Source organism: Typopeltis vanoorti, chromosome 17, assembly GCF_054136105.1.
Source record: "Typopeltis vanoorti isolate ZY-2024b chromosome 17, IOZ_Tvanoo_1.0, whole genome shotgun sequence".
In the NCBI taxonomy this organism is placed as follows: domain Eukaryota; kingdom Metazoa; phylum Arthropoda; class Arachnida; order Uropygi; family Thelyphonidae; genus Typopeltis; species Typopeltis vanoorti.
Window position 1 is genome coordinate 13,122 of NC_143565.1, and position 72,089 is coordinate 85,210.

At 36.1% G+C, this 72,089-nt stretch overlaps 1 protein-coding gene across 1 annotated transcript; it reads left to right on the forward strand.

Moving 5' to 3' along the window:
• The first annotated feature begins 9,996 nt into the window (after positions 1 to 9,996).
• LOC150097085 (uncharacterized) lies at positions 9,997 to 53,960 on the forward strand. Its single transcript, XM_090407228.1, has 2 exons — positions 9,997 to 10,636; positions 48,936 to 53,960. Exons 1-2 carry the CDS (start codon positions 10,015 to 10,017, stop codon positions 49,235 to 49,237), a joined length of 924 nt encoding a protein of 307 aa, XP_090263354.1. The 5' UTR covers positions 9,997 to 10,014; the 3' UTR covers positions 49,238 to 53,960.
• Positions 53,961 to 72,089: the final 18,129 nt, after the last annotated feature.

The following is a 72,089-nucleotide window of genomic DNA, read 5'->3' on the forward strand; positions in this document are numbered from 1 at the left end:
AGTATTGATTACATATTTTAGCTTTAGCTGTTAGTGATAGTTGTCTGTGTCTCATATGTGTAATTTTCTTGGTTATTTTTGTATGTGCAAGCTCCCACTGTGCGTTGTGTTGGATTTGTTCCCCTATGACGATCCCCAGACTGAGCTATAGAGGCTTGCGATATCAGCAATCCAAACCTGTCGGTGTTCGATAATTGCGATGTCAGGTCTATTGTGTTCCATATGCCGATCAGTTTGTATCCGATAGTCCCAGAGAATTTTTACCGTTTCGTTTTCCAACACCGTTTCTATTTTATGCTGCCACCAGTTATCAGAAGTAGGAAAGTCATATTTTTTGCATACATGCCAATGAACTATTTTGGCCACTTGCTCATGGCGGTATTTATAGTCAGTTTGAGCTGTTTTGCTGCAGGCACTGATTAGATGTTCTACAGTCTCATCTTCCTAATTGCATAATCTGCATTTGCTGTTATTATTGGTGTTCAAAATTGTTGCTTTGATTGCATCATTTTGTAATGCCTGTTCTTGAGCTGTTAGAATAAATCCTTCTGTTTCTTTTTTAATGTATCCGTGTTGATATCATTGCCATGTCTCGATCACGTCAATTTTTTTCTCAGCATCTCGAAGAAATTGACCATGCTAGGGTTTATTTTCCCAGCGCATATATCGGTAATTTTGTTGGAACAACAAAATTACCGATATATGCGCTGTAATCGAATTTTGTAATCGGATTTGTTTCCTGTTGCTTTCAGAAGGCCCTCTTGTGTAATTGCTTGATGCATTGTCTCAGAGCTATTGTCGATATAATTTCTTAAACCAATTTGTTCCTCTTATACAGTCTGTCTCACTTGCAGCAGTCGCCGTCCACATATTCTCCTCGTTAGGTACAACCGTTCAACATCACTTCGTGGATGTAATGCATGGTCATTAGTTTTCTAGTTTTGCGGTCCAGTTTGTCCAGGTCTTCTTTTGTCAAATCTATTAAGCCAGCTCTGTATCGGATCACTGGTATAGCCCAAGAATTTATTGCTCTAATTGTGTTTAATCTCCATTTAATATTGTTTTTAGAAAATTTCCAACTCTTCTGATATATTCTGATGGTGCATGTTGCTAAACTTTCGTGTGTAGAATATCATTGGCTTCTAATATACCTAGGTATTTGTAGTGTTCTTCCGCTGAAATTCTTTTTATATATTTTTCTTCATCAAAATTAAAACTGCTAGTGTAATTAATTTTTCTTCGTTTAATAGATAAAATTGCGCAATTATCTAAACCAAATTCTATTTTGAGGTCCAGACTGAAAATACGAAATGTGTTCAGTAAAGAGTTTATTTCCTGGGCCGATTTTCTATATAACTTAAAGTCATCCATATACAACAGATGGAAAATTTTAATATTACATTTAGGAATTTCATATTCAAGTTTCGTTTTCTTCAGAATCATAGAAGGTATCAAAGAAATGTTGAAGAGCAATGGTTACAAGGAATCAACTTGGAAAATTCCACGTTTAATGCTAATATCTCCAAATCGTTCATTATTCAGTATTAATGTTGTTTTCCATGATTTCATAGCAGCATCCAGAAACGAACATATGTTTTTTCTAATTCCGAACGTTTATGGTGATTTTAGGATCCAGGTGTATGTGAGGGAGTCGAATGCTTTCTTGTAGTCTATCCATGCCATGTTTAAGTTAGATTTTCGTTTTTTTTGAGTGTGTGTGTGTGTGAGAGAGAGAGAGAGAGAGAGAGAGAGAGAGAGAAAGAGAGAGAGAGAGGAAGAGTGTGCGCGCGCGAATTTCTCAATCATAGCTTTCGTAGCTTCCCAACACAGCAAAAAAAATCCAATAAATAATACCAACTGGTGTCATCCTCAGATAAGCTTACATATAAGCTTCGAGGATGAAAGCAGAGAAATTAGTTCTCATCCAAGATGTATCACCAAATGCATGTAATGTACGTATCACATGTAATCAAATGTATGTAATGTATGTAATAACTGTAACAAAAGTATGCGATATAGGGTGATTATATTCATTGATATTGTATATATATAGTGTAAAATTGCAAAGAAACATCTGCAATAATCATCATTATGAATATTATAATAATATATGTTCTAAACAGTTATTGTTATTATTATTATTTTAAAAAAAGCTTTATGTACGAGAAAGTATTTGTTATGCATAATTGTCTTATGTAATTTATCTGAGAGATAAAATTATTATTATTATTATTATTATTATTATTATTATTATTATTATTATTATTATTATACAAGCCAAAATCCTTCGAAAACACAATAATTAATCTCAGTTATACACAGAAAGGAGAAATCAGCTAACGTTCCCGTATACGGGAAGTAGGAGAGGCCATTTAGCCCTATCTAACTTTTGGAGACTGAGTGGGCAGTTCAATCTCCACTGGTACCAATCAGAGATAGATAGCCCAAGGCTATCACTTATTAAGCGGTACAGAGTGAAGAGAGACGGCTCAAATGTGCCGCCATCTCGTGGTCCCTGACCCTAACACAATATATTTAATGTCTGAAATTATTTGGGTTCTACAGTCGATTTTCTTGAGTTTGCTAGACGAAAAACCCCAGTTTCCGGGAGGAAAAACCCGCCTACCCGTGCCAGAGATCGACTAACTCGGGAACCGGTCGAAAAAAGGCTTAGAAAAATTTCCTCTAGTCGCCGACTAGACTCGAAACCAAGTCTTCCTTCGTGCGGCCAAGCGCCGTGGTGTGCAAACGCCACATCCACTGAACTACACAGGCTATTGTATGAAAACAATTAAAGCGACATCCAAATAACGCAGATTTAAAAACCGAATACGAGTTAACAAGCAATCGTCTTATAACGCAAATCACCAGCATCGTATGCCAACATCCCATACAAAAACAGTAGCAATAACATAAATAGTGAAGGCTAAATCCCACTCCCTTCATAAAAGCTAACCCAAGCTTCGATGTAGGTGGGATTAACTCGACTCACTGAACCACACGTAATCCTTATAACCAAAGAAGCAGATTATGTAATAAAACAGTTAGTAAAGCATACAAAAATAAAGAAGATACTGAAGATACTGATTATTATGTGATAATATCATTAATATAATACTCTTATGTAACATGAAAAAATAATGTAATAAATTATTCTTATAATTAAAATGTTATATAAACAAAAAAAATTTATACTCAACAAATTCTGAATAATCTTCGTTGTTAACATTAGAAGAACATGTGTTGTAAATACATAATATGGAGGCAAAAAAGTATTATTAAAATTTTTAATTGAAATCCAATGTAGGAATTGCAGCACTTAGTGCTGAATTCTGTAAAATTGTAAGTTGCAATGCCACTCAAGATGTTTATTAATCTATCCAAACTACCAACTACCAACGCAAAATCTATCCAACTACCAAATGACTTTAACCAAAGTATTGGTTAAAGTCATTTGGTAGTTGGATAGATTTTGCGCCTTTCATGAAGTTGTGTAAATATTTTAGCAATTCAATAAATTACTATTGTTATTAAAAAAATTATTGTTACGAGAAAAAAAAAACAGAATTAAACCTATTGTAAATATATAATCTTGTGTGTTGTAAATATGTAATCACAATATGTAATCATAATTTTCATAATAAAAAAAAATTGAATTTTTTTCAAAAGCAAGATATGTCATCAAGTATGTATCATATAAACAAATGTATGTAATGTATGTATCATATCCAATAATAAAAAATATTAAAAATAAACAAAAATAAAAAATAAGAAACGCAAAAAGAAACTACTACACAGAGGCAAATCAACTTCTGCACAAAACAACATGAAACTAACCTAGCATCTGATCAACGAGATGCTAGATCGTGCTCCAAACACCACCACCTCTGAAACCATAAAACACAACTTCATGAAAGGCGCAAAATCTATCCAACTACCAAATGACTTTAACCAATACTTTGCAGACTTCATGCAAGAATAAAAAAAGAGAAATATTCCCCTATTCACAAAACCTGATTCACCACTTGAACCCAATCAAAACAGACATTATAGTTCCCAACCATCAAAGAAGCGGACACACACAACATTCATCTGCAATCCATTCCAGTCATACACTATCTGATACCATAATCTGCAAGATCTAACTAATCTACAAGAGAAATGTCTAGGCCTTATTCCATTCTTAACGGCATTTATTCTCAACTTCCAAGAGTTCAGTCACGCTCTTTCCCCATTTTTCATAAAAAATAGAAATTCGGCCAACTAAAATTCTGTATTATGCTTTCAGAAGTTTTTAAGTCTCAATCATATCATCCACCCTTCTCTTGTTTTCTAGTGTCTGCAGGCTACAAATTCTCAATCGGTCTTCATAATCAGTATTCTGCAATCCTGATATCATTTCAACACTCTCCCTTGCACTGTCTGCACTCTATGAGAATCACAACCAGGAGACCAGACTTGCGCACAATAGTCCAAGTGAGGTCTTATCGAGTACTTCTAAAGAGGCAAGTTGACATCCTTATCTTTACATGTCAAGGTTCGTTTCAAGTTTGTAATTATCCTGTGAGCTGTAATTGCAATCTTTGCCACATGGCCACTAAACTTCAACTTCTTATCTATTAACATTCCAGGATCCCTAGCCTCATCAGATTCTTCTAGCCTAATCCCACCAATATAATACGACATTGGATATCTAATCATGCTGAAGTGAATGACTTTACATTTACTGACATTGAACTGACACCCGCTTTCCCATGCCCACAGTTCCAGCCTATTCAAATCATTCTTCAAGTACTGCATATCAGCAGCATTCCTGATTACCCTACCTACCATTGCATCATCAGCAAATAACTGTATGTTATCTGGGAAGGGTCTTAACTGACTTTCCTTATAGTCAACATAGACCGGTATTAATTGTCATTGGCATTTCCATTCCAGTTGTAAGATCAAAGCCTATTCCACGCTGAAATTTTAAAAAGGCTGACTGGAATAAATACGCAAATGAATTTGACAAATGTATTCGCTGGATATCTCCAAAAAGTAGTAATTTTCATCTATTTATAGGTGTAGTCCTGCTTGCCGCCAAGAAAAGTATTCCTAGAGGTATTAGACATAACTATATACATGGTTGGAGCGAAGAATGTGAATTACTTTATAATGAATATCAGATAAACAATGACCCAAAAACAGCAGACGAACTCCGAGAAAACTTGGATATATCCCAAAGGAAAAAAATCGGTAAATACAGTTGAAGGTATAGACTTTACTCATTCCAGCCGTAAAGCTTGGAGCCTTCTTAGGAAACTAGGTGGTAGTGCTCCTTTGATTAACACTTTCATTGCTAAGCTGAAAATTGGAATTTCGTGTGGTGGGCAACTTTTTTTTATATTTTTATTTAGTTAACGACGTCCACGCGATAACGCGTGTTCGGCCGTTTGGTGAGAACTCGCATCGCACGATATCGCGTGATTGGCAATCACGTTCATTGCCAATCACGCGATATCGTGCGATGCGAGTTCTCACCAAACGGCCGAACACGCGTTATCGCGTGGACGTCGTTAACTAAATAAAAAAATAAAAAAAAGTTGCCCACCACACGAAATTCCAATTTTCAGCTTGGTAATGAAAGTGTTAAAGAACAACCTAAAGAACAAAATCACCCTAGATCAACTAGCCATACATATTGTTAATGTATCACGTATCCCAATCAATAAAAAGCATACAACATATATATAAATAGAAATTTAAAATTATTTATCAAGTCTTCACCTATAACTTCAAATTTTGCACACCCTTTTACGCAGCAAGAAGTTGAAGAAGCCTTAAAGGAATTAAAGCCTGGTAAGGCTCCTGGTTTTGATAACATTCATCCAGAATTTTTGATTAATCTGGGAAGAAATGCAAGATTATGGTTAACAAAGTTCTATACTGACATTCTTACAACTGGTAAACTTCCTACTATTTTTAAAAACGCAAAAGTACTATCAATTTTAAAGCCTGGTAAGCCTAATCATAAACCGGAAAGTTACCGACCTATTTCTCTCCTCAGTTGTTGTTATAAACTCTTTGAAAGACTTATTTATAATAGAATAAGCTCTACAATTTTTAAAAATCTCCCAATAGAACAAGCTGGCTTCAGACCAAATCGTGGGTGTTCTGACCAGGTTCTCTCTTTGGTAACTCACATAGAAGCTGGTTTTCAAAAAGGTTTAAAAACATCAGCAGCATTTATTGATTTGTCAATAGCCTTCGACACCGTTTGGAGACAAGGCCTTCTATATAAATTATATAAAATTATCCCATGTAAAACAATAGTCCATATTATTAACAATATGCTAAGAGATAGAAGATTTATAGTGACTATAGGTAATAAAACTAACAGCGAAAGGAAGTTAAATAATGGACTGCTTCAGGGATCTGTTTTATCTCCGTTATTATTCAATCTGTATATATCTCATCTTCCCGTCACTACATCAAGGAAACTTTGTTATGCCGACGATATAGCAATAACTGTACAGCATAAATGAATAAGTCGTACAGAAGAAATTCTAAAAGCTGACTTAACTATTCTAGATGAAAATTTTAAAAGATGGAGACTGTTTAAATAGGAGCAAAACGGTGATATCTTGTTTTCATCTAAATAATAACTTGGCAAATGTGAAACTAAAAATTGAATTGAACAAACACTATACTTCCATATAATAAATTCCCTAAGTACTTGGGAGTCACACCTGACCATTCTCTCACTTTCCGGCAACATCTTTCAAATTTGGCATATAAACTAAGGACACGTAATAATATCCTACAGAGATCTGTGGCACTACCTGGGGTTCAAGAGCCTCTACTCTTCGGACAACAGCTCTTGCTTTGGTATTCTGAAGTGCTGAATATTGTGCTCCTGTGTGGCTAAATAGCCCTCACACAAGGATTATCAATTCTCAATTGAACAATACCTTAAGATTAATTACAGGCTCTATTAGATCGATCCCAACATATTGGTTACCTCTTTTAGCAGGCATTATTCCTACAGAACTACGTAGATTGAATTATTTAGTCCGTGAATTCCAAAAAATTGCTGGTAATCCGAACCTGCCTATTCATCAGGATCTCCCAACTCTTAACGTCAATAGATTGAAATCTCGCCATCCATCACTACGAGCAGCAGAAGAACTTGTGCTAAATAATTTTAATCCTTTATCAAAGTGGGGAGAAACATGGAAGGAAAATACTAAAGAACATTTGCAAAACATATTTAAAGGTGATCATCATAGGATCAGATCTACCTCGCAAAACATGGACGGTACTAAATAGAATTCGGACAAATCATGGCCTATGTGGAGATACTCTCTGTAAATGGAACAGACAAACATCTCCAGAATGTAACTGTGGTGCTCTGCGACAGACTATGCAACATATTGTAACAGAATGAAGCTTCTATGCTTCATTCTGTTACAATATCAGAATGACTGGAATGACTTTTTACAAGCGGCTCCTGAAGTTGTGACCTGGATTACGAACTTATATCTAAATCAATAATGATATATATGTTTCTTTTCCTTATTATAACATATTGAGACTTTTACTTTTAACTCTTATTTTAATTTTCCAACTTCTTGGATTAGATCTGTGTTTTCCTTCAAAGTTTTAACTTAAAATATTTTAAATTCTTCAATTCTGTTAATATATAATGACATCATGATTTTCTTTTTTAACATCATGTTTTTTCCATGAGCTATCTATGTATGTATGTAACTGTATGTTGCTTGTCAAATCCTTTCCAATATCATTAATGTACAGATTGAATAACAGTTGACCAAGCAATGATCCTTCTGGTACATTACTTGTTACCTTAAACCTTACAAACTCAATTTCCCCGTATACCACTTTTTGATTTGAGTCAGTCAGCCATCCGCTTATCCATGCCAATAGTTTATAATGCAATTTTCATCAATTTATACATCAGTCTTCCATGCTGTATTTTGTAAAGAGCCTTAGCAAAATCCAAAAAGAATCATGATATATCCATTCCCCTTGTCTAGCGGAATGGTAACATTATCATTGAATGTGAGCAAGTTGCTGAAAGAAAAATTTTTCATAAGTAAACCCATGCTGTAAACCCATTGCGAAATAGAGATTCCCTATCAACTCATTTCTGAACGACAGCCCTAACCACCTTTTGCAAATTCTTCACCACCATCACCACCACTCCTGAGATACGAATTTGTCACTAGTTGGATACAATGGTCTTTGCGCCACCCCTTGTGCAATGGAATTACCATACATTCTTTCCATTTGTGCATAATCGTCTCTGTTCTCAGACTCAAATTATATAGCCTGGTCAAAAGATAACCCAGTTCATCTGAACATGCTTTTAGCATCCATGCTTATATCTCGTCAGTCCCTTGTTCGTCAGTCATCTTGTTATCTATTACTAAAATAGTAATAGATAACAAGATTTTAGAACAGGTGAATTCATTTAACTACCTAGGATGTATGGTGACATATGAACATGAAAAGATGTAAACCTAAAATTTGCAAAATATTTAAAAGTAACAGGTGTAATTAACTCTATATTTAAACGAAACCTAGTACAAGAGCAAACCAGACTAAAAGTATACAATACATTAGTCCTACCAGTCCTATTGTATGGAAGTGATATCTGGACAATAAAACAAAAAGACAAACAAATGAAATGAACTTTATGAGAAAACTGCAGAGTATACTCTATTTGATCACAAGAAAAATGAAGAAATTATGAAAGTGGCGTTTATACCCTATATAGCTTTTAGAGACTGAGTTTGCAGTTCAATCTCCACCGGTAGCCAATCAGAGATAGCTGGCCCATGTTTATCACTAATTATAGGCAGTCACCTAACCCTAACAGGATATGTTGCTGTCTGAAATAATGTGGGTACTACAGTCGATTTTCTTGGGTTTACGACATGAAATACCCGATTTTCCGGAAGGAAAAACCCGCTTGCCCATGCCAGAGATCGACTAACTTGGGAATCGGCTGAAAATAGGCGACTAGACTTAAACCTAAGTCTCATTTCATGCGACCAAGCGCAGAGGACGCAAGCGCCACTTCCACTGAGCTACATATTAACATGAAAGAATGAAAACAAATATACCAAAAGATTACTAAAGCAAGCCTTAAATTACACACCATTAGGAAAATGAAAACCAGGATGTACTCTTAAGAGATTCAACAATGACTTCTAAGACCCGAACAGGCCACTGTAAGCATACATCCTTGATAGGCATGATTTTGATGATGATGACTGGAGAGTCGGGTGAGGTAAAGTGACTTCGACCTCATTACATGTCCACAGGAAGAATGGTCCAAAATTCTCATTGATCGCTATCGTCTGCTTCTGGAAAGGTTTCCCCGTGGATTCCTGCAATCATCGCAGCGAAAGGAAGTCCTATGTCCTACACCTTATTAATGTGCTCTCCTATTATGCGCAATTAAAAGGTCGTGCCCTCCCTAAATATCAGAGACAGAGACAGAACTGCACCATAGTTACACCATCAGATGCGTAACTGCTATAGTGTGAGATACAATGGTCTGGTAAATCGGGTGATTAACGTCTCTCTTCTGCAGTCCAACACATTTTCTAGTCTCAGGGATCTCTAGAAAGCATAACCAATAGATCGAGATATGAGGGGTTACTGCATCTGTAAAATAAGGGGGCGCTTTTTATTTAGTGGACATGAACGTTAATAGAACAACAAAAATATATCTTTATATGTAGATATCGTGATGTATTGATAAATGCTTCGTGAAGTTTTAGCTAGCCTATTGAAAGTTGTAATGTTGGTTTTAAAGGACTGTTGATCCTCAGAGTTAAAAACTACTTGTATATCTGTCACGTCAACACATGCAATTTACAGACAAAAAATACTGTTGGTGGTGATGGGACGGTAGATGGCGTTCATCGTTGTTGTGTGTTGTAGAAAAAGTAAGTAGTAGGTGAGATTGCTGTGTGTAGCGGAGTGGAGTGCCCTCCTGCGATGAGTCCTGGGACTCGCAATGTTATAATAATAATGTCTGCAAGTACTCATTCTGATCGTGGCTTTACGTGGTCAGATGAAGAAACTCTACTTCTCTTGAAAGTTTGGGGTAGTAAGGAGACGCAGTCCGAATTGGATGGTTCGAAACGAAATTTTAATGTGTACGAAAAAATATCAGAACATTTAATGACGTTGGGATTTAGCCGCACTGCATCTCAGTGCCGTGAGAAAATCAAGAGACTTAAAAGAGAGTATACTCTAACGAAGCAGCATAATCAGCGTCAAGGTGTTCGTAAGAAAACAATGAGATTTTATGACAGAATTGAAAGTATTCTAACATACAGACGAAATCTTGCTCGCGAGAAGCTTCTTAACCAGTGTATGCAATCGGATATCGAACAGAGCGGTTCTTATAGTGAAGAGTCACATAATGTTTTAATAGCCAGTGAGTGTTCAGCACCAGAAAGATATCTTAGAATTAATAGTGATGAACAGGAAACCTCTAGTGATTCTGGGGCCGTAAATTACGACATGCATTTCAGTAAATGTTTTTCAAAATTGGACTCAGCTGATAATACCAGTAGTAAATTTGACAGTAACAAGACAGCTGATAATATCCAAGGTAAGTACTTTTTTTTCTTTCCCATTTGATACAGCAACATGTTACAGAAACAGTAAGTGAATCAAGATCCAGGCCATCCAAAATAAGAGGTAATCATTTTTTTTTCAGCATGTAAATGAATGTAACACGGAAATTAGAAATATATGTAAAGACTCTTAAGTTATCAGGATGTTATTTGTAGATTTAAATATATAGATTCCAGATAACATTTTATTCAAGTGAAACCTAGAGCTGTCAGGATCAGATTTTTTTTTTTTTTTTTTTAACTGCATACAAGATAGTATATATGTCTTCAAACCAGTTTTAACTTGTAGTTCTAATCGCTGGCTGGAAAATATTTGAAAAAAAAAAAAAAAAAAAGATTGGGGACCACAGATATGTAAGCTCAGAGAAAAAATTAGGGAAGTCAACAGATATCAACTGTAGAATCATATTAATAATGAGGATATTAGAAAGGAACTTGACATTGTTAGTTCAGACACCATATTATTGGAGACCTGAAAAATAAGATTAATTTGAAGAATATTGAAAAGAAGGAAGTCAACAATAATGCAATCTTAATTATGCGGCATCATCATAACTGGCTATTCTGTATGGCTGATATCATGAATTTGATTATATGTACTGGAAAAATGAAAGGATTTGAAAACAAGAATTAAACTGTAGAGATGGAATGGAAAAATCTGAAGAATGCTTTGTCATTCCATGTGATTAAGTTGTCTGCAGGAAATGGTAAAAATAAAATCAGAATTACATGACAGAATGAAGACATTAAAGAGACATTCCTACAAATAAAGGAAATCATATTGAAAATACCTAGGATGTGGGAAAGTATGTCCCAAGTAATACAGAAAAAAAGAAAAATGTAAGAGAAAGCTCATTATGTGTAAAACTAGCTATACAGTTATTAAAAGAACTGGAGGAGAGAAAAATATATATGTTAGCATACAAAGCGACTGGCTAAATAAGACAATCCTCAAAATCTCCTTTTAAAGTGTTATTTAATGCTCTAGTCACCATATAAAATTGGCACAAATTTTACAGCTTGTTGACAGCTGCTTACACATTACTTTAATATAATGTAGGCTGGCAATCACCTCGAGCATATTCTTTGCTGTAATGTAATTTATGAGAGATGTCATCCTGTAATGTGACTGGTAATGGTGTTTTTATACCAGTCTTTGGTTTTGTATATTGTAATTTGCATAAGTACCAATAATGTTTCATTAGGATTTACATGAAAAACTACATGCTTGCCTTACTGAATGTGGCCTGCTTACCAAATTACCATTATATGGTCTGTCTGCCATTCACCCATTGCAACTGGATTGCCAAATTTTTTTATGGTTGTTCACTGCATATCATTTGGATGGCTTCCTTTCTTTAGATTTCTCTACCAATGCTGGAGTACTTCACTTGTGTACTCTTTCCCAAATTCTTTTTCCTATTTAGCATAACAAATTTTTTTATCACGAACCTCATATATCCTATCCATAGGTTTGCTTATGCCAGTACACTCCATTAGTCTTTTTTCATTGACAAACTGTACAGTGTCTATTTATTCCATATTACAAGATATTCTATAATCAGCCCCTTAAACACTGATCTCCTTGCTATATTTCAGGGAATGAGAATAGCATGGTCAGTTTTGGTGCCACTAAAAGAATGCGCTTCAAAGACAGAAAATAGAGATGATCAGATATTTCCTTTTGGACTGTGACTGACTTGCACCTCCAACCTCTTCTTGAAGTGGTTCGGAATGAATAATACTGGAATAATATATGAAGCGAACACTCTCGGGGAAAAGACCATGGAAAAAGTGAAAGACCACATAAGAGAAAATTTAGAAAAAAGAAACTTGAACTGGAACACTGTGCATGAAGAAAGAATATGGGAGGATGGAAAGAAGCGGAGAGCATTGATCTGCCTGACCTGACATTTCCTGTTGGAGAAGTAGTTGATGAAGAACATATTTATTAAGTCCCTGTACTATACTATACTTGTGTGGTTGCTTCTAAATTGCAAGCAGTTTTCCTGAGTTCTCAGTAGCTGGATCACTTTTTTTGCATGAAAATTTTTTTGAAATAAATATTATGCCAAGGATGCATACTCTCCCCATTCTATACAATCTTTATGGAGAATACATTATGAGAAAGGCACTTAACAGATAAAATAGCAGTTTCTCAGTTGGCGGTAAAAAGATAAATAACATTAGGTACACTGATGACACCATTCTTATTGCAAGTAGCAAAGGAGAACTAGAGTTCCTCGTTAAGAGTTGAATGGGAAAGCCTGAAATATGAATTAAGAATTAACTGTGATAAAATACATGGCCATAGAAGAAAATGACAATTTTGCCCACAACACTAACTTCAAGAATGTGGATGAATTCATTTACCTTGGAGCTCTAATAAGCACCACGAGTAGATGTCAACCAGAAATTAAAAGAAGAATTAGCATAACGAGGTCTGCAGTGGTGCCATTGCAGAAAATATTATATGACACCTCCAGGGAGTCCAAGGACTCATCAAGGGAGGGCACCTGCTCTACAACTCCGTCTCCACCATTCAATCACCAACTGACTGCAACTACAACAACGCCATCTACCGCCGACCACCACTGGTATTTCCACAGACAATCGCAAACATCCATGCCCACGGCATGATTTGAACCCAGAGCATTTAGGCTAGAGAGCAGATGTGCTATCCACTCAGCCGATCAGGCTGGCAATATTAAAGATTTCATATTGTTTGCTTTATATATAGCTCCTTTGTGTTACTTCCTGTGGTGATTTACTACTTTGCTGTTTTATTTTTAATTCGAAATTCACTATAACGAACTATGTCTCTACTCCATGGGGGTTCACTACTATAGCAATTATCTATTGTATCCAGATCATGGCATAGTGTAAAGAGGTGTTTGCTCATCATTATTCAATAAAAAAAAAAAAACATGTTCATGCCTACATTACTCTGAGATTGGCTGCCACTATTACTTCTGGGTAATAGTGATTCCTGCACTCTGATGAACTCTGAAAACTGCACATCAGGATTCAGAGTTCATCCTGATATGCAGCCCAAACTGGGCTCCATTTGTATTATCTCTTATCTCTTACCCAAATGAAGAAAATATGACTGTAACAAGATGTTCTGTTTTATCGCGATGGACTCATGAACTATCTAAAAGATCAGATGGTGCTCTATCTTTGTATACAAATTGTGTTTTAAAAGTGGAAACATGTTTTACCAGGCTGAAGAAAATATCAGGTATGCAAAACTGTAGTTAGTATGATTTTGATGGAAGATTTTATTTTAAAAAATGAAGTATTTAATTTTTTTCATCCACACAATTAAGATTCAGTGCAGTCTTCTTTTGCCCAAACAGGCTCTTCTGTTTTGAATTTCCAGTTTTTTCCTTGTATGAGAGCATGTAGGTACATGACCAAATCCTGCGGTAATGGATCTCTATACTGGCGATGGCCATCTATGCAGTGTGGATCTTTGGTTAATTTTTGTGGATCAAATTTCTACTGATTTACTTTTTGTGGATCAAATTTCTACTGATTTACTTTTGATAATCTTCAAAGTCTGTATACCTCTGAATAAATAATGCTGGTTGAGTATCTTTGGGGATTCTGCACAGATCTTCTAGATTACTACCATCATTGATTCCACACTGTTCAGATTTTCCGGTTACACCTGATTCATCTTGTTTTATTCCCAGCCAGTTTTCTGTTGTTGTGTTTTTATAAGTTCTTCTAAAAGCTCATCCTTTGTTTTTCCAATATCCCCATGCTTTTCTTTCTTTGGTCCAAATGCTTCATGGTTATAAAGAGGATCATCGATAATGGGATAACCTAAATACTGAAGGTGGACTCTGATTTGATGCATTCTTCCTGTTAATTGATGACAGCGAAGCAAACTTGATTTTCCACTATAGCTTATCTTTATGAATTTGGTGGTGCATTCTTTTCCATTAGCACTAACAATGCAGACTCCTTCTCTATCTGTCTATCTGTCTTTCCCTTAATTGCCTATCCATCTCTTGGGCTAGCTTTTTATCTCTTCCAAACAATAATAAACCTGATGTTAGGCAATCTAAGCGATGAATAGTGTGCAAATCTTTAATGACGTGGTCCCTTGCTAGAAAAAATACAACACTATTGTGCCTATAACGTCCACACGGATGAACTGGAATAGAAGGTGGTTTATCAATAACAGTCAAATCATCAGAAAGATGTGTGATATGATCCTCAGAGGAGCACTTAATACAGGGACTTCATGCCAATTTACTTTATTTGTAACAAAATCACAATCGCACAACTTAAAGTCAGTATTTATTGGTTAATCATTCAAATTCAAAGTTCCAGCTTTGATGCATCGCTCATATTCTTCTTTTAGATGAGCCCGAAATTCCTGGCTAAACATTCCTATAAGTGGCTTGCCAGTCCATCTTTCCTTACCGAATGTAGAATAGACATGATAATATGGATACACTTTACGCAAATCGTTATCAAAGTAATAAGTGCTTTCATTTAAACACTCGTCTCCAAATCCTGAAGGATGTATTCTCTCCTGTATCCTCTTAGAAGTGCCATCAGTTTCATCTCGAAAGACAGAAATATTTCTATCATCACTAAATCAAGACTGGTCAATAGCTTGGTGTTTTCGATTTTCATTTATGGTGAATTAATCTTGGACATATTAATATATTAATGGATATATTAATCTTGGACACTCAACAAACAAGATAAATAGCTTCAAGATGCAGTGCTGGAGAAGGATGTTGAGTCTGCTGGGTGGACAAAATATCTAATGAAAGTATAATAAGTCAACTAAAAATCAAGAGGTGGCTATGTCACATTGTAAATGAAAGAATTCTCAAATACTTCGGTCACATTTCAAGACGTGAAAATGACAACCTAGAAAAACATATCATTCAGGGCAAAGTGAAAAGACAAAGAAAATGAGGATGCCCAAGACAAGATGTTTGGACCAGATTAAAAAGATCACCAGACTTACTTTGGAGTTGGCCACTGCTTCAACAAAAGACAGAAAGAAATGGAGATACGTTGTGGCTAGGGTCACGAGTGCTCAGACATGAGGAGACCGAGCAGAAGGAGAACACCAAGTTTGTATTTGTTTGTAGGTGTAACACAACATTGCATGCTATCTCCTCTGTTATCCATTATCTTAATTAGTGTTTCTCAACAGTGGCAATAATTAGTTTTTGGTGTGAAAAAATATTAGGAATCACATCAGTCAGCAATAATGTAACACTGCCATATGAAAGATAATGGACATATATAATAAATGAGGAAATGCATGCATAATTTTAAAAATAGTGAATAAATAATAGAATATCCCTATGAGGCATGTTGTATAGGGCACAATTCATAAGCAATATATTATTATTATGTGACACCTCCAAGGAGTCCAAAGACTCATCGATGGGTGCACTTACTCTACAACTCTCAGACTCCACCACGTCAGCCACCAACTACAGCAAACTGCATCATCTACATCAGCACTTCCCAAATTATGGGACACAGCCCCCTTGGGGGCCATTAGTTTTGTTGAGGGGGCTGTGAAATAATGAAAACAAATTTAAAATGTTTTAAGACTAAGTGTGCCATGTCAAATGTGTCTCCATGGAGTCAAAAGACTCATCGTGGGAGGTCCTTCCTAAGAAACACAAAGTCTATCAAGACTCATCGACTAATATATGTCTGTATTACAATTTTTTTTTTGATGGGGGGGGCTGTGAAATATTTTAATTTTTCCAAGGCGCTTTATATCCATAAGTTTGGGAAGCACTGATCTATATCAGTGCCATCTACTGACCACCATCACTAGTATTTTCACAATCACAAACATCCATGCCCACAGTGGGATTCGAACCCACAGCCTTTCGACTGGAGAGGGGATATGCTAACCAGGCTGGCAACATTCATTGCTTAAAGATATACTCTTTCAATTAAAAAAAAAAAATATTGTCTTAAAAAGTCTTTTAGGGAGCAATTACTAAAGAAAGGTTGAGAAACACTGATTTATATGGATCACAATATATAAAAAAAGTGGTGTTAAGTCTGTGATATCAAAATTGGATATTAATCTCAGCTGTTTCCTTTATGTAGATTGTTGTATTCCTAAAGAAATCCAGTACTGGTCTTTGGGTCTCTTTAAGTAAATTGAATAACTGCTGTAACAAATTTGCCATGAAAATTAGCAGGAAAAAAAAAAAAAAAAGCCACTGACAACTGTAAGTAGGAACATGGAAAATATTAACTGCATCCTCAGTGGATAAACCTATAAAACAAGGAAAATTTCAGGTGTTAGATTGAGTTTGTAATGAAGAAACGAATTAAATATGAAATAGAATAAGCAAAGCTGTTGAGAGAGAATCTGAAAATTTTATATGGAATAAGGTGGAGGAGGGCTCTGATAGCAAATTCATTGTGCAGGCTATGCAGAAAAAATTAGAACAAGTTTTTGGATATGTGGAGTGAGTTTGATAGTAGAAAACACTTGTACAAGAGGAATTGGCTGCATATGAATGGATTCGGCATCAAGAGTCTGAGATTATTTATTGAGGTAAGACCAAAAGTAGATCATGGGAAGAACAGTGAGAATATCTGTGTATGTTCAGCTGTGATGTGTAAATGTGACAATGATATGAATGTCATTGAGCATGGTTATGAATGTTGTGAAGGAACGGAAATGTACACTAATGGTTCAGATTTTTTAAGTGTGTTTGGGGTCAGAAAACAAGAAAGTTGCTCAACTGGACCAAGCATACTATAGATTCGTGTATATGAAAAACTCAGATGGTAATTTTACTATTACAATGTGACACCTCCAAGGACTCATCGCAGGAAGGTACTCTACTCTGTTATGCATCTCGCCATTCTCCAACTACCAAGCCCCTCCATGTGGGGCTTGGTAGTCCCCTCCACCACGAACATTCATTCTGTTCGTGGTGGAGGGGACCTCCCAGTGATGGTGCTGGCCCTTTTCCTTCTTCCTCTTTTTCTTTGCTTTTCTTCCTGTATTCTTTGCTCTTCTTCTCCTGAGTCTTTTTCACTATCCTTTTTCCAGACCACCATCACTGGGATCCAACACATTCCGCCGTGTTTGCGGTGCGACTCGTGGACATCCGCAAAGGGGGATCCTGGTAGTCTTGCACTACTTTGGCCCCTGTTTCGGCAAGACGGGTGGTCCTGGATGGCCCAGCCAGGGTCAGTTGGCTAGTGGACTTGCCTGCAAGGGTCAGTGGTGTTGCAGAGCAGATCCTAGACCTGCTGCAGTGCCGTTATAGCACCCAGGGTAGCCCTAGCATTCCACTCCTGAGCGCAGTCTTTGCTTGCTGGGTAGTGGGCATTTATGTGTGGCTCCGTGGTGGGTGGGGAGCTCTGTCACTGAATTAAAAATTCCTTAAATATGAATTCTTCATCCTCAAATGCTTCAGGGATCCTAACAAAGTCCCAACCAAGTACTGATAATATAGACACAGCATGTGGAAACAGAAGTAAGAAACAAAAGATATCGGATACTAACATAAATGTACCAACCTTTTTAATCATTCATGCAACAGGTGAAAAACCAATTGGGAAAATGTCACCCTTCTTTATCCAAAGAGGTTTAGAAGGACTGGCAGGACCTCCCAAAACTCTCAAGAAATTGCGTTCTGGTGATATCCTCGTGGAAACAATGTGCAAACAACATTCTGAGAAACTACTGAGAGCAACGACAATGGGTGGAATACAAATTGTAGTAACACTTCACAGAACACTCAATTCCAGTAGAGGAGTGAAATCAGAATGGGATCTCCTTGAGGTTCCTAATGAGAAGATATGTTCAGAGCTTAAAGATCAAGCAGTGATGGGTGTGAGGTGCATCCTGATATGCAGGGATGGTCGCTTGGTCTCAACCAAGAACATCATCCTTACTTTTGATACACCTAGGCCTCTGACATCTGTAAAAGCAGGGTATCTCAGCTGTCCTGTTAGAATGTACATCCCTAACCCGCTGAGATGCTTTAAATGTCAAAGATATGGACATGCCCAAACTGCCTGTCATGATTCTACTACCTGTGCCCGATGTGGTAGTAAAGAACATGAAAATAAATCTTGGTGTTAGAAAAAAGCTAAATGTGTCAACTGTCAGGGAGATCATCCAGATACTCTTGTGCATGTCAGAAATGGAAAGATGAAAAAGAGAGACAAAAAATTAAAACAGAACAAAACATAATATATCAGGATGCAAAAAGAAAGCTAGCCACCATTACACCTGTTCTACGATCCTCTTATGCTGAAAAAGTACAATTAAAAACATGCAAACAGCATCTCAAACATGTATGTCTATTCCACCATTTGATAATTTCACCATATCTGAACTTTATGATCGCAAGTGCTTCTCTGTTGAGCGCATTAATCACAAGACCTATGGCCTTACTCCAGAGACAACTTCAAAAATGGTCCCATTCAATGAAAACTCGTTAAAAAAATTATGGTGGAGACTTCACTCAAAGATAAACCACCAGACACTCGCACAGAAGAAATGGATACCTCGATACCCACTGAAAGCTAACTAAGCATACCAACTGACCCTAACACATTTGATGTTTTGAACACTCTACCAGAGGAAGAGATGGATACTGGCCGTCCATGTTTCCCTAAAACAGTGGATAAATATAAATCTGACCAAGGTAAGCCCTCAACCTCTCGAAAACCAGACAAGTCAATAAAATCAAAACAATAGGAAAATTTTTACAATAGAACTGTCGTGGGACCAGAATATTGACGATATCAAGATGTTGTTGCAGAAACACAAACCTTTCTGTTTCTGTCTACAGGAAACTTACTTAAGACCCAATGAGGTACCTTTAGGAATTTCACTATTGTACGTAAGGATAGAACTGGAGATGGTCCTGTCATGGAGGAGTAGCTATCCTAGTGGGCAGTCATACTTCTTTCCATCAGGTCCAATTAATACATCTCTGGAAGCGGTAGTGATTCGCTTCTCTGGGATTCCTTATTACAGTATGTTCAATTTATTTACCACCAAATGCTGAGTTAAATGAAATTGATCTTGATAACCTTATCTCGCAACTGCCTGAACCCATACTTTTGATGGGTGACTTTAACGGTCACAATACTCTATGGGGGTAGTGCCAACACTAATAGACGAGGTCAAATCATTGAAAAAATTCTTGATAATAATAACCTTTCCCTTCTAAATAATAAACTCGATACTTTCTTCCATATGCCTACCTGCTCGTATTCTGCAATTGATCTTACAATCTGTTCCCCTTCCATTCTTCCACTGCTTATGTTGGACGTTGAAGAGAATATATATGGAAGTGATCACTTTCCTGTTCTTTGTACAATGTCTTCACAGGAACCATGTTCACCCACACGGATACCTATATGGAAAATGGACCAGGCTGACTGGAACACTTTCTCAAATCTTGCAAAATTTAATGCTGATGCCATCAGTCAAACACCTATCAATGAAGCTGTAAAATATATAACGGAATGCATTGTCCAAGCAGCAACAACCCCCATCCCAAAAACATCATCTCGATTTCCAGTCTATCCAAAGCCTTGGTGGAACCCAGAATGTCAGGCAGCCAAAAAAGATCAACACAGAGCATGGAGCATATTTCGTAGATACCCCCACCACATCAAATTTAATAACTTTCAAGCGTGCTCGAGCCAAAGCACATTTTGTAAGACGTCAGACTCAAAAACAATCATGGATCCAATTTACTACATCAATTAATCAAATGACCAGTCCAAAAATTGTATGGGATAAAATCCGGAAAATAAAAGGCAGATATAGTACACATTGTTTGCCCACCTTAGACTATAATAGAAGTGTTCTTGCTGATCCCAAAGCTATTGTAGATACTTTAGGAGAAACTTTTGCTAAAATCTCAGCAACAGCTTCATATTCTCTGGAATTTTTAATACTGAAAGAGCAGCAAGAGAAACAAAGCCTTAATTTTTCTACCAACATTCTTCAGCCATTTGTCAGGGAAGAGCTCTCCTACAACGTAACATGAGAGTAATTGAAAGACAACTTCAACAAGCAATGTATCTCTGTGGGCTCTTAATAATGGGTTTAGGTTTTCAACAGATAAAAGTGTCTGTATACACTTCTGTTGAAAACGCACTCATCGCCCAGATCCTGAACTCAGAATGGGACCTACTGTTATTCCAGCAACTATAGAAACCAAGTTCTTGGGACTCATTTTTGACAGAAAACTCACATTTCTAGCACACATTCGTCAGCTAAGAGAAAAGTGCATAAGAACTTTGAACCTCCTTTGCACTCTATCCTCTACTGGGTGCTGATCAAGCTTCATTGCTCCATCTTTATCGTACACTTATACGTTCAAAGCTGGATTATGGGTCCCAAGTCTATGGTTCGGCAAGACAAAGTAACCTACGATGGTTGGATTCCATCCATCCTGGTGCCTTTCACACCTCACCCACTCCAAGTCTCTATGTAAAAGCAAATGAACCAGCTCTATCACTTCGACGGAAACAGTTGTCTCTTAATTACTCCCTAAAAATAAAATCTCTCCCAGATCACCCTACATGGAATAGCATCTTCTCTCTGCATTAGGAAGCTCACTATCATACACATCAAACTGCTATACATCCTTTTGGTATGCGTATTAAAGAAACTGTGCAAGCTGTTAACACCCTTAAAAACAGAGCCACAACTATTTGCTCTAACCAGCAAGCCCTGAAACAAGAACTAAAAATCATTAGTGACACATTCATAAATAATGGCTATAACAAAAATAGTGTTAATAAAATACTTTATAAAACTACAACAAAAACGAATCTAGATTACAGTTAAACCATAGCCATCCCATACATTAAAGGGTTATCAGAAAAAATGAACAGAATCCTACAACATTATAACCTCAATGCCACCTTTAAACCACCCACTAAACTTAAAACCATATTCAACTCCTCTAAGGATCCTCTCCTCCTTTGACAACATTAGCCATACTAAACATAACAGCATTCCTTCATGGCAAGTTTGCACACCATCCTGCAACCTCTCACTTTGTCAGCTACAGAAATCTTATACTCCATCATACATTTACCTGCAATTATTTAATACACACAGAGCAGCACATGCTGATTTCTTACCCATCTATACTGATGGTTCAAGAAAAACTAACACACCTCTGTTTGCTGTGCTGCTGTGTTCCCTGACATTATTATCTTAAATCAGATCCCACCACACTGCAGTAATTATACAGCAGAGTTACATGCCATTCAGCTTGCACTTGTGCATATAAAAGAAAACTGTTACCAAAAGTGTATAATTTATACAGACTCATTGAGCTCTTTATAGGCTATCTCCTCTCCTATGTATAATCCTCATCCAGTACTTTATGAAGTGCTACACCTGCTTCACAAAATGAAAATCCTTAATTTCGATGTTCAATTTTGCTGGATTCCCAGCCACATCGGAATCAAAGGAAATTAGGCTGCAGATGCAGCTGCTAAATCAGCCCATACCTTCTCCACATACTATTTGACAGTTCCATATACAGACTACAGACAACTTATAAGATCAAAGCTAATTGCTCAGTGGGAGTTAACCTGGCAAGAAACATCAACAAACAAATTATATAACATTAAACCTGAAATTAAACACTGGCATTCTAGTCAACGTACAAAAAGAAGGGAGGAAGTTGTCCTTGCTAGGCTCTGCATAGGTCACAGTCACCTTACGCATTCTCATTTACTGAGAGCTGATGACCCTCCCATATGTGCAAAATGCAACACACATCTCACTATTCATCATATTCTAGTAGATTGTCAAAAATTTACACGAGAGAGGAGTGAAATTTTCACCTATCTAACCAAGCCATGTACACTCAGGGAAATGCTAGCAGACTCAGGCAAATTGCATGATGTTTTTAATTTTTTAGAAAGAATTAATTTGTACAAACACATTTGACCATAAATTTGTTTATATGTAAATACTTTTCTTTTTTGCTTAACTTAACTTTTATACATATATATTATTCATTAGGTTAAATCTGATCAATTATGTATTACCATGGGCCTAGATCTTGTATATTTGTATCACCCTGCTGTAATTTTGTTAATATGTAAATACCATAATGCTAAACTTAAATTTTATGCATCAATGCTGTATAATAATTCCTTTCTGACTCTTTAAGTATTAGTATAATAATGTTTGTTGTAATCTTACTAGATGTAGACTCTGCTTTCCTTGACTTGTTTTGTATATACATATGTTAACCTATAGTTATCTATTTATATACTCTGCAGTAATTTTGTTTATATGTAGATACTGCATCACTTAACATACATTTTGTGTATGCATCTTATTCACTACTTTATTTTTCGAATAATCATGTAGTGCTGTAGGACATCTTACCTATTTGTGTACTTTCTAGTAATTCTGTTTATATGTATTCTAAATTCTGCTTCTACTGCATTGCTAAATTTAATTTTCAACCATGCATATTGTATAATAATCTCTTTTTGTCTATTTTTGTGCTGCTATAACGGCATCTATTATAATTTTACATATATGTAGATACTGCTTTCCTTGGCTTAGTGTTTCATATATTATGTATTAACTTATATTGTTAACTGTTTTTGGACTACTGTAATAACCTCTGACCTTGTGTGTTGCTCTGCCCTCTGCAGCAGTTCTGTTTACCTAGAGATGCTGCATTGTGAAACTAGATTCTTGTACAGACATATTGTTTACAGTTTTTTGTAAATGCTAATGTTGTAACCTTTAGTATGGCACAGTATGACCTTGGTAGATTTTGTGCCAAATAAACTATAAACCAACCAACCAACCCAAATTTCCAGGAGAAAAAACCCCTAATACCTCTGTATGAAATCGGCTAATTCCACCTTCAGCTGAAAAACCCTTATAAAGATTCTTCTCATCACGATGAAAATCAAACTCGGGCATTTTTCATTTGATGGGCACCATTTGTTGTCTATACACAAATTTCAGGAACAAAGGAATTGAATATGCTGTGGCCTAACGTCGCCATTATTGAAACTTGGCTAACTGTTAGGTGTTGCAACTGGGATGAGTTGTAAAGGGTATAGTTTTTATAGAAATGACAGGAGAGGAGGAGGTGTGTGTGTGGCGGGGGGGGGGGGGATACTCCTAATATGACTTGAATTCAGTTAGAGTAGAAATCTGTGAAAGCAATAACAGTAATAATGTCTATATAGTAGTGAGTTTGAGGCTATCTTATATGAAGTGGAGGATGACAGAATGAAATGTATGGAGGGATGTTGCTGGGGACAGTGAAATGCATCACTAGATTACTCTGGAGGGTGCTAAATGAATAATCATTATGATTGACCAACACAAGCCTTAAAGTACAAGCCATTAGGAAAAAGAAAACCAGATCTTCCTCTTAAATGATTCAACGATGACTTCCAAGGCCGAAACAGGCCATGCTAGGCCTAAATCTTTGATACTCATGATGATGATATTTAATTTGCTAACTTCACTGAAAACACTGCCTAAATAGCTGTTATTTTTACTTGTTTAATAGGTTCTCAATTGAGAATGCAGGTGAAGTGTTCTTTGTTCTGCCTGTTTTTGTAATTTTGATCTTTTTGTTGCTGATTTACATGCCAAATTTGTTATACCTGTTATTCAATTTTGTCAGAAAATCCTGAAAAGATGGACTGGATTTGTTTGGAACAACTTCTGCATAAGTGCTAAGTTTGATATCTGTGATTGTAATATCAGGTTGAGTGCATTTTTTTTTTTTTTTTCATAATGCGATCCATATAGATGATGAATAACAGCAAAGATAGTGTGTACTCTCGTCTTGCACCTAATTTTATATCACACCACCATCTTTCTTTATTTCCAGTAATTCTAACTGCTAATTTACAGCTTAAATATAGACTGTGTTGTTGTGTATAATGTTCCATTTACCACATATATAATTCTAGCATATTAGAAATCTTTTCTCTGACACTGTATGCCTTTTCTAAATATACAAATCTTAAGCACAGATCATTGTTATATTCCCATGATTTCTCATCTATTTATCTGCAAGTGAAAATCTGATCTTGACACTTTCTTCTGAACACAGCTTGTTCTTTTCCAAGTTTCTCTTCTCAGGTATGCTTGCATAAATCTTACTAGGAACAAAAACTTAGTTTTGTTCCACTTCTTGTAGATGATAACTATGAAGGCTCCATTCCAATCATCTGAAATTCTACCAAAATGGGTAGCATGAGAGAACAAGTATACAAGATGACCAGGGAAATGGTGAGGGTGGACAGGGGAACACAGCGTGAGAAAGGTTGATGCTCCAAGAGGATGTGAATGTGTGTGTAGACAAAAAGGGAAGGGGATGACCAGGGATCAAGGGAAAATAATTGGATTTGAAGATGGTTATAGGATGAATAAGGAGAAAAAGAAATGGCTCAAGTTAATTATGGAGAAGTCACATCTAATAAGTGGTATCAGTGGAACTAGTTATAGATCCAGGAATGAGCTGTTTTGTTTGTATACAAATGCTAAAAGTGTAAGGAAGAAGGCAAATGAAATGGTTGCATTAATTGAGTCTGTTCACCTAAGAATTGTTAGAATAAGTGAAACGTGGTTGGATGAGGCCAACAACCTGACAGGAATAGAGAAAGGGAAGGTATGATGTGTTTTGTTAAGGTAGAAAGGGTAAAAAGGGAGAGAGAGTGCTATTGATGATAAAGAGTTATGTCCATACAAGATAGAGATGCAAGACGGAAATAGTGCCAGTGGTTTTGAGGCAGTATGGTGTGATAATCAATTGGCCAAGCGAATAAGAAAAGGGTGATTATTGTGGGTTCAGTAGACGATTTGAGAATACACACCACATATTTCATATGACCTGTGACTAAGCATCTGCAGTGATCGCCAATACGTGATACCTGTGATCTCCTCTGCCACAGCTCAGGCAAACGAAGTAGCTCTCGGTCCTCCCAAGCACTACTTTGTTCGCTTTGTGTTCACAGCAGCCGTGATTCCCGAGAGCTATGGGGTATTCCCACCTTATGTGACCGCTGATTCATAAGTAGTATGGAAATAGAAGACATGCCACAACATAAATAAAAAAAATGAATTTTAATTAGGAAAAGATTTTTGGAAAATTTTCTAGTGTTTTTTTTCATTTTTCTTTTGGGGTCCAGGGCCCCAGGGTGCACCATTGGTCAGATCACCCTTCAGTTGGTGAGAGTGACCATGAAATGATTACTTGGGTTGTTGCAAGCAGTGTGAGGAAAGGGTATATATGGAACTACAAGGCTGGTGATTATGAGATCAGGAGAGAGCTTGCAGGTGTAGCATCAAACGAGGAATTGGCTGGAAAGAAGATCAGTGCAGCTTGGGTGATATTCAAGAACTGTATTAGACAATATAGTTCTAGTAGAAGCAATGTCTAAATGTATTCCAAGGGTCAGAAGGTTAAATAAGGTAGGTGTGAAATGGATGAATACAGAAATTAAGATGCTATACAGAGGAAAAAGTCATTATGGAGGCAGCATAAGAGGAGTGTTAATAATCATTTCCATTAGGATTACTAAGAACAGGCAAGGAGGGTGACTTGATTGGTAAGGGTAGCAAAAGCGAAGTCTGAGCAGCAGTTAGCTAATGAAGGCAAAAAGAATCCTAGGGAGTTCTTTCGATATGTTCGTCCGTGTGGTCACTCCAATGCTCGGTGATGTGCCACATCAAGCCTTGCATTGTATTCCGGTGTAATAATTATCTCTTTAGCTTAGTAATGCTTCACCATATCTTGGATTTTATTCCTTGAAAATAATCTTCAGTTATGATAGAGATATGGGAACCAGTATCTAATAATATGTCACAATACGATCCTTGTATCTTCCCCTCTGTGATCATTTTAGACTTCTATGTTCTCAATTCCTGTTCTCACCTCTCCATGGTTTGTTTGCATAATTATGATGAGGGTGCCCAAAATTTGACTCATATTTCTGTTAGAGAGTCTTTTGTTTTTAAAGCAGTTGTGAGCTGTGTGCCCAATCTTATTGCAACTAAAACATCTGGGAGGTTCCCTCCTGTCTTTTATTCCATTAGTCCTCGCTGATTGAGGTATAGTTGATTCAGAGGATTCTTCTGTTATTACTGCTGCCAGCTGCTTCAGTACAGCTTCAAGACGGTCCATAAAGGGCTGTTGTAGCTATTCAACCTCTTGTCTAATTAAAGTGCATACTTCCTCCATATTAATGGAATCAGCGATTTCTGTGACCTTATTTTCTTCTTTTCCTCCCTTCTGTTGGTCTTTACTTTTTTCTTTAGTATTCCCTATATTTTTCTTTTTCTTAATCTCACTCTTTGGATATGACACTTTCTGTAATGTTGTGTATCTGGCTGGCACTAGATGCGGGATGCAGATCGCCTAGCCTTTCTTTTTCTTTTATGGCCTGATGGCATTCATCTAAATTACTTATCTTCCTTTATATGCTGCCTCTTTATATTCTTCTCTTACTCCTAATCTGAATTGGTTGAAGACAGCCCAATCAAAGTGATTCTTTTCATCACTGGACAAGCTCAAGCTATTAGCTAAGGTGAGCTACCTATTGTAATACTCAGTGATAGAATCTTTATTCTCCTCTCTGCACTTCTGGAGCCTCCACAGGTTTGGACCTATGCTTCTAACTTTGGAAAACTGAGATATCAGGGTATCCTTCAATTTATTGTATTCCAAAGTATCTGTCAGTATGGAAAAGGAATACAAAAAATTCTTAGCCCTGCCAATCAGTTTATTCCTTAATATTATTAGAAACTGGAAGTCCGACCAGTTTCTGACGTTCCTTAGCTCCTCTACAAAGTTGAAGAAGGACAACACATCATCGTGGTCCTCTCCAGAGAATTGAGGGATGATGAGGTGAGGATTTGCTGTTCTAAAAAATTCTACATCCCCCATCATGTTAGTACTAGTGGTTCCTGAGTTAACGCTGTTCACATTCATGGTTCTTAAAAGGTTTTCTTACACTATATATATACTTTCTATTTAAGTGTCTGTTCTTTATTTACAAAACTTCCAATCCACTATTTTTTATTTTAACCACTGTGGATTTTATCCTGTCGATGCTGCAACATTGTAATAAATGCTGTCTACTATTATTTCTAATTAGCAGTGTGTGTGCTTTTTCTCTCATAACTTTCCTTAGTTATTCTACTGCGTACTATGTTTATCCACCTTCCGTATTTACTAGTCATATGCCTATGAAAACTGGAAAATTTATTTGTAAGACTGCTTCACCAGTATTTATTTATATCGGCAGAAGACTTAGTAATACTTCCGGTAGTTCTCTCTCTCTCTCTCCCTCTCTTACTAGCATGAGTTCCTTCAACAAAGTTTATATAAACAGTCGTGGTTCTTAAGTACTTAAACCGCGCTTTTATTACTTTAGTTGTTTCCTGCTCACAAGTCCGATTTTTTTAGGAACAGTAGAGTTGTAAAAATAAAAAATCAAGCAGCACTCTATTTGCATATAAATAAAACATATTTAATCACAGTAATAACAAAGTACATTAAATAAGTGATAGGAAGATTACTCTCTCTACCTTTTAGACTTTTAGCTTAAAGAACCAAACTTTCCTTTTTCAAAACTAGATAACTATACAACATAATTACTCAATTACTCCTCTGCATATTTAATTCAATTACTGACACTAATTTACTCTCAAAGAGATTGGCTAACTATGCCAAGTTATCTCTTTGAGAGTAAATTAGTGATAGATTTAATAATGCATCAATAACAGATCAGAGGACTTTCTTAGATACTCCTTATTACTAATTCTTATCAGTCCATCTATAACAAAACTAGGTTACAAAAGTAATTTACAATTAAAGATGGAACTTACAGAGTCTCTTTGTCACACATTCTTCGAAAGGTTCTGCATAAAAGTGTCTATGCCCTTTTTCTTTCCTCAGGCCTTGGCTTTCGTCTGGAGAGTCTTGCTTCAAGGGGGTTCGTTGGATTACTGCCGGGCCTTAGACTGCAATTTTTCCAGTATTCAAAAAGCTCAGGCAAGAAGTTTCAGCATACAGGCTTGAAGATAGTTCTGCGGCCTTTGACTCTGGTTGACTTCCCACTTCAAAAAGGACATCCGACACTCTTGGCTCGGGTTCACCATAACTTCTGGTTCTCTGGTTCTAACTCTGCCTATGGTCTGCAGCTCGCCTCCTCTCTGGTTCCGACTGTCCTCTGCTGTGGTTCAACTGCCTCTCTCTTTAGTAACTGGGGTCTTCCTCTCCTCTTTTGCTGACTTCATGTGACTGTCTGCCATCCGATGTTCGGCTCAGTCCCTTTTTTATTTTCCTGTTCTCTGGACATTTGCACTAAGTTTTTTTAAACCCTGAAGAAAATCAGCATTTCTTCTTGATCCTTTTGATAAGGCTGACCCGTTCTTTCTTCTCGTCTGTGCACTCTTTTTCCTTGTTTTGTCAGGCAGCGGAAACTTTTCTGAAACTAGCCGATCTCTTTGATACAAACTCCAAAAATGTTTATGCTCAGAGCCCGCAACCACCTCTTACACACACTTTATCGAAAACAACTTTCTTGTGCTCTTTATACATAGCTATTACACAAGGTTCCGATGGCAAAGCATTGCTTTTGTTTTTGACATTCTAGAAATTTAGTTAAAGGAGTAAATACAATTAATTCCCATAGAGTTACTTACAAAAATATCTAGCATAAAAAAACATAGAAACAAACAAGGTTATTTACAGTTCTCATGGGACTTGACCTCTGTAAAAATTTATGTAAAATCGCTTTCGTATTTCCAAGCTACACTGAGTTTTTACACTGGTTGTATGCCTTTCTGGAGGCTTCAACTCTCCGAAGATCAGTCACTCCACAGACACACCATCCATCCATCTCATTGAACGTCTATCCCTTCCTCTTTTTCCAGGAGCTTTACCTTCTATTACTGTTGTGAGAATTCTTCCTTCCATCCTTTCAATGTGTCCAAAATATTTTAACTTTCTTCTGTCATTATCCTTAAGGAGCCTTAAAGTTCTACTGATCTTTCTAATACTCATTCATTTGTATGCCTTTCAGTATATGATATCCTCAACAGCCTTCTGTAACACCACATCTCAAAAGCAGCTATCCTTTTCTTATTTGATTTCATTAGGTACCAAGTCTCACATCCATAAGTTGCTGTTGGAAAATCCATCCTTCCAAATTTTAGACAAGTTTTTGACTGTTGTTTTAGCCATTTCTAATCTTCTTCTGATATCTTCTGAACAGCAATTTTTCACATTAGTAATGGATCCCAGGTACTTGCTGACTTCCTCAATTCTTTCTCCATTAAATTACACTTGTTTCTCTAGAGCTTCCCTGTTTGTATTTCCTTTGAGAACTATATTCTTTGTCATGCTAGGCTTGAGTTGAAGTCCTCTGTTGTTACTGATCTTGTTAACTTTGTGAAAAATTTGTCATCATTTTCTTGTCATTGAAATGGAGTACTGTATCATCAGCATACTTCACATTACTGATCAATCTACTTCCTATCCTAATTCCTGTCTTGAGCTTATCCAATGCAGTCAATCCGACACCTGTTCTTGTCTTTGCTTCGTGCTTCCTGTACAAATTCGCTATCAACCTGATAGTGTGTTGAGGAAATTTTTCAATATGTTTTCGTTTAGAAAAGTTTTTATAAGTATACAGCAAAAAAGAAAAAATGCTTATGAAAGGATAATATTGATTGGAGAAAATAGTGTAAGAACAATTGCTGCAAAAGATTTAGTTGAGATATTTAAAGAGCAATTGATAAAGGTCTTTCAATCTTTAGTGAGTGTGACTTCATGGAGAGATAGAGAGCAGTTGATGATGGGGAGGAGAGACTGACTGTAATTGAGCAGGAGGTGTATGGGGGAGTTGAGCAGACTAGATATTAATAAGACTGTGTGACTTGATAATATATCACCATGTATTTTTAAGAAATGTGCCATGGAGTTGGCATCTTTTGACATATTTGTTTAATATGAGTCTTACATTTGGTCAAGTTGCAAAATAGTGGAAAGAAGGCAAGATTGTGCTGCTTCATAAGAGAGGTGACAGAACTCAAGCATCAAATTATAGGCCTGTCTGTGTGTGTCAGTTGTTGTGGTTAAAGCATTGGAGAGCCTGGTGAGAACCAGGATCCAGAATTGGGTTGACAATAATGGTATTATCTTTGATGGACAGCATAGATTTGCTAAAGGGAGGTCATGTTATAGTAATCTACTTACTTATTACAATAAGCTGATGGCTTCATTGGACAAAGCAGATGGATACACAGGAATATACTTAAATTTTGCAAAGGCTTTTGATAGATTATTGCATGATAAGTTGATAGTCAAACTAGAGTGGATGTTAAACTAGTGCATTGAATTGGAGATTGGCTTTCTGATAGGTATCAGCAAGTTGAGTATGGGGGAGGCAATATCCTGGAAGAGGAAAATCACTAGTGGTGTACCTCAAGGGTCTGTTTTAGGACTATTGTTATTTAACCTTATGTTAATGATATTGGGGAAGATTTGAATTGGGATATTCAGTTGTTTGCAGATGATGCAAAGTTGGGACAAACTATGAGGAGTAGAGCAGATGTTGTGGCCTTACAAGATGACTTGAACAGATTGAGTGAATGGGCATGGGAGTGGGGATGCTAGTTAAATGTTGCATAATGTAAGTTTTTAAAATTTGGGAAACAAAAAGGGGATGTAGAATTTATACTTGATGGGGGTATGTTGTTGGAGGTGAAGGAAATAAGAGATCTTAAGGTGATAGTGGATATGGATTCAAAATTTAAAGGATATATTACCAAAATTGTGAGGACAACACAATGAATTCTGAGAATGATGAAAAAGGACACTGACTTATAGAAGTAAGGAGATTCTTGTTCCATTGTATAAGGTTCTTATTAGGCCATGCATGAACTACTGTGCACAGATTTGGTCACCTGGCTTCAAAAGGACAAAGAGATGTTGGAAAGGATCCAGAGGCGACTAAGTTTCTGATCTCTGGAATGTTGAATATGAGGAAAGGTTGAGGAGATGCAATTTATAGAGTCTAATCGATAGAAGGAAGAGGATTTATATGATAGAGACAAGTTAGTAACAGGTTGTCTTGGGATCGGTGTTGGAGTGTTTCATAAAATGGTGGGAGATCAGGAGAGAACAAGAGGTCATCCTTGGAAGCTGTATAAGGAGGGTGTGGACAAGGGAGTGAGAAGCAGGTTTTTTGCATACACAGTTGAGAATAATTGGAATGCCTTGCCTGAGATCAGAGTGGCATCTGCAGAGAATTTGAATATGTTTAATGTGCAGTATGATGAGCTGTGTGTATGACAAAGAGACTTTCTAGTTGAGTCTTTGACTCCATATTGGTCTTGGTATAATAATAAAATTATGAAAATAGGCAGAACTTCGAAAACATTTCACCTACATTCTCAATGGAGAACCTATCATGTTAAACGAGTAAAATATTTCAGCTATTTAGGCAGAGTTTTTTCAGTGAAGTTGGCAAATTAAATATATTAAATTTGACCAGGCCTTCTGAGTTATGCAGTGTAGCCACTGCAGTACTTTTATATCTCCATATTAGAGAATTCCAATTGAATATCATCTGCTCCAGCTGCCTTTCCACATTTCATGCTTTTAATAGCCTTTTCTACCCCAGTTACTGAAATGTACTCCTATGTGTATTTCTCTTGAATATTTTCTGTTCTGTCACTGCTTGTCTCATTTAACTGTCCTTCAAAGTAGTTATTCTAGATATCTATAATATCTTTCTCTTCACTTTTCATGTCACCCTTATCATCTTTGAATCCTTCTATAGTTCTTTCCTCCAGAGCATTTTGCCATTTTCCAGATGTTTATCTTATCAATATTTTTACTGAAGTCTTCTCATGACATTAGATAAGAATCTAAAGTCCTAAAAAAGATGTTTTTTTTTTTTTGGTTTTTTTTCTATTGTGATGAGAACCAACCAGTTCAAAACAGCTGTTAGGCCAGTGAAACCTTAATAGAATGGACTAATAGAAAGCAAATATATAGACCCTTGTGCAGCATGTATGTTTTCTAAGTAATCAGTGCTAAGGCAACTGGTGTATGCAGGTGAGTGTATTCCCGTCTCTCTGGTCAACTTATTTTTACAAAACTTTCATAGTTTCTACATTAGGCTTTTGAAATAATGCTGGATCTATATCCACTTTACTTATATAATTTTTTTTTTTCTTTTTTCCCCAAGGATTGATTCCTTAAGTTTTGTGTTTGCAATGATGTTTTTATATTTCTCTTGTTACAGACAACTTCAGGACATATCTCCCTGGCTGAATCAATGTTTTCTTCAGTTTGTTGCTAAGACTCCAATGTTTGGTTCTAATTTCTGAATCGCTTCATTTTTTAAATAATGTTTGTGTTGAGTTTCCAGTTCACTTATAAAAGCTGCTCAACTTTAATTCTATTTAAAGCTTTCTTACATAATGTTCTTTTCAGTGTGATATTCATTTTAATTTTACTTAAAAGTAAGTGATGATCACTTCCAATTTCAAATCCTCTGTATAAATTTTGAAGAGGAAGAAGTGGTTTATCATCTTTGCCAGCCTGGTTTGCCAAGTGGATAGTGTATCTGCCCTCCAGCCAAAAAAGTTGTGGGTTCAAATCCCGCCGTGGGCGTGGATGTTTGTGATTTCTGTGGAAATACCAGTGGTGATCGGTGGTAGATGGAGTTCGTGTAGTTATGGTCAGTTGGTGATTGAGTGGTGGAGACAGAGGTATAGAGCTGGTGCCCTCCCTCGGTAATTCCTTGGATGGTGGTGTCAAATAATAATAATAAGATTTTTTTTTAACTTGACTTCATATTTTGGTTTGAAAAACATGTACATAAAAAAAAGTTATCTAACAGGAAAAAGTATTTTATCTAACAGGTAACCATCTATCGCCATCTACCACTTGCCTGTAGCTATTATATCGATCTCTCCTTTCCCAGCTTGTTTCACTGGTTTTCAGGTGTAACAAGCTGGACCTCAGTGAAATCTCATAATGTTGCACCATCATATTTATTTCTGATTTGAGCCAATACAGAGCATAGTCTTGTCATCTGAGGCCTAAATAGCCAGCCCATCGTACTTAGTAGAGACCTACTAATGGAGTGCACCATATGAAAGTGATTAGACATGAGGTCAGAAGCCCCAGTCAGTTCCCCACATTCCTTCAAGACTGCATGGAGGACTCTTCTCAGTTATCTGGCCCTTCTGCAACCCACACATGGATTATTATCTTGATTTTCACTTGGTTTACAAACTAGTTTTAAGTTAGGGATATGAGAGTTGGGTTATTAATAAAGCACTTGATCAATGAACAGATAACATTCACCAGCAGAATCATTTAAAAACAAAGATATTGGAAAGTAACTTGACCTTGTTAGCATTCAAAATGTGCGAGCAGAGCTAATCTAAGGTGGTGGCCACTTAAATAGAACTGGTGAGGAAATATTAGCTAAACAGATGTTTGATATCAAGATGGCAGGAAAAAGATGACCCAGAGAAAGACCAAGGTCTATATGGATTGATTCACACATCAATTTCCTGATATGTTCCCTCCATGGATACATATCAGGAAATTGATGACGATGGTTTTTTTCCCTGTATGTGTGGTGTGGGTATTCTTTGATAGAGCTTAGAGAATACTAAGGTGGTGTCAGGTTTCTAGAATGTTGGCTATGACGGATTGATGAAATGCCATTTACAGAACCTAGTGAATAGGAAGGTTGGTAATTATTATTATTATTCATGCAGAGGTGTCTGTGGTTAAGAAGTTCAATCGAATCATTCTGGTTTTGTGACCACATTTTTATTAAAAAAGACTGTTTTTTAAAACTAAACAAGTACCAAAAAACAAACCCGACAAGTTTCATTAGTCGTCAGACTAATATCTTCAGGGGTAAAGATAACTAACAGTTTAAAGCACAAACTATAAGAAATTACGAAAAACAAGTTCATTTATTGGTATTATGAACATCAAAAAAATTCGTTAAAAAACCGAATAACAGATCTATTCAACCGTTAATATGTGTTAGCTGGAAACAATGCTATTCGATGTCACGTTTTGTGGTTCACTTTCACTCTGTCCGAGGTCTGAACTGGGTAAATTTTTAATAAATGCTCACCAAACTTAATTTAAAATCAAGCCTTGATTTTTATCTTTTGTTACCTCTTTGAATTTTCTTGTGAAACAGTTTTTATCAATGTAGGACATGTTTGTTCTGTCCCAGAGTACATCATGGCCAGTAGAAGCTATGTGAAATGCAAAGCCACACTTATTTTCTCTCTTTTTTTGTACGTCCTTTTGATGTTCGCTCATGCGGATTTCTCCCCGTCTGGCCTACATAGCAGATGCCACAGGAACAGTGAATACTATAAACTCCTGGTTTTTTCATTGGGTGATGTGGAGGTTTCGGAGGATGAAAACCCAGAATAATAATAATAATATTATTATTATTATTGCACAGGGACCTGCATACAGTCCAAAATCTCATTACAGAAACCCTAGACTCTCCGTACTTAGTATCTGTGTGTTAATGCTCAAGTGCTGGGAGGACATGTTGGAGCTTTAATAGAGTATTGACAGCACTGAGAAAGGATTAAAAATAAATTTTAATGCTTCTGATATTTTGTCTCAGCCACTGAGGGAGAACAAATAAGAGTTGTAACACACACAAAGACAACACAGTACTCGATGAAACATGTGGGTGACTCTACAGTCCTATCTAGGTGGTGTGCCATCTATGGGCGATTTTTAGTGGCCTAGGATGTAAACTAGGATCTCTGACAATTATTGCTTCCCAAATTTTGGGAAGTTTTATGCATCCATGGTTGTTTAAATTAGGGTTGATTTCTGAGTATTCAGAAATACCTCTCCTTGAATGTATCGGCTGCAAAACACTCGCATCAGTCTGGCAACACACTATACTCGAATTCACCACTCCCCAAGCAAAAAATCTACTCTTCATACTAATTCAAACAACAGTCTTACTCAATTTTCGAGGATGATCCCTTGTTCTGTACCCTTTAGCGTGATAAAATATTTCCTCTGGATCAGTCTTATAAAACCTTTATAATAACATAAATGCTTCTATCATATATCCCCCTCTTTCTTGCCTATTGACCATCATTTCAACCACAAATCCTTAATCTGTCATAGGGAGCATTCGACAGGCTGTTCGCCATCTTTGCCACTTACCTCTGGATCTCTCCACCACTTCCTCATGCTCAAGAAACCCAGGTGACCAATCCTGAGCACAGTAATCCAGAAGTGGCCATATCAAGGCCTTATATAGAAGAATGATAACTTCCTTATCTCTGCTTGTTAATGTGTTCCTCAGTAACCAAGTAATCCTATAAGCCACCTTTTGCCACCTTAACAGTGTGCCCTCTGAACTTCAACTCTATCCATATCCCTAGCGTCATCAGTTTCCTGGAATACTACATTTCTGCCAATGTGGTACAGAACTTGTAATTTTTTTTCATCCAAAATGCATAACTTGGCATTTTTCTGCATTAAACTGGTATCCATTATCTTTTGCCCATAGAGTCAGCTTATTTAAATCGTTGATTTTATTTGTTTTGAAAGCCATCCATGAGAGTTTGGCTAACCTATGGAACACGTTTGTACTGTGGATGGTTATAAGGAACTTATTCACATTTGATTCGAAAAGCTGTGGGTTGTATTACTTGGGAAACACATGGCGGAAGACTGTTCCAGAGGGTAGCAGTGGAAGGGATAAATGAAGAAGAGGAGAAATGTTTTCTGTGGGTTTGGAGTTGAATTGTGAAAGCATGCTAGTTAGCTGCAACATGACAGAATTTCATGCCAGCTGGGGCATCGCATAGTTAAACAAGGCTCCATTGTTTTCACCAGGGAACCAGGATGAACAGCGAAAAGTCAGCTACTGGAATAAATCCTAAAACACACCCGAAATCTACATCACCAGAGTTCAAGATCAGTACTATCAACAGAAGACTGAATGGCAAAGAAATGGAACTACCTGAGGAATTGGATATGATTGAATGTTAAAGTTCACGCTTTTTTTTTTTTTTTTTTACAATGTTTAACAAAATATCATCATACAGAGTATGTGCAATATGTACTATTAATACATCTTACTTCTGTTTAGTACAAACGTATAATAAATAATATTTTTTTGCATACATTGTTTTATACACAACTAAGATTAGAATATACATTTCACAGAGAGAGATTATCATGATTCAGGCTCTTTACACTTATATGGTTTATGGTTAAAAATTGTTTTGGCAGATTTGCAAGAGAGTGGGGGAATTATTGATGCCTATTCCAATGAGTAGTGACCATAGAAGATGATAGAAGATGCAGCTACAGATACTGAATTATTATTATTATTCAGGCCTCCATGGAGTCAAAAGACTCATCATGGTAGGTCCTTCCTTGGAAACACAAAGTCCATCATACCACTCCTTGAACTCATTGACAGTTCTCGCTCTCACCACTCTATCAGGCAATGCATTCCATGGTTCAACCACCCTCCATGCAAAGAAACCACTCCTCACCCTCTTGCTCACAGCTTCCTTTCATAACTTCGAGGGATGGCCCCTTGTCATCACTCCTTTCCACTGTTCAACCAAGCAAAAGAACTCCCCAGCGTCAATCCTGTAACCACCTCTCAACAGTTTAAAAGTCTCAATCATATCACCTCTCCTTCTTCTATCTACCAAACTCTGCAGTCCACATTCCCTCAGCCGATCCTCATAACTAACATTGTACAGTCCTGAAACCATCTTTGTTATCTGTCTCTGTACCCTTTCCACAGTTAATTTATCCCCTTCAAATCCTGAGGACCAAATTTGAGAACAATAGTCTAAGTGTGGTCTGATCAGGGTCTTATACAACGGAATGATAACTCTTTTATCTCTGCAGGTTAGCGTCCTTCTCAGTATTGCAGTAATCCTCTGTGTTACCTTTGCAATATGTCCCCTGAATTTCAAGTTTCTATCAATCATCAACCCCAGATCTCTTGTCTCCCCTACTTTCTCCAGTACAACTCCTGCAATAGAGTATGAAGTGCCCCATCGATGTGTCCCAAACCTCAAAACCTTACATTTTGCTGCATTAAACTGATACCCCCATTCGTTTGCCCATCTGTCTAGTTTATTCAAATCCTCTTGCAGGACTACCACATCTGCACTTTTACTAATAACCTTTCCCAGCTTCACATCATTTGCAAACAACTGAATATCCCCTTGCAATCCACTGACAATGTCATTGATATAAAGGTTAAATAATATAGGTCCTAGTACTGAGCCCTGCGGGACCCCACTTGTAACTTTCTGCCTCCTTGAAACTGCCCCACCATACACAACTCTCTGATACCTCTCAGACATCCAATCTTGAATCCAGTTGACCAACCTGACATCCATGAATGCCCATGTGAAAGTGAATAAGGTGTATTAGTGAATGAGAGAAAGAGGTGAGGGATTGTCAATCAATCTAACTGCTCTTTTCTATATAGAATCCAATATTTTCATGGAGTTCTTAGGGGCACCACCCCTAAGTATTCATTGGTCAGACAGATTTATGATTTGTATGGGCAGGGGCGTGCCAGTAGTGTCCATCACCTGTGTTGGTGCTTTAGTTGGTGCCCCTATCCCTCCCCCCCTCCAATAAAAAAATCACTTAAAAAAACTTTTTTTTTTAAGTATTTCCTCCTCTTTGGCACCTGTGTGCATCGCACACATTGCATATATGGCCGGAGTGCCCCTGTGTACAGGGTTAAGAGCTGGTCACAGTTAAAGTAATGCCTTGAGCGAAAGAGAAACCTAATTTTTTGGAGGCGATAGTTGTGATATGTTTGTGCCAAGGAAGATATGATGTTAGTTATTCCAAGAAGGTGAATCTCATCTTGAATAGAGATTGGAAGAAAAGGGTTCTTTTTTTTGTAGGAATAATGCACAGCTTTGTTTTTCTGGCATTCATGTTGATACTGTTATCTAAACCCTATTGATGAATGCTTGGAAGATTGTAATTTAAGGTAGTAAATGTTAGATTTCTGGAGGCAGTGGTAATTTGTCAAATGAAAAGGAGGAGTGTAATTGTCATCACCAAAACTATGTACTGGATTGGCAACAGTTTGACTAGATTGTTCTCTCACCCACTCTCCTCCTTCTATACATAAACAAAGCTTGTGGGACCCCAGCATTTATTGTATGGTAGAAGATAAGGAGCTGTTCACCATCACTCGAAATGAGCATCCAGCCAGAAAGCTGGCTACCCAATTCCAGAATTCAGAGGGCACACCAAATGATTCGAGTTTTCCTAACTGGGTAAAAAGCTTTAGAAATATCAAGGAAAACCACTTGAGAATTGCCAAACCTTTCCAAGGTGTTTGTCCAGATGGGTGATGTAGGTTAGTAGGTTCCCCCCCCCCCCCATTGATCGACAGTGATGGAATCCATACTGTCAGTCAATTATTAGAAGTCTTCAAGGTAGTGTAGGAGTTAGCCATTGATTGTTCTTTCCATTACTTTAGAAAGAATTGGGGGTGAGACAATTGTATGGTTGTTTGAAAGTAAGGATTTGTCACCCTTCTTAGCAGCAGATTGTATATGGGCCAGTTTCCAGACTGCAGAATAGATATCAGTAGAATAAAAAAAAGTATAAATAGGTGGCATAAAGTATGTGTCAGCTCTGGGACACAGAATTTTAGAACAATTGAAGGGATGCCATCAGGGCCAGGAGATTTTTAGTATCCAGTTTGAGCACAATTTTTCTGATCTCTTTCTGGCAAAAGAAAAAACATGGCGTTGAGAGTTGGATTTTTGGAATGGTTGGGGAACATTTACCATGATCAGCTATGCAAGCATTGGAGGAGAAGTAGAAAGCCAGAAGGTTGGCTTTTTCTATGGGTGATGATCTAATAGTACCATCTGGGTGTGATAGTGATGGAAGTAGTGTTGGGCAGAAGTTATGGCTAATAGCTTTAGCTAGAACCCAGAAGGCATGACTGTCATTTGAGCAGGATGCAAGTTTCTTCCTTTTAGCCTTCTCAAAATCAGTTTTCAATGTGGTGATAATTTTCTTGCAGCTATTCCAGGCTTTTGTGTAGGCTGTATAGTAAGATGGAGTTTTGGATTCCTGACTCTTCTTTTGGTACACCTCTGGGAGAACCAAGATTTAGATAGGGGATGAGAATTTAGAGTGGAATCCTGCACGCTGTCTAAATTGTCTTAAGGAACTATTATTACACTACCCAATTTTGTATCATCAGCAAACAACTGAATATTTCCCTTCATTTCATACATCATTATCTACAAAATAAACAGTAATGTCAAAGCACAGAATCTTGCAGCACATCAACAGTCACTTGCTTTCTCCTGGATTCTACTCCTCCATATACTACTTTTTGGTATCTATCCATCAGCCACTCTTGTATCCATATCACAGTTTCATATCATCCCCATTTGTTCAAATTGGCATATCAGTTCCAAGCTATATCCTGTCAAATGCCTTTATAAAATTTATCAGCATCATCATGTACTCATTCCCTTTATACAGCCTTAGTAATTTACAAATTTTAATGAAAAGTTAATTCATTACAAAGGCATGACATATCATCCACAAAGAGTTTCACATTCTTATCCACTCCTTCCAGAATTCTGTCACTGACCATCTTTTCCAAAACTTTTTTCTCCAATAACTGAATGATTGAATGTATATATTAATAAGGGGTTGTTACTAGATTAATGTGAAACAGAGTTATGGAATGGAGAGGGAGAGAGAGGAATAGAACAAGATGCTATCCCTAAAAACTGTATAAGGAGGGCATGAGCAAGCAAAGAACAGCTTCTTTGAATGGTGAGTTGTTCTAGTGTGGAAATACAATAAAGTTTAAGGTGCAGATTGGTGAGCTTTGTGTGGCTGTTGGACTTTCTGAAATGAATCTTTTGACCTCAGACCTATAATGTTAATGATAATAATTTCATGCATATATTAACAAGGTTTGATGTGATTCATTGTTTGTATTCATTGTCCATTTTAAATTATTATTATTAATGCCAGACCTTGATGGAATCAAAAGACTTGTCATTGTATGTACACGCACTGTCACACACAAACCTCATCAAACTGTGCTTTCAACTCATTCATCATGTCTGAATTCACCAAACTCTCAGGCATTGTACTCACCAGCCACTCTCGATTCACAAAACCTGCATCTCACTCCTTTATGCACATCTTTCTTATACAGTGACCTCCTCTTGTTCTATCCAAATCTTTCATTCAGGGGCGAACACTCCAGGTGTGCTAGGTGTGCAGTGCTCATTCATGAAATATTAGTATCACCGATATTATATTTTTGCATTTATTCTTGTTAAAGACTCCCCTAATTGTTTGCAGACTTCGCATGATTCCTAAAATTAAACACAATATACTAATGCTTCATTGCCCCCTTCATGAGAGCAATGAAGCATTAGTGCTTCATGAAGAGGGCACTTTTCGATGCATAAACTTTGCATCACATTCACATTAATAGTCTGGGTGTGCTTTCAAAATACATACACCTTTGAAGAGATGTAAAGAGAGCACAGCGGATCAAATTCTTAGCGTTCTAGTATTTTTAAACCGCTCAGAAGGCTAGGCTGGGTGAGCTCACAGAGAGCTCACCCAGCACCTAACGGCTGTGATCGGTTATTGTGTCAACCAATCGAATTGAAAGTTGTCATTTGTCATGAGTTGTCGTTTTTGTTTATCGAGTTTCATCTGTTTTGCATGCGTGCAGTGTGAATTGACGTGGTAGGCAAGTTTTTATATATAATATAGACATGGACAAGTTTTTAATATATAATTCTCCATAAATTTATAACTTTTTTGCCCATATTTACAATGGGAAACAGTGTTGACAATCTACTGAATATCCCGTTTTCCCAGAACTTTTGTGGATTGTATGACTGTACTCGAAGGAGGTAAGCTTTGTCCTCCTGTTCCAAATTTACAGATCATGCAAAGAGTACATGAGACACTTTTCTATTTCCCAATACAGTAGAGAAGAATTGTTAACTGGATTCGAAGTGCAGTCAAGACTTTATTATTGTCCTTGTTTATTATTCTGCAGAGAGAAAAGCGTTTGGAATAAACATGGATATTCTGACCTTAATCATTTAACAGCAGTAGTGCAAAAACATGAGTGCTCCCAATCACATGTTCAATAATCTTAAGATGTTTTGAAAACAAAGAATTGACATTCTCCTTGACAAAGAAAAATTGAAGTTACTCATAATGAACAGGTAAGGAAAAATAGAGACATTTTAAAAAGATGTTGTATGCTATTTGGCTAAGCAAAAGCTTCATTTGAGAGGTTATGATAAGCTGAGGATTCAGCTAATCAAGGAAATTATATAGAAAATATGAGACATTTTCTTTGAATTTTATTGGACGACCATGATTCTTTATAAATATATGTATACAATCGCGAACCAGTTTCACCATCTTGGGTCTGTCTGGCTTCTTCATTAAGAGAATGGTTACATCATCATCATCATACATATCAAGGATTTAGGCCTAGCATGGCCTGTTCTGGCCTTAGAAGTCATCATTTAAGAGGACGTCCTGGTTTTCTTTTTCCTAATAGCTTGTACTTTAAGGCTTGTTTTGGTAATCTTTCTGTTTTCATTCTTTGAACGTGTTCCATCCATTTATGATTATATTTTTTAATTTTTTCTATTACTGGTTCTTGGTTTAATTCTTTCATAATATCTTCGTTTCTTTTGTGATCAAATAGGGTATACTTTGCAGTTTTTCTCATAAACTTCATTTCTGCTGTTATTAATCTTTGTTTGTCTTTTTGTTTTATTACCCAGATTTCGCTTCCATACATTAGGACTGGTAGGGATAATATATTGTATACTTTTAGCCTGGTTTGTTTTTGAACTAGGTTTGGTTTAAATGTAGAGTTAATTGCATCTGTTATTTTTAAATATTTTGCAATTTTTATGTTTATATCTTTTTCATTTTCATATGTGATCATAATCCTAGGTAGTTAAATGAATTCACTAAGATCTTGTTATCTATTACTATTTTAGTTCTTGCTGGATCTTGTCCTTTAAAGGCCATAGTTTTTGATTTTTCTGTTGATATTATCATACCATAATCTTTGGATATCTCATTTAGATTTAAAATAGCTTTCTGTAAGTTATCTTCAGAATTTGTAATTATTATTTGGTCGTCTGCAAAGAGGAGAGTGTTTAAGTTAACTGTAGGTGAAAGTTTAATTCCTTGATGTAAATTTTTATTCCATTTTATTATTATTTCATTTAAGTAGATATTAAAAAGAGTTGCTGAGAGGGGACATCCCTGTCAGACCCCTTGGTTTATCTCTCTTGTATATGATAGCTCGTGATTTAATCTTATTTGTATTTGATTATTTTCATATATACTTGTGATAGCTTTTAGGTTATTGTTTGGTATTTGTCTTTCTTTTAATATGTTAAATAATATGTTTCTTTTAACTTTGTCAAATGCTTTTTCAAAGTCAATAAATGCAATATGTGTTTCTAAATTATATTCTCTTCTTTTCTCTATTATTAATTTTAGGCAAAAGGCTGGGTCTATACATGATCGTCCTTTTTTAAATCCATTCTGTACTTCTGAAATAATGTTTTCGGAATATTTCATTAGTTTGTTATTTAAGATTCTGCTATATATTTTGTAACAGGAATTTAGTATACTGATACCTCTATAGTTTTTAGGGTCATCTCTATTACCTTTCTTAAAGATAGGAATCACAATTGCTTTTTTCCATTCTATTGGGGGGATACCAGTTGAGTAAATTTTATTTAATAATAATAAGAGTCTTTCTTTGAATCTTGTTCCTGCATATTTATATAGTTCTGAACCTAGCATATCTTCTCCAGGTGATTTTCAGTTTCTTGTTTCTTTCAGGCTGATTTCTAATTCTTCTTCAGTTATTTCCTTTTCATTTTCGTTAATTGTTTGCCAGTTGTCTTTTTTAAAATATTTGTCTGTCCACAGTTCTGTGTAGTAATTTAGAAATTCTTCTAATTTCAATTCGGTGTTTAATTTTATGTTTTCTTTTGTATCTGCATTTAGGTGTTTCAAAATCTTATATACATTGGGTCTTATTTTATATAAATCATGTTCTAAATTAGAAACAAATATATTCCATGATTCTCTGTCTTTTTCTGACTTCTCTTTTAGCTATGGCTGTTATTCTTTTATATTCTATTTCATCTTCTAATCTTTTACTGCTTAACCATTTGTGATAGGCTTCTTTTTGATTATTTCTTTGATCGTATCATCCCAGATCTTCAGTTTTTTTCTTTTATTGAATTTTTTGGTCTTTCCTAAGCTTTCATTTGCTGCTGCATTTAGTATCGTTTTTATATTAAGCCATTCTATTTCTATATCTTCATTTTTTTTTTTTATCTAGATATTGGTTAATTCTTTGTTCATATGGCCATTGTACATTTGTGTCATTCAATTGTCTAGTTTTATAAACAAATGTTTCAATTTTTCTTTCTGTTCTTGTTACTTGTAGCCATTTAGGTGGTAATCTTAATTTTATTTTAACAAGGAAGTGGTCACTGCTTATTTCATATCCTCTGTGAACTCTGACATCTAGTGAAAATTTTGATGTCTTTTCATTTAATATGAAGTAATCTAATATTGGTTTCCATCCTCTTGCTGCCCAAGTATATTTATGTATGTCTTTATATTTATAGAAGGAATTCATTATTTTTAGGTTATTATAAACTACAAAGTCGATCAATTTTTTTACCATTTCTGTTTAGAGTGTGTTCTCCATGTATTCCTATATTATTATTAATTTGCGTGTTTCCAATTCTTGCATTTAGGTCTCCTGCTAAAATTATGTAATCATTTTTATTTATTTTATTATATATGTTTTGTAGCTGATTATAAAAATCAATATTATCCTGTTCTCTTCCTTCTTCTGGGGCATATAAAACAATTATTGTTAAATAGCCTCTATCTATTTTTATTCTAGCTTCTATTATTCTTTCATTCCGTAATTTATAATGTTTTAACTGTTTTGAAAGGGAGTTATGAATCCAAATCATGACTCCTGTTTGTGCTCTTTGGTCTCTGTCGACTCCACTGTATATCACATTAAAATTTTCAGTTCTCATAGTTCCTTTTAATTTCTTTTTTGTTTCAGTGATTACTGCTATTTTAAAATTTCTTTCATTTAATAACTGGTCTAATTCTATTTCTTTATATGCTATTCCTCTTACATTCCAGTTTGCTATTTGTATTATATTTTGTCGTTTCCATTTTCGTTTTCCCTTTTCCATTCCAGGGTCGTTTCCCATAGATTCAATCTGATTATCTTTTTATGTCAGCTTACAAGTAGGATTATGTTCTCCATGTCAGGGGACTAGCCTGACGATGGACTAGTTCAGTGGTAGGGCTGCTACCTTAAGGCTTCTGAACTAGCCTTCTTCCATTTAATGTTACTTCTTCTTATTGTGCTATCTTCTATCAAAGGTCAGCGACCATCTTGGCGAACAAACTGCGCTCTTGTGTTAATCTGAGCAGTTGTGCACTGCTCTTTCCTGTCCACGTCTTGATGTTGTCAAACCATGATATTCTTTTTCTTCCTCTAGTTCCTTTGCCATCAATTCTTCCTACCAAAATAGTTTGTAGAAGTTGGTATTTGCTGTTTCTCATGATGTGTCCAAGATATGATGTTTTTCGTTTCTTGATTATTTGTACAAGATGTTTAGCTTTGCCAATGGATTTTAAGACATCTTCATTGGTAATTTTTTCTGTCCATGATATCTTTAGCATTCTTCTGTATAGCCACATCTCAAAGGCTTCGATTTTCTTGATGGTTGTCGCCAACTCCATAGAGCAGAATAGACCACACGTAGCATTTCAGCATTCAGCATCTGACTTCCATGTTTAGGTCTTTATTGCAGAATAGTGTTCTCATTTTCATGAAGGACTGCCGTGCAACTTCAATCCTTGTCTTTATATCTATTTCTGGATCCCACCGTTCATTAAGCCAGCAACCAAGATATTTATATCTTGACACTTGATCAATATTTTTCCCATTGAGTGTCAGTTTCATTGATGAGGCTGGATGTTTGCTGATGATTTAATGTTACACTAACATTAAATGCTGCAACAGAAGAATGCAGTAACAACCGTAAAATCAGTTTAAAAAAATTGTAAAGGATGCACGACATTAAGAGCATAAAGCGTGGAAAATTAATCATGGTTAGCAGATCACGTTTTATAGTTTTTCGTGTAATTCAGTTCTGCTAAACATAGTGAATTTATTAAGCTTTTCCAAATGTCTTTTGATATCATGCCTTGATTTCTATTGAGATTGTCTCCTGTACGGAGTACTGCTGCTTCTTTAAAGTTTTCACATTTGAAATCTGCTTCAATGTGCATCATGAAGCTGTTGTCCCAATCAATGGAATGGTTCGAAATTGAGAAATGATGGGCTAATCCTGAGGTGTCTGTTCTGTTGTTGTTGACATCTCCGATGTGTTCTTTTTTTTTTTTTGGATCGTTAAATTCCGCTTGGTTTGCATGAACTGCTGTATTTCGCTCCTTAAGCCATAAACTCTTTTAAGAACCTTCCCTCTGCTCAACCATTGCACATCACTATAATAAACCTCATCATCGTGATCCGTTTTGCACTCTTGGGTCAAAAACTCTTGGAATTGACGATGATTCAATCCTCTTGCTCTAATAATGCTGACGACAGTCACAATAACTTTCATGATATTCTCAAATCCAATAGTTTTCATGCACAAATTCTCGTGGTGGATTAAACAGTGGTAATAGATGAAATCTTTTCCTTCTGTTTCCAGTTCTTTTTCAGCAGCAGCGCAACAAATCCTTCGTTTTTTCCCACCATAGCAGGGGCACCATCAGTTACGCTGAGGTCTAAACGCTGGAGTGTTTTCTTGGTGGGTTCAAGAATATCGGTGCCTTTCGTTGTTCCCTTCATAGGTACGAGTGCTAGCAGTTCTTCTGTCACATTGAATTGTTGATCAGTGCCATGGAAAGATAGCCAGTTGTGCTATATCCTTCACATCTGTGCTCTCATCTAAAGCAAGTGAATATGACGTAATTTCAGACAACCGTTTTTTTAAAGTTCCTTCAATGTCATTGGCAAGTTCTTCGACACATCGTGCTACAGTTGCCCCAAACAAACTCGGTTTTTTAAACACTTCCTTATTATTTGGGCACAGAATATCCCCAGCAGCGATGAGACATCTTTCACAATCTCGCTGTCCAAGAAGGCTTTGATTTTTTAGCAATTTTTTCAGCTATTACATAACTTACTGTGATGCACGCTTCGCTCTGTTCCCTCTGCCTTTTAAACTTACCCTGTTGGCATTTTAAATCAATTTGGAGACAGTTCACTTTATCCACATGAAGCTGCCCTTGAAGGTGATCGAAATTGAACGCATGCTTTGTCTCATAGTGTCGTTTTATATTGTATTCTTTTGATACTGACACTGACTCACGACAAATTAAACACTGGCTTATCGTCGATCAGCACAAAAAAAGTGCAAATTGGTCCACTTTTCATTAAAAACCTGACAAGAATCACTTGATTTACGCTTTTTACTTGTAGATGCCATAATGATGGAAGATGAACCCAAAAAATGATCCAAAATGGCTGTGTAATGGTTATTATCTACTGAATATGGCTCACACTAATAAAAAAAAGTCTGGCGATATAAAACTACAATAGGCTACAGTTGACATGATAAACCTGCTTCCGCTTATACACGAATATCACACTGTTCATGACTGACTGTGGATGAGATCCTCTTGTATTTATTTGAAAATAACAAAGTATCGAGAACCTTCGAGATGTATCTGGAAGGCACTAGACAGCACACTCGAACCAACTACTGCTTCAGCCATCTACCTGTGCATTAGTACTAGTACTTAATGGCTGAAGAAGCATGTGTATTTAATATTTATTTTTATAGGATTTTATGTAAAGTTTCAAATGCACAGCATTCCTTGCGAATCTGGAAAGCATCTTACAATTCTAAATACCGCAGTATATATAGCTTAGTGGCCCGCGGGCTTCGTTGAAATTATGTTTTATTTAATCGCATTTTAATGTTAAGTAGTTATTTTTTCAAAATGGCCGGCAGGCCACGGCAAAGAGCTCCATGGGCCACAAGGCGATGCATTGAAGACCCCCCTGTTCTAAGTAAAGGACAATCTATTTCAAATGGAGGTGGGAGGCCTCACAAATTTTTCAGCAGCCTCTAGTTTTTATATTATGAATTCAGTATTTTTTATATTGTTGTTTGTGAGGAGTAAGGTTTTAAAATGTGGCCCCCATAGAGAGTGAGGCCCCAGCTTGCGCCTTATGATAAATGCGGCTCTGGTCACCAGGTTTTCATGGCAGTGAGGATATGTTAGAAAGGATCCAGGGAAGATTCACAAAGGTGGTCAGTGGTCTTTGGAATGTGGAGTGTGAGGACGAATTGAGGGAATGCAAATTGCAAACCCTCGTGAATAGTAGTAGGAGGAGGGTGGATATGATTGAGACATATAAGCTAGTCAGGGGTTGTTATCAGGTTGACATGGATGAGATATTTCATAAATTGGAGAAGGTGTAGAACAAGAGGCCCTTCCTGGGGCTGTATAAGAAGGGTGTAAGCAGAGAAGTGAGTGAAGGTGCTTTACATGGAGAGTGGTTGGTGGGTGGAATGCATTGCCTGAGTGCTGTGAATCTAGACACATTGAATCAGCTTAAGGCACAGTTAGATGAGCTTTTGTGTGCATTAGTGTGTACCTCACACAATGGTCTCTTACTTCATGGAGATCAGATGTTAATGATAATAATTTTTATTGAATAAAAAAAAACTTCTTCATCCACAGTACACATCCCTTATCACTTACAGATCTCTTATTGACTATAAAGACAAATCATTAAAAAAAAAAAAAAAATAGGAAGTTCTTGAGCAAGTGTATCTGTTGCTTGGCAAGTAAGGTTTTGCATAATTTGTCAATCCGTGCCCATTGCTTACTATTAAGCCTTTGTCTTTTGTCATATATAGTCAAAGTATCTAGAATGAATTTTATATATGTATATGTTTTTTTTTTTACATCTATTTCAGACTTTTTTGTTTGTTAAATTGGTTTTATTTACAATATTTGTTGAATCAAAATTATACCATTTCAAATTTTATTTCAGCATATGGATCACATCAAAAGAAATTGGATATATCTGGAGAAACAGGTTGGTGGTTTGAAAATATGATGAATACCATGACACTACATCTTTTTAAATACCAAGAAAAAGCAGATAATATATTTGTTGAAACACTACAATCTCTTGAAGAGCAGAGACTGAAAAATGAAGAGGAAGTTCAAAAGATGTGGATGGAATTTGAAGAGAGAGGAAGACGAGAAGAGCAACAGCATGAAATTAATGTCATAATGACTATTGTGCAGCTGCTAAAACAAAATTCCAAACCATATCTGAATAGAAAGTAGTTTATTTTTTTTTAAACTTTGTGTGTGTGTGTGAGAGAGAGAGAGAGAGAGAGCAAGAATTACTCAAGTTTTGCATCTGAGATAATCCTGTATTTCTGCAATTCATATTTATGTATGCAATTTTTTTAAATCAATAACTTAATTGTAAACTATGTAATATCAGAGCACTATATAAGATTTCTGATTAATGTTATTTTTAGACTTGTTGATACAAGAGCTGCTACAACAAACAACAAATGGTAATAGATTTTAGTCTTCCTAGAAATGTTAATTCTGTTGTGTGTGTGTTTTAAGTCAAAAAACATATTAGGTGATTTAGTGTGTCATAAAAAATTTTTGAAGTATCATTGTATTGATCAGTCAGAGCAGCCATAGACTAAGCAATATTAAAGATATGTGATTAAATAATAATTTTTCTAACATTAATAGATTATATTAGATCTAAGTAATAGCTTAAATTGGCATATTTGTTTTAATTGTTTTTGATAATATTAATCATCAAAGGTGTTTCATCATCCTCATCATCTCAGTGTATTTGGAGCAGATTATGATATTTCCAGCATTTAGATTTACACAAAACTTCCTGAGAAAGTCTTGCATAAATCTATATGCTGTGAATGCCATTCTTTTACTCTTAAGGAAACGGTCTTTTCATGGTGAAACAGAGGATTTCACCATGAAAAGACCATTTCCTTTCCTTCATGGTTACACAGTGTTCAGAATTCATTGCAAAAAGTATGGAAACAACTACCATCTTAGAGAAAAACTTCAGTTTAATATAAACCAAAATAATCACTCGACATTTTGACCTTCACATTAAAGTCATCATCTGGAGTATACGCATATATATATATATATATATATATATATATATATATTTGCATGCGTCCTCCCATCACCATCCAGCGCAAAAGTTGGGTATTATATCAACTCTAGCGAATCGTGCAAGATCTGTACTGTCAGATGAAGAAGAACTGAAAAAGGAACTACAACATCTTAAATGGACCTTTAAAAACAATGGCTACTCTCTAAAAAATATTAATAACCAATTATCCCACTGTCAACGTAGCAACGTAGAGACACAGGACGACTCCAAAGGTCATATCGTCTTGCTATATATCAGCACACTATCCAAAAAGCTGAGTAGAATTCTAAAGAAGTTTAACATAAAAACGTGCTTCTCGACTCTGCCAAAAATAAGATCGCGCTTCAACAACTATAAACAACCTCACAACCTTCTACAATTCCCAGGTGTATACAAGGTCACTTGTGAATGCAGAAAGCCTTACTATGGGCAGACAGAGAAATCTATCTTACTACGTCTCGAAGAGCACCAGCACGACAATGCTTATAAAAGAACCAGAGCAACTGCTCTGTCAAGCCATGTCCTGCTTTCAATAAACACGAACAACGAAAGCCACCAACATGAAATAAATTGGACATCAACTTCAAACCTACACATCTGCCATGATGAGGTAGAGCGCCACATTGTCGAGTCAAAAGAAATCACCTTGGACCCTTTTCATATGAACAACAATCTTAGCTATAATTTGCCTGACTCTTTCAACTCTACTATCAGATACTGGAGATCGCGTGATTCCACACACGCACAGGTGTACAACAATAGAACTTTAACTCAGACTGTAGTTCAAGCTCATAATAACTGTAATTTACAGTCGAATATTATGGCTTTATAATTGTATGGCTTTGGAGTGTGTCAATGTTAATTTCAGTGTCTTTTAATATCTTTCTATGTTCTTATCGCCTGATGAAGTCATTCTTAACGAAACATGTTGCGTTTTTTCAAATAAATGTCATTGTGTTATAATTCTCGGGTTTTAAGTCAGTTAATTTAGAAAAATGAATATATATATATTATATATATATATGTTATATACACACACACAAAGAAATAAGCTGCACTACAATCTACATGGTATGCTAAAGTTATATTGATTTGCTCAACAGTTAAAACTACTGACCTGACCTCTGGTGAAAAAAGAAAATAATACTTACTACATCGATGCTGGAGTCCTGTTAATATAATTATCTATATTTCTGTATTGATAATGATATTAATTTTGGTTACAAAAAAAGAACAAAATTTTTTTTTTGTTTGTTTACAGGCATGGGCTCACCCCCCCCCCCCCCCCATTGCTAACGTTTTGAACAACATGTTCTAGATTCCTTTACTTTAAAACCTACGGTTCGCTTAGCTATGATGACAATATTCTCATTATCTGGCCACATGGCTACCAAACTTCCTCAGCCACCTGAACAAACAACATGAGCATATACAATTTACTATCAGAATTGAAAATCGGAACTCGCTTTCTTTCCTGGATACACTGGTCACACGTCTATCCTTCACTGTCTACCGCAAGCTTACACATACCGGCCAATATATACATGCTAGCCCATATCACCATCATTCTCATAAACTTGGGTCATTAACACTTTCAAAAACAGAGCTGTAACAATTTTCTCTAATGAACAAGCTCTTAAACAAGAATTACAAATTATTAGCAACACATTTATAAATAATGACTATAGCAAAAATACATGTAATATAGATATATGTAAAACCATAACTATCCCATACATTAAAAGTTATCTGAAAAAATAAATAGAATTCTACACCACTATAATCTTAATGCCTTTTTAAACCACCAATAAAATTAAAAAATATATTCAGCTCCTCTAAGGATCCTCTCTCCCCCCCCCCCCCCCGCATCGGCTCACCGTGGAGTTTATTGTATCTATTGCACCTGTAACTTACCATATATTGGGGAAACTGGATGTATAATCCCTATCTGTAAAAAAAAAAAAAAAAAAAAAAAAAAAAAAAAAAAAACACAAATGACATTAAATTTAACAGTTTTGGTGAAGCAGGCCTCTTAGATCACACTCTTAATACCCTACACCAAATTGATTGGAAAAGTACCTGTTCTTTACATCATACAAAAACTTGGTATGAATGCAAATTTAAAGAAGCCTGTGAAATTTTGATTAACCATCCTAATCTTAACAATAATGGTGGCATAAAAATCCCAAGAATTTGGATGGCACACATCAACTTGCTTAGTTCAAGTTTTTCAGCAAACTCTGATTTTAATGGATGGTAGCAAATAAAAGCTGAAATAATTGTTTAGAGCAGTGATTTTCAACATTATTCATAATACAGCACACCTAGACTAATTATTAAAATTCTGCAGCACACTAAAAATATATCCTTTTAATTTTTTTGATGATCTGGCAAAAAATAAGCATCGTTTTGATTGATTTACACACACACACAAGAAGATGGAAGGCCAGACACTAATAAATAAATGCGCAAATTACGACATTATTTCTTTCAATTAATTTGTTTTCATAAATCTCTCGGCAAGTTGAAAATTGCTGGTTTAGAGTTTAGGACTCTAAACAACTATTTCAGTTTTATTTGCCACCATCCATATTGTTTGGTTTAATTTATATGTATACTTATATGAGAAACTTTGTTCACATGTTACTCTCTAGCTTTATTTTTGTAACCAAATAGATAATATGTAGTAAAATTTTTTCCACCAGAGGTCAGGTGAGTAGTTTTAACAGTTGATCAAATTAATATAACTTTAGCATACCATGTAGATTGTAGTGCAGCTTATTTCTTTATATATATGTGTATACTCCAGATGCGAAGGTCAAAACGTCGAGTGATTATTTTGGTTTTTATTAAACTGAAGTTTTTCTCTAACACAATAGTTGTTTCCATAATTTTTGCAATGAAGAAAAGACTGTTTGTTTTATCGTGCTGATATATAAATTTCTAAATACTATATTTACCATTAAGCTTAACTGTTTTTATTTATTGTCGAAGTAGCCTTTTTCAGATTAACCCTCAGTGGTCAGTTAATCAGTAGAATAACTGTACTGGTTAATTATTCAGATCCTGGCTAGGGCACCTACTCTTATATCAGGACTTTTAAATGAATGTGAGTCAGCTAGTTTTGTACAGAAGTGGCAGAGTTTTTCCATTTAGGAACCCAATGTTCCCTTACTCAAAAACCACATCAACTAGCCAGGAAATATAAGCATATTAACAGTCATGATATATTTGGCGCGGAGCCTTATTATTGGTGTAATTGGTAAAAAAAAAAAAAAAAAAAAGTTCTAAAAAATAGTGAAATGCTAATCAAATTTAAATTTGTCATATTGCATTTCTTCATTGATTTCAAAGATTGAGTAGCTTATTACTTTCAGTAGATTGGCTAGGTGAAAGTACAGGTCCTAAGAAAATACCAACAGTGATGAGCTAATTCTTACTTTCTAATTTTAAATAATATGATTCCCTACTATTAAGAATCATGTTACAGATGGTTGTATGTCTGAAGTCATATACATTCATCTGTGGCTGTAGCAAACAACTGTTGTTACAAACTTCCACTGAAAAGTTCTGACTAAGCTGCAATACTATTCTAAAAATATTATGCTGGATAGTCTGCTATTCTGCATAGCAAACTATTCCTGTGGTCTCTGCAATTTTGCTGTAATAGTTTATTTTATAACATGACTTCTTCATGATGCCCTTTAGGCTCTCTAGACTTTAAATTTCATAGCAACTAACATGTAATTTATGTAATTCAGTAACATGTAGTTCAAACTACATGTTTCTGGTGTTTTCATTGAACTAGTGACGCATTTGAGATGCATTAGTAAAATAAAACATACTGTACAAACTGGTTTTACTATTGTCATATTTCAGCATATTAAAAAACACAGATTTAATTAAATATAAAGAATTTAAAAAATGACTTAGAAATGGTATGGAATGAATAAAATAAAATTGTATATATAAATTAAGATGAAAAATGTGAGACATGGCCAGTAAAAATAAAATAAAAATGGATGTATATATCATCACCAAATTTCTGATATATTCCCTCAGGAGATTTAGAGGAAACTCCCCACACAAGAAGTAGAAGAATCTATATGCATATCAACATCATATTCACATAGTGTTTTTTGACTTTGCAAAGCCATTTGATAGATTATCACATGAAAGATTGGTGTTTAAACTGCAGAAGATGAGATTAGATAGCAGATTGGTTAGATGGAATGAAGATTGGCTTTCTGAAAGATACAAGCACATTGTGTGTGTGATAGAGCAGTGTCTCAGAAAAGTAAAGTGACCAGTGGTGCATCTCATGGTTCTGTTCTTGGCTTGGACCCCCTACTGTTTGACTTATTTGTTAATTATATTTCATGTGGATTGACTGGGAATTTTCAAATGTGTACCAATTATGCAAAGTTAGATAGAATTATCAGGAGTAGTGCTGATGTTAATTCTCTCCTGGAAGATTTGAATAGACTTTTAGCTTGGAGAAATGAATGAGGTTGCAGTTTTAATATTAATAAATGCAAAGTGTTACACTTTGGGATACAGAGATATAAGGCTACATACTGTATTGATGGAGTTGTGCTTTAGGAAGTGGACAAGATTTGGGATCTTGGAGTGATGGTAGACAGTGGACTGCACATCGTATTGCTGCTATTATAAAAAGTGCATTGACATGTAGGGATGAGAAGGTGGTGGTACCTCTATATATAATCATTGGTTCGACCACATATAGACTGTGCTCAGATTTAGTCTCCTAATTTTCATTATGATGTGGAAATATGAGAGACCTTCCAAAGACGAATAACCAAATTAACATTAGGACTCTGGAATGTTGGTTATGAAGAGCATTTGAGAGAATGTGGATTACAGAGGGTGATTAGGAGGAAAAGAGGAGATATGATAGAGACTTTCATGTTAGTTAAGGGATTCTATGAGATTTATACAGAAGAAATTATAAAAAAAGTAGTTGTTAAGATGGGACGAAAGAGAGGCCATCCCTGGAAGTTGTATAAAGATGTGGTAAAGAAGGGTGTGAGTAGTAGATTTTTTTATATGGAGAGTTGTTAATGAGTGGAATGTATTGCCAGAGTGCATTGTGTAAGCTTCAAAGCTCATTATGATAGACATGTTGCTGGAGGAGTGGGTCTCCCACAATGAGTCTGTTGACTCCATGGAGGTTACCAAAATAATAATATATAAACTACTATATGATTAAGTTTGTATTATTACTAGCTTCCTATTCACAATTTTCTTTCAAATTAACTTATTTAGTAGTGTGAAATCTTTATTTCAATTTTCTATGCCACTAATAACAGAATCAGTTCACCAAGATCTTGTTGTTTTTCTGGATCTTTTCCTATCAAATGACTGTGTTGCTAACCTTTCCTCTCCATTCTGTTTGTGACCAACTATATTACCTTAGATTAACTCTGTTCTCACATTCCTGAGTGCTAATAATGTTCTAATATCTCCATTTCAATATGATTCAGTCACTTATGCTACCTAGTCACTCTCCCTTTTTTTTTTTTTAGAACTCTCATATTTGTGTTTTGTAGTCTTTGATAAACTGTTTTATTTCTAACCCAACTCTCAATTAACTTCTTTCATTGTGTGTGTACTCCAGAATGGTCATCTTAATAGGAAGGTCAAAACATCAGAACATTCAAGTTATTCATAACACAGTAGTAGTCTCAATAATTTTACCTTAATGAATGCTCATCACTACAGTTATCAAGTTTATCATAACCTCCAATAACCTTTGCCAGAGTGTATTGTGAATACAGGTAGTGTATGCTTCAAAGCTCATTATGATAGTCATGTTGCTAGAGTAGTGGACCTCCCATAATGAGTCTACTGACTCCATGGAGGTTACCAAAGTAATAATATAATGCATTTTTAATGCAATATAAAATTAGCATGTTTTACCTCCCCCCACACACACACATGTCCTGAATGAAACAAAAACTGGCTCAAAAAAACTTTAACTTCTAAATGTCAAAACTGATTAATACGTATCCAGCCAGAGTTTGGAATAACTTGCACATGGATGTGATGACAGAAGAAACTAATCTTTGTATCATCTAAAACAAGAAATCCTAGTGCTTTGACAGCTCTGTTTAAATCTTCAATTAATTATAAATGACAACATGAAAAGTCAAGCAAAAACAAAGTGATCACATGCAGAAAAAACAGGCAATCCTCCTAAAACCTTATAGAACCATTTCTTAAATATATGTGGTCTCAGTTATATTTATTTCTGTTCTCCAGTCTGAAAAATCACAGCCACTTTTGAAACTTTCAGATTCTACTTTATTCACCATTCTGCTCATTATTGTTATCATTATCACAAGCAAAAACAAAGTGATCACATGCAGAAAAAACAGGCAATCCTCCTAAAACCTTATAGAACCATTTCTTAAATATATGTGGTCTCAGTTATATTTATTTCTGTTCTCCAGTCTGAAAAATCACAGCCACTTTTGAAACTTTCAGATTCTACTTTATTCACCATTCTGCTCATTATTGTTATCATTATCATCATCAGACCTTCATGGAATCCAAAAACTCATCATGTGAGTCCCATTGTAACAAACAGTTCATCATGCCATGCCTTAAATGCATTCACTATTTATGCACACACCATACTCTGGGCAATGCATTCCATTTGTCTGTGATACCTGGGCAAACACATTGACTACCTTTTCTACCACACTGTTATCTTTCACTCTCCTCAACAACCTCCTAATATCCTTCATATTCTACTTGTTCCCAACCAAATTATTCAGTGGCATTGAATGATTTCCTAATTTCATCAAACATACTGAGCTTTCCAGTCCAACCTTCCTAACATCGAAGTCACTTATCTTTTTTTTTTTCTAACCATCATAATTAGTAAGTAGAGATGCTGTCGTTCATATGCTTCATACCAATTTAATTCTAACCACTCTCTGAACACTTGCTGTTTTCCTCACTAATGACTCTTCAGAATATTTATAATTGTTTATCCTGTGGACAATTCAGATGGCAACCTCATGTGGATTTCTTTTCCCATGAAGTAACATGAGGTTGCTTGCATTACTGCTCTCATTTCTTAGTTGTCTGGAATTATAAGAATGTAAAGTGGGATGATAATGATTTCTACCCTTCATTTTCTTGTTTTGATTAATATTTCCTGTTCTAACATGACCACAGAAAAGGCAATATTCTGACTTCTCCCTTTTCTTCTAGTTTAATGCCTTTGTTTACTTCATACCAGAAAGAAATCAAAAGAATTGTGTAGTTTAGATTTCAAAAAAGTCTGGTTTGGATACTTAATCCTGACAGCATTTCTCTTATCATTCTGAAGGTCTTTGTGTTGGAACCGAATAATGTTTTGAGCTGTCTTTTAATATGTTAGTTTTTATATCCAGCCCATATCTCCATCTATTCCTAAGAATGATGACATCTTCTTATCTCACTTCTATTCTTTTCTAAAGTAACTGAAAAATCAGTCACAGCCAACTTCTAAGCTATCTAGAAACCACCACTCAACTAATAAAGATAGCAAGTGAAGATTCTGCCACTGTTGATCAATAGGGGAATCTTCTTTCCTCCACCACTTACCTATGGACAAATGCCATGAAAATGCTGGAGAAACTAAAACAGTGGTATCGCATGATATCTGTAACATGTCTTATAATTAAGATTCAGCACAAATGCCTGATCTCCCATCTGGTCATCATTTGATTTTTGCAACTTTCTTTCTGGTAATACACTCTATGCAATAGTGGATGGATCTTTACCCTCAAAATCTTGGCAATTAATGCTTATATATTTCAAGTCTCTGTTTCTTAATCTGCCCTTTATCAAAATATGACCTTCCCTCCAATTCCAATCCATTCTCCCCTCTCCCTTTTTTGCTAATGATAGCATATTACATTCCTCTGTCTCAAAATTACAATGCTGTGCACTATACAAATCAACAAACCTAGAATACCCACCCCTACAACACTAAATTCTGATCCCCAAACTGTCCTTGACATTTCCAAGGCATTTGATAGGGTCTAGCATCAAGGGCATCTCAATAAATTGCATCATATGGACTGCTTTTATAATTGGAATGCCAGTTTTCTCTCAGATCAATCTCCATGTTTAATGGTGGAAGGTGCTATAATAAATTTAGTTTAATCCTTTATCCAAGTGTGAGCAAACAAAGTTTGTGCCTGAAAGTATCTCAGGACTGGAGTAAGGTAGTATAACACCAGGCAACTTGTTGCAAAGGTGGAGCAAGCTTATATCACTCCTATCTCAGTATCTCCCATAATGCAAAACACATCTCCTTGCCGTTCCCTTAATGCATAACATTATACATATCTGCAAGGAGATGTTTTGCATTATGGGAGCTACTGAGATAGGATTGTGTAAGCTTGCTCCACCTTTGCAACGAGTTGCCTGGTGTTGTACTACCTTACCCCAGTCCTGAAGATACTTTCAGGTGCAAACTTTGTTTGCTCACACTTGGATAAAGGATTGAACTAAATTTATTATAGTCTAACCAAGTTAAAAATAAACTTTCAACATCTTTCTCTAAATCCAGAGTAATTTAATAAAAAAAAAAGGTGGCACACCTTTTGGCAACTCCTATTGGTAGAGATGGCCTTGCTATTGCTTCTGCCTGGTATCTCCACATCTGGGCCTGGCTCCCATTGAAAAGACCTCAATAAAGGTCGAAACTAGTCTGGGTAGTGGCCCTTAATGCATAACATTATACATATCCCCAAAGAGATTATTATTATTATTTTTTATTATTATTAAACAAGACCTCATGGAGTCAAAGACTCATCTAGGAGGTCCTTTTATCTCACACACATCTCATCATACCGGGTCTTAAACACATTCAAACTCCTTGCAGACACCACACTCTCAGGCAAGGCATTCCAATCATTCACAACTCTGCACGAAAAAAACCTGCCTCTCACTCCCCTACTCACACCCTCTTTATACAGTTTCCAGGGATGACCTCTGGTTCTCCCCTGATCTCCCACTATTCGCTGTAGAACTTCTCCACCATTGATCCTATAGCAACCCCTTACCAACTTGTAGGTCTCTATCATATCTCCCCTCTTCCTTCTCTCCACTAGTCTCTGCAAATTACATCTTTTCAATCTTTCCTCATACTCGACATTCCAGAGGTCAGAAACTACCTTAGTCAGTCGCCTTTGGACCCTTTCCAACATCTCCTCATCCTTCTGAAAACCAGGTGACCAAATCTGGGCACAATAGTCCATGTGTGGCCTAATCAAAGCCTTATACAATGGAACAAGAATCTCCCTACTTCTACACGTCAGTGTTCTCCTCATCATTCCCAGAAGTCTTTGTGTTGTCTTCACAATTTTGGCGATGTGACCCCTAAATTTTAGATCTTTATCCACTATCACTCCCAGATCTCTTATTTCCTCTACTTCCAACAATATATTCTTACCAAGCATAAATTCTGCATCCCATCTTTGTTTTCCAAATTTTAAAACCTTACATTTTGCAACATTGAACTCATACCCCCATTTGCTTGCCCAATCACTCAATTTATTCAAGTCTTCTTGCAAGGCCACAACATCTTCACTACTCTTTATGGTTCTTCCCAACTTTGCATCATCTGCAAACAACTGAATATCTCCATCCAAATCTTCGCCAATATCATTAATATACAAGTTAAATAGTAATGGCCCTAAAACAGATCCCTGAGGCACTCCACTAGTGACTTTCCTTTTCCTGGATATTGCACCCCCATACACAACTTGTTGATACCTATCAGATAGCCAGTCTCCAATCCAATGCACTAATCTAATATCCAACCCCATCTGCTCTAGTTTGACTGTCAACTTATCATGAGGCACTCTATCAAAAGCTTTTGTGAAATCCAAGTATATTACTGTGTATCCTTCTCCTCTGTCCAAGGAAGCAGTCACTTTATTGTAATAAGTAAGTAGATTACTAAAACACGACCTCCCTTTAGCAAATCCATGCTGTCCATCAAAGATTATACCATTGTTGTCAACCCAACTCTGGATTCTAGCTCTCACAAGCTTCTCCAACAACTTAACCACAACACCCGACACACAGATAGGCCTATAGTTTGATGCTTGAGTTCGATCACCTCCTTTATGAAGTGGCACAATCTTGCCCTCCTTCCACTCTTTAGGGACTTGACCAAGTGCAAGACTCGTATTAAAAAAATATGTCAAGGCAGGTGTCAACTCTCTGGCACATTCCTTCAGAATACGTGGTGATATATTATCAAGTCCCACAGCCTTATTTACATCTAGTTTACTCAACTCCCCAAACACCTCTTGCTCACTTACAGTCAGTCTCTCCTCCCCATCATCAACTGCTCTTAATCTCTCCATGAAGTCACATTCACAAGATTGAAAGATCTTTATGAACTGCTCATTAAGTATCTCCACCACACATTCTGCAACAGCTGTCTTTATACCATTTCCTCCAATCAATGTCATCCTTCCATAATCATTCTTTCTTTTGCTGGCTACATATCGAAAGAACTCCCTAGGATTCTTTTTAGCTTCATTAGCTAACTGCTGTTCATACCTCTCTTTAGCTACTCTCACCAACCAAGTCACTCTCCTTGCCTGGTCTTTGTAGAACTCATGAAATTGGTTACTTCCACTTCTCTTATGCTGCCTCCACAATGCCCTTTTTCTCTGTATTGCATGCTTAATCTCTTTATTCATCCATCTCACACCTAACTTATTTAACCTTCTCACCTGTGGTATACATTTAGACATTGCATCCACTAAATATTTTTTGAAAATCCCCCAAGCTGCATTGATCTCTTTTCCAGCTAACTCCTCATTCCATGCTACACCTGCAAGCTGTCTCCTGAGCTCTTCATAATCACCCCCCTTGTAGTTCCACATATACCCTTTTTTCACAGGGGTCCTTGCACTGCTGGCAACCACCCAAGTAATCACCTCATGGTCACTTTCACCAATTGGTGGATGATTTGATACCTCATTGATAATTACATCCTCCGATGAGATGACCAAATCCAAGACCCTTAATCCTCTTGTGCCCTCTGTTACATACTGTCTGAGGTAGTTATCCCTCAAAAACTCAAGAAACTCATTTTCTTTACTTCCAGTTGCTATCTCTTCATTCCAGTCTATATTGCCATAATTAAAATCACCCATAATGATCACCCTTTTCTTATTTGCTTGGCTTATTTGACTATACATTTCACTATCACCACCATCCACATTACCAGGTCTATAACAACATCCCACCAAGTATTTGATTCTATTCACCTCTATCTCACACCATACTGCCTCAAAACCACTGGCCCCATTTCCCCCTTGCATCTCTACCTTGTATGGACATAACTCTTTCTCTATCATCAATAGCACTCCCCCTCCCTTTTTACCCCTTCTATCCTCACGAAACACATCATACCTTTCCATCTCTATTCCTGTCAGGATGTCATCCTCATCTAACCATGTCTCACTTATTCCGACAATCTCTGGGTGCACAGACGCAATTAGTGCAACCATTTCATCCGCCTTGTTTCTTATACTTCTAGCATTGGTATACAAACACAACAACTCATTTCTGGATCTACAGCTAGTTCCACTGATACCACTCACTCGATGTGATCTCTCCATGCTGGACTGGGGCCATTTCCCTTTCTGCTTCTTCATTTTAGAACCCTTTGCAATTCCATCTGTTTCCTTTTGATCCCTGATCATCCCATTACTTTCCTGCCTACACATTCTCTCACCTCCTCTTGGAGCATCCACCTTTCTCACGCTGTGTATCCCTGTCCACCCTGAGCCTCCCCGTTTCCCTGCTCCTCTTGCACACCCATTCTCTCATTATCTATACTCATACCACTCACTTCCACATTCATTTCCACTCCTTCAATCTCTCCTGTCTTACTCTCCTGCTCTTCCACATCACTCCCCTCTTGATCTGATTCATTCTCTCTATTCACTTCTCTACCTTCCAGCAGCAGTCTCTCCAAGCGACTCACACCATAACCACTCAAATGCAGTCCATCGCTCCCATACAGCTCACTTCGTCCCTCAAACTCATTCCACACATTAACAAACTGTACTCCCATCTCCTCACACATTTCAGCCAGAATATCATTCATAATCCTTGCTCTCCGCCTCATTTCACCACAATCATACCTAGGCAACACACTGACCACCCTTCCTGTCACACTATTCTCCTTTATCTTTCCAAGCAGTCTCCTGACATTCATTTTGACATGCTCTTTGTTCTCTCTCAAATCATTTGTTCCAATTAATACAATTAACTCTTTTGCTCTTTCCCGCCTCATGTTCAATGCCTCAATCACTCTACTCATTTTACCGCCTGGAAAACATACCTTGTGCATTTTATCCTCTAGCACACCTTTAATAATGGAGTCGCCATAAAACGCCACTCGCTCATCTTTTGTTAACTCTTTCATGCCATCATGATTTATTTTAATAGTTTTGACCTGCATTCTCTTAATTTCATTCCGCATCCATTTCATTTCTTGCTTCATCCAATCCAATTCACCTTCTGAACCTCGCGACACATTCACTCTATCATTAAATCTTTCTAACTTTCTAACTCTCGACCCTCTCTTCTCACTTTCCCTCTCATTCATCCTTCTTTGTTTCCGTACTTTCGGTCCAACATACGTCCAACTTTCACTGTCATTCTTCTCACTTTCACTCTCACATATCTTTCTTTGTTTCCGTACTTTCGGATTAACAGGCGTCCAACTTTCGCTATCATTCTTTTCACTTTTACTGTCATTCATCTTTCTTTGGTTTAGTACTTTCGTTCCAACATGCGTCCAACTTTCGCCATCAGTCATTCTTTTTTCGCTATCATTCATTCTTTCGATTTTTTTTTACTTGCGGTTTCTGCACCACGCCATTTCTACTTTCATTCGTTCTCTCAATTTCGTTTCTTTCCGCCTCACTTTCGTCCCTTTTAACATCCGTTACGGTTGTCAAATCGCTCTTTTTCTTTTTTCCTGATTTTTTAACATTTTTTCGCCTGTCTTTCTCGCCATTCTCTTTCAAACGTGCACTCACGACACAATCGGTACTAGCACTTTCTGTCATCAACTTCATATTCGCATTCATCAATTCCTCGTTCAGGTCACATTTCGCACACACCCTTCTTCCATCCACACTAAACATCCACAAATACTGAGATAGGATTGATGTAAACTTGCTCCACCTTTGCAACGAGTTGCCTGGTGTTGTACTACCTTACCCCAGTCCTGAAGATACTTTCAGGTGCAAACTTTGTGTGCTCACACTTGGATAAAGGATTAAACTAAATTTATTATAGTCTAACCAAGTGAAAAATAAACTTTCAACATGAGTGGAAGGTGCACTCTCTCCCCCCCCCTCTCCAGACATTAATGCAGGTGTCTCTCAGGGCTCTGCCATTTCATCTGTCCCTCTTCCTGATTTATATAAATGACCTGCTCTCATTGACTACTAACCTATTCATAGTTTGTTGAAGATGGCATTCTCCTATCATCCTACTCTTGTGATAGGCCTTCCACTGTACAAACATCTCAAGCTTCAAACAAGTGTACTGAATATTGATCTGAACAGTATTGATAATGGGGATGTAAACAGCCTAGTCACCTTAAAAAAAAAAAAAGTTTTCTTTTCTTGCAAAAAAACTACTTTTCTTAGTTCTCTTACTTTTGATAATGCTCAGCTCGACAGTCAATCAAATCTCTCTCTCTTCCTTCTTGGACTGACTTGCACTCCAAATCTTTACTGGCATAATCACATCACTCTTATAGCAGCCTCTCTTTCAAAAAACTTAGCTTCCTTTTTTGCTCATAATGATACTTCTCTTCTGACCAGTTACTATGTATAAATCCCAAATCAGCCCAACTGGAATAATTCTTTCATGTGTGAGGTGCACAGTTTTCAGGTAATATTTTATTTTGTCTATCCATCAAATTCTGGGCTGCCCTTCAGATCTTTTACTTTACCTTCCATCGTTGTATACCAGGCTTTAGTTGGTAATCTTTCTGGTTACATGGACAAACCATCGCAGTCTTCTTTCTCGGATTTTGTCTATTATTGTTATTTCTTGTTTTAGTTGTTTCCTTATGTCTTCATTTCTTACTATATCCAGCAAAGATATTCCAAGTAATCTTCTTAGCCAACCCATTTCAGTAGCTAATAATTTTTTCTCTTCAGCTTTTTTGGGATTCCAGCATTCACTTAAATAGAGGAGTATTGGGAGAACCATTGTCTCATAGATTCTTACTTTTGTTACTTGTTTGATGTCTCTTGACTTCCATATTTTATTAAGTCATTCAAAAGTTTGATATGCTTGACTGATTCGTCTGTTTATATCTTTTGTAATTTCACCGTTGTACTCAATTACTCCTCTAAGGTAGGTGAAGTTTTCTATCTATACTAGATTCTTACTATCAATTTCAATTTTCAGATTGATGTTTCTTTTCCCTATTTGCATTATTTTTGTTTTGTCTGTATTTAGGTTTAATCCAAATTTTATATATTCCTCTATTTTATCAGAAATTCGTTTGGATCTTCTTCTGTGTTTGCAAGTAATGCAATGTCGTCTGCAAATTTTAAATTTGTTATATTTTGATTCCTGAGTCTTCTTTGTTTAAGGCCTTACTGGTTGCTTCTTCCAGTGTAAGATTAAACAGGTCCAGTGACTGATTGCATCTCTGTCTTACTCCACTCGTACTGCACTTTCAGATTTCTCATATAGATTCTTTATTATTCTTATAGTTTTGTCTGGAATTCCAAATTCTTTTATAGTTTCCCATAGTTCTCTTCTAAAGATTAAATCAAAAGTCTGACGAAAGTCTATGAAATTTATATAACAACTTTGGTTGTACTCTAGTGTCTTTTCTGTTAGTTGCTATAAGGTGAATAGTTAATCGATTGTGCTGAAACCTGCTTGTTCTTCTTCTTCTGATGCTAGTTCTATATGTGGCTTAATTTGATTTTGGAGTACTTTCATAAAAACCTTACTTGGAATACTGAGGAGACTAATGTCTCTGTAATTATTGCATTCTGTTTTATCTCATTTTTTTTGTATATAGGAGTTTATAACTGATTTGGTCCAATCAGTAGGTATTGCTTCATTTTTGTAGATCCTTTCAAATAATGTTGTTAATGGTTCCAAAAATTGTTCCTTTTCTGCTTTTAAAAATTTTGCGTGGATTGATCAATACCAGGTGCTTTCCTAGTCTTAAGTTTATCTATGCTGTGTGCTATTATTTCTTTGGTAAAGATATTTGTTTCCTCTTCCATTTCAGTGGCTGGAATAGTAATATCCTGAGAGTTGTTTTGATTATATAAGTCTCTAAAGCAGGGGTTCCCAACCCTATGCCCGCGGGCACCATGGCGCCCGTCGACTAATTTGTGTGTGCCCGCTGCTGTTCAACCGTGTACCGTATAGTTTGAAATAATCGCGCAATAATTCATTGCATGCTATATGACGCATACATTAATGACACATGACGAGTATTAAACGCATACAATGTTAAGTAGACACGCATTCGAAGTTGTTCATTCCAGTTTAAGAACTGGAATATCATCATATTCTCCTAATTATGAAGCACTGGCCAATGAAATGCAATGCCAAAGATCACACTAACTTACATATATATATTTAAATTTTTATATAATGTAAACTTTTAAGTAATAAAACATTTGATTATAATGTAAACTTTGTATGTATTCATATAACAAATGAATTCAAAAAATTTGCTTGAAAAAATAGATGGTGCCCGTCGCCCTATCGGTATTTTAGAATGTGCTCTAGGAAACAAAAAGGTTGGGAACCCCTGCTCTAGAGTATTCTTCCCACCTGGCCATTCTTTTTCTTTTACTTTCAATTAGTTGTCCCTCTTTGTTTTTGATCATTATCATTTTTGTTGTCTGTGTCTTACTAATTTGATCTGTTGATTTATATAATCCATGGAGGTTATTTTCTTTTGATAGCATCTCTGTCATTTTGCATATTTCTTCTAACCAGTTATTCTCATCTCTTTTAACTAGTTTTCTTATTTCCTTAGTTATTATATTCATCTCTATTATAGTTCTGTTTTAATTTCATGCTTTTCCTTTGATCGCTTAACCTTTTTACTTCATTTGAGATCCAATCCTTTTTACTTTCTCTTTCTGTGTAACCTATTGTATTTTCTGCCAATTTTAATATTTCCTTTATTTTGTGCCAATCTTCTATGTTTATATTCTGATTTGGTAGTTCCTTCAGGTTTTTATCTAGTTCTAGTTGATATTTTCTTAGAATATTGTTGTCTTGTAGTTTTTTTACATTCAGTCTCCTTTTAACTCTAAAAGTGCTTTCAGATTTTAACTTTATTCTTAGGTTTTCTAATACTAGCTTATGGTGTGATCCACAATCTGCAGCAAAGGATCTGCAATTAACATGTATTACACATAAATTGAATAATAAATAATAAAGTTTTATTATTTATAAAACTGATAAGTTCTGATATAACCACAAGAAAGAACATATTAGTAGCAGTGTTATGAAGGTAACTTGTGTTCTTATAGTCTTATATCCTCAGTTTTTTTTTTTTTTTTTCTTGTGGTTATATCAGTTGTTTTAATATCGTTTTTGCTCTGGGTGTTTATCAGAACTTTCCAGTCCCTCTCTCGTACATGCTAAGGCAATGGAGAGATGAGAAAAAAATGATTAGTGTTGGGTAGAAGTCTTCTGCAGGTGTAATCTCTGGGGTGACAATGCTTCCTTCTGTCGAGGTTGAAAGAGAATTGCTTTTCATAGGTTCGAAGAAACTGTGCGAGGTGTTCTGTTTTTTTCTTCTCGTTCAACAGTTTTTTAAAATATGCCGTAGTGCTGTCTTTCAAGGAGCAGATGTTTAACTTTTTCTCCTCTCTTAGGATGAAAAGCTGCCTATCTCCTCAACTCCCTCTTAACATTTTTATTGTAAATTTTCTTTACCCTGAAGGCTAAAGTTTTGAAAATTCCAAGTTTCTAGACAGGATGGTGACATGTAGGTATCATCTGCCTCTATGTGTGTGGGCTTCCAATAAACTCAACAAATGAGAGACCCATCTGCTTGCCTTTGTAACTAAAGTATCCAGTAAGGCAAGAGTTCCTCTCCTTTTCTTCTTCCAGAGAGTGAAACTAATACAAGGATGGATATTACTGAGGAAATGTAAAAAGTTGAATAGACCCTGTGGACTATGTGATCAAATGGTAAAGATATCGTCTGCATACCTCAACTATACTTTGGGCTTGATGTGTGTGTGTTGGGTGGGGGGGGGGTTAAATGCCAGACATTCGAATAATTCCATGTCCCACTGCACATAAACAGGTTTGTACCATATCACTCAACAAAATAGATACAATAAAAAACCCTCACCAAACTTAAAAAAGAACAATCCCTTATTCCAGACTATACATACACTATCTTTACCTTACATCCAAAGCACAGAAGATAAACTTGGCTCCCTCCTGAAAAACGACACAGAATCATAACACTGTATATGAGCCACTAAAAAAATTTCTACCTGCCTAATACAGATTAAAGATTTCCTAGACCCTCTCTCTTTCCCAGGTGTGTACATTATCCCCTTCCAGTGTAGAACTCAATATTTCAGAAGGGTGGGCAAACTACATTAGTCTGGAAAGGGGGGGGGGACAAAAAAGATACATCTGGAATGGAGAGTCGAAAAAGTTGCTCTCTTGTATTTGATTACCTCAACATGCATTAGAGAAAGACCACCTCATAAGATGGAAGAAAGCCATGCTACTCTACAAATCTCAATTTAAATCTGAGAGGCTTCCTGAAAACAAGTATTCACCATGAAGAGTGCCACTGTCACCCTACTTGCACGTTTTTACTACTCTTACACAAAGTCTTCTCATGTTTAGCTTCCTTTACACATGGCTTAGCTCTTGCATTTTTTTTTCTATATTCTTTTATGGCAGGGGTCGCAAACTAGCGGGCCATAATACGGCCCGCAAAGGCTCTGTATCCAGCCAGTGGTCTTAATGATTTCTTTTCTAAAGATCAATATTTCTAACATCCTCCGGAGATTAAAACAGAAAAAAAATTCAAACTTCTAAATGTTTTATGACAGCTTTAAACAAAAGTAAAACTTATTACTACAATTCTTTGTACCATGTTTCTATCATCAAATGTTGGCAACACTGAATGGAAGTTACTTGTCACGCAGCCATTTTGAGCCACGTGATCAATATCAATGAGTTACAGGTTACCTTTGTAATATGATAGTGTGTTAATAAAAAGTTATCTCAATAACTTGTATTTTTTGGCCCATAACATTGTCATAATTTAAAGTTAAAAAAAGAAAAATAGATCAAGAAGGCAGAGCTTTTCAAGAAAAATGGGGGAAGGCGTATTTCTTTGTGGAAGTAAGAAATATTCCAACATGGTTGATATGTTGACAAAGTGTCACCGTGGTGAAAGAATATAGCCTAAAATACCATTATGAAACAAACCATAAGAACTGATAAATATACAGAAAAGATGCGTGATGACAAACTTAAAGATTTAAAAAAATGAACTGAAGTTTCAACAGAATATTTTCGAATGTTATCACAACAAGTGATGCTGCCGTTAAATGTAGTTACGTCATAAGTGAAAAAACTGGCCTTTGAAACCTTTTACTGATGGAGAATTTATTAAAAATTGTATTTTAAGTGCAGGCGAAATCATATGTCCAAAAAAAAAAAACAAAGCAAGCATTTCAAAGTATAAGCCCATCAGGAAATAAGTTGAGGAGCGTGTTGAAGATATAGCAGAGAACTTCCAAGATATATTGCATGAAAAAATAAAGAGTTTTGTAGCATTTTCCATTGCAGTTGACGAATGTACAGATATTATTAATACTTCCCAGGACGATGTGAATGTGACTGAAGAACTATTGCATGTAGTACCTATGTCAGGAACAACGACAGAAAATAACATATTTGTGTATTGAGAAAAGTCTTGAAAATGCTCATGCGGACTGGTCAAAATTAGTAAGTATGACTACAGATGGGACTCCTACTATGGTTAGTGTTAACATCGGACTTGTTACAAAACTTCAAATGAAAAAGTAAATGTTGTGCAAGGACAAACCTAAATCGTTTCATTGCATAATGCACCAGGAGTCACTTTGCGCTAAAAAACTAAAGATGGAACACGTCATGAGTGTAGTAATTAAAACAGTAAACTGATTACGCTCTCATGCCTTGAATCATCGACAATTCAATGCTTTGTTGGATGAAAATTTGATGCACAATACAGCAGTTTGCTATATTATATGAAGGTTAGGTGGCTTAGTCGTGACGTCGTTTTAAAAAGATGTTTGAACTCTTAAAAGAAATTTGCATGTTTACTTCATTCTGAGGAAAATTGATTCCTCAATTCACCGATGAAGATTGGTGCAAAGACTTGAGTTTTTTAGTTGACATAACAAGCCACTTAAACACTGCTCTGCAAGGACGTGAACAGTTGATATGTCATATGTATAATTAAGTCATTTCTGCAAACCCAGTTGGCAAAGAATTATTTAACCCACTTTCTACATTTAAATCGATTTTTCGAAATAATGATGCTGAAAAGTACATTACTCAAATTGAATTTGAAAAAAGATTTTCTGATTTCAACCAGTTTGAAAATGAATTATTATTATTCAGTTCACCGTTTTTAATTAATATTGAAGAATTACAAATGGAAGTAATTGAACTTTAGTGCAATAAACTAAAAAATAAAGATAACGAAGTTGCATATCACATTTTTATAAATACCTCGGCAGTAAATATCCCAAATATAAAATTAATTGTGAAAAAATGTTGTCAATCTTTGAAGCACCTATGTATGTGAGCAATTATTTTCACTTATGAAACTTAATAAGTTAAAGTTCTGCTCACGTATAAAAGATTCTAGATTAAATGCAATACTTCATATTGCAACACGAAAGGAAAAGCAGATATTGACATGTCGGGTTTCGGGATCAAAATCAAATTCAAAAAAGGACTCGTAAATAATTTTTTTTTTTTTTTTTGTAAGTCAAAATTATGTAGTTAAATAATTTTCTTAAAGTTTGAATAAAATGTAATTGAACTTATATTTTCTAAACTTGTTATATTTTTAAAATTTAAAAATAAAAATGTTTATAAATTTAGATGGTGGTGTAACTGTTTACATAAGTCGTAAAGGCTCTACAACAAAAGGGCCTTTGTTTGAGTCGTTCTTTTTTTTTTTTTTTAATTTGTTTTGGTTCACAGAATAATATTGAATACAGCCCGCGTCTGATATATAGGGTGTCCCAAAATTCACGCAAGATTTAAATTTAGCGCCATTTATGCGGTAAAGTGGTGCCAATGAGAAAAAAAAAAGGACAGCGTGACAGCTGACAGTTCAGAGTTATTAAAAATGGAGCGCTACACGAAAGAACAACGCATTTTCATTGTTGAGCAATATTTTAAAAATAATGAAGGTTTGGCAGCTACAGTTCGCAATTTTCGTACAAAATATGATCGGAATAGTGATTTAACTTCAACTGTGAAGAGATTAATTAAAAAAATTCAAGGAAACTGGATCAATCAGTGATCTTATACACTCTGGTTCTTTCAACAAGTCGTTCAACGGAAAACATCGAAGCAGTTCGTGAGAGTGTTGCTGAGAGTCCAGGAACATCAATTCGGCACCGTGGTCTTGAATTGGGCATTTCGAGAATCTCTCTACAGCGTATTCTCACGAAAGATTTGCATCTTTATGCTTACAAAGTTCAATTGACTCAAGAACTGAAGCCTACTGACCACACACAGTGAAGAGAGTTCGTTGAATGGATTATGGAACAACAACAAGTGGATGCTTATTTTTCGAACAAAATCATCTTCAGCGATGAGGCTCATTTTCATCGTGATGGCTTCGTTAATCGACAAAATTGTCGTATTTGGGGTTCAGAAAATCCACGAGTGATTGTTGAGAAGCAAATGCATCCACAACGTGTCACTGTTTGGTGCGGATTTTGGGCTGGAGGCATCATCGGTCCATTCTTCTTCGAAAATGCGGCTGGTAAGGCAATAACAGTTAATGGTGCTCGCTATCGCGCCATGATAATCCAGTTTTTTGTGCCTAAATTGCAAGATATGGATGTGGACGACATGTGGTTTCAACAAGACGGTGCCACATGCCATACAACCCGAGAAACAATTCAATTACTGCATGAGTCATTTCCTGGTCGTGTAATTTCCCGTTTTGGTGATCAGAATTGGCCGCCCAGATCATGTAACTTAACGCCGTTGGACTTTTTTCTTTGGGGTTTTTTGAAGTCTAAAGTTTATGCCAACGACCACCCACGCCTTGAAAGAGGAAATTGAGCGCTGTATCAGCGAAATTCAGCCACATTTATGCAAAACGGTCATGGAAAATGTCGACAAAAGAGTGCGTATGTGCCAGCAAAGCCGTGGAGGCTATTTACCCGATATGCTATTCCATGCATAACCCTATACTGTATGCTTTATGAATCAATAAGAAATTAAAATTTTTAATTAAAAACCTGTGTTTTCTATCAAAATTACTTCTTGCATGAATTTTGGGACACCCTGTACATCTAATTGATTGACTCTTTGCTGCGTTTGAGACCCTGTTTTAGGGCATCTGCTGATTATTTACTAGGAACTTTTGATATGCTTTCTTCTTTCCAAGGACTGCTTCTTTAATTTCTTGTGACCACCATGGTATTCTTATTTTTCTATCCTTGCTGACAACTTCGCCACATACCTCCCTAGCTGAATCAATGTCTTCTTCAGCATTTGCCACTGAAACTCCAAAGTTTGGTTCTTGTTTTCTTTTTTCTTCTTCAGTAATGTTTGTGTAGTCTACAGGTTACCTATAAAAGCAAAAAATAACCAAAGCTCAACATTGGTTATTTTTAAAAGTTTCTTACCGTTCATTGCAATGTG

Coding starts and splice junctions, on each gene's coding strand:
- LOC150097085 (XM_090407228.1), top strand. CDS start 10,015: ATGAGTCCTGGGACTCGCAATGTTATAATAATAATGTCTGCAAGTACT. Junction 10,637..48,935: donor GACAGCTGATAATATCCAAG/GTAAGTACTTTT, acceptor ATTTTATTTCAG/CATATGGATCACATCAAAAG.